This window comes from Microtus pennsylvanicus, chromosome 22, assembly GCF_037038515.1.
Source record: "Microtus pennsylvanicus isolate mMicPen1 chromosome 22, mMicPen1.hap1, whole genome shotgun sequence".
NCBI classification, from domain to species: Eukaryota; Metazoa; Chordata; class Mammalia; order Rodentia; family Cricetidae; genus Microtus; species Microtus pennsylvanicus.
The window spans coordinates 2,232,615-2,304,703 of record NC_134600.1 but is presented as its reverse complement, the minus strand read 5'-3'; the positions used below and the strand labels follow the sequence as shown (position 1 = coordinate 2,304,703).

General features: G+C 44.4%; 2 protein-coding genes across 2 annotated transcripts in view; one reads left to right on the top strand and one right to left on the bottom strand.

Moving 5' to 3' along the window:
- The first annotated feature begins 55,650 nt into the window (after positions 1–55,650).
- C22H2orf69 (chromosome 22 C2orf69 homolog) lies at positions 55,651–64,017 on the top strand. Its single transcript, XM_075956085.1, has 2 exons — positions 55,651–56,004; positions 61,450–64,017. The coding sequence occupies exons 1-2, from the start codon at positions 55,732–55,734 to the stop codon at positions 62,269–62,271; spliced, it is 1,095 nt and encodes a 364-aa protein (XP_075812200.1). The 5' UTR covers positions 55,651–55,731; the 3' UTR covers positions 62,272–64,017.
- A 2,888-nt stretch (positions 64,018–66,905) lies between these two features.
- The window catches only part of Tyw5 (tRNA-yW synthesizing protein 5), a 16,399-nt gene continuing 11,215 nt past the window's right edge, over positions 66,906–72,089 (bottom strand). Inside the window, exons 6-8 of the mRNA XM_075955930.1 lie at positions 69,828–69,915; positions 69,242–69,358; positions 66,906–67,411 (exon numbers count right to left, since the gene is read on the bottom strand). Of these exons, the coding sequence (XP_075812045.1) occupies positions 67,155–67,411; positions 69,242–69,358; positions 69,828–69,915 (462 nt within the window). The 3' untranslated portion in view covers positions 66,906–67,154. The remainder of the gene's footprint in view (positions 67,412–69,241; positions 69,359–69,827; positions 69,916–72,089) is intronic.

The window sequence follows — 72,089 nt, the reverse complement described above, 5'->3', positions numbered from 1 at the left end:
CTGAAGTAGCTCGAATTTTGAAAAAGAATAAGAAAAAAGCCCATGATAAGGTCTTATGAATGTTTGTAGGGATCCTTCATCTTGTTGTTATCCTAACAGGAAAGGACTAGTGCCTTCATGCTTCTGGGTCTGTCTTCTAGCTATCGAATGAAAAGGGTGAACCTATCTCCTGCCTTAATTATAAACAGGAGAAGGGCAGGCCAACAAGTCCCTATTATCAAGACACACCTTCACGGAGATGCAGACATGGGCACTCACCAAAGTGCATGGCACTGCATAATGTTGGGGCACGCTGGATACTACATACAGACATGCACAAATACATTATACACATGCATGTTTACATGCATACTTTACATGCTTTGCTATGTATACTATATATAAAATAAAGTACCTGCTATTCCAAAGAGCTTAGTATTACTTTGTAGGGCACACGATAAAGCATTTAAGCCTTTGTGCAGGCATAATATTGTTCGTCCAAAGAAAGACACTATTCTGAGTGACATATTAACTATGTATAGTGTTAACATGATATAGATAGATAGATAGATAGATAGATAGATAGATAGATAGATAGATAGAAGATAGATAGAAGATAGATAGATAGATAGATAGATAGATAGATAGATAGATAGATAGATAGAAGATAGACAGATAGATAGACAGACAGACAGATAGATCATATTAACACTTTCCTCAATAACTTAGTTTCTCCCGTGGCTCTCTGGTTGTTTTGTGGACACATCTGTGGCTGTTACTACTGATAACTCTAGAACTTACAGCGGGAAGCGGGAACAAAAACAGGCCCCCCAGTAATGATCAGATGGTCACATGACCTATCTGTCCCCACAGCATTTCTCTGAGACAGATACTAAACACCACCTAAGCAAATGAGGAGACATGGTCTGCTATAGAATCGGGACGTTCAGAACTCAAAACACTTTAGATCTTCCGCTCAAGAGGTTTGCTGGCAACTTTGATGCATCACACAAAGAAAGATCTGGTGTCTTTGCGGTGGAAAAGGACAGATAGCCTGAGCCCCAACCGTCCAGTGGTCCCTCACAGGACATGGACAATCTACACAAACAATGACAGAAGGCAAAAAGCAGAGGACCAGAGACTACGGTTCTTCCTTCTCAAAACCTCTTTACAAGACGATACTATTCTTCTATCTCATAAAAGAAAAACACCAAATACAAAGGATTTGAACTCTGTGGGAGCCCACATAAGTGGATCCATTCCACCTTGACCAAAGATCAGAGAATGCAAGCCTATTCCTGCTCCTTCGAGGCTATGACAGAAGCTGTGACCAGGCAGTGACCGCCTACAGGACGCTTGGTCTAAGGTGTGGTGGCTACACGTCCTGCCTAAACAACAGAAGGCTTAACTCAGAATATGGTTGCTTGATGTTTCAGAAGCTCTGTATGTTTTTTTGTGCGTCGTGCTAAAGCAGTCTTTTGCCTTCTTCCCCTGTTCTGGATTGGGGTATAGAAGCATATGGAAAACAAACATGGATGAATTCAGTATTCACTGGATCACCCTCCCAATTCTATTCTGCCCCTCTGTTCCTTTTCCTTGTGTATCTCTTTTCCTCCTACCTAATATTCCTAAGCCACACGGCCCTACCCTGGGACGTGTGAACCCCTTTGAGGCTGAGCCCTGACAGAACTCGTGTCTTTAGTCTCTGAATTCCTAGCTTGGCCTCTTCATTATTTGACTTCCTACCGTATTACTCAACACATGACACTATTGGTTCGCTCACGCTTGTCACCAAGTCACATCAGAAGTATGCCTGGCTCTCCTATTGACTTAAATCAAATGTTCCCCTTCTTGACGACCCCAAACGCAGCCATGCCCTTGGCCTTGCTGCTACGGAAACACCAGTTCAGTCAGCAAACTCCAGTCATTGCCCTCTGCATCCCTAACGCCTCCTCTCCTGTCTTGGGCTTCACACTCCTGGAGCTACTTCTGCCTGACTGTTCCAGAACAAGAATGTAATTGTTTGAGTGAGAAACGTTCCCAATACACTTCGCCTCCAACTGGTGGTGTTATTTAGTGACGTTTAGGAAGTGCATGCTTGTTGAAGAAAGTAGGTCATTGGGTCTCTCTCTCTCTCTCTCTCTCTCTCTCTCTCTCTCTCTCTCTCTCTCTCTCTCTCTCCCTTCCCCCCTGCATGCTTCCATTTGAAGATATGAACTCTCAGCTTTCTGTTTTGGCTGCCATGTCTGCAGCGGGCTACCATATCCCCCACCATGATGGATTCCTGTCCATTTGGATTTGGAAACCAAATCAATTCTTCCTTACATTGCTTTTGGTTGTGGCATTGTATGACAGCAACAGAAAAAGAAATATCTCAAGCCATGCAGCAGCAATAGTTAAGAGTCTTCAATATAAGCCCACCCCCAACGCAACAAAGAGCTGCTTACCTCTCAGTCCCATCTGTGTTCCCGAGAGAGACAAACCAATGGCTCCCATGAGCTACTTGTGTGCTCAGCTCCCGGGTGCCTTCTAAGTCATTGGAAGGTTTTCGTTCTTGTTTTTAATTTTTGAAATTCAGCCTTTTGAAATGTGGCCTTACTTCTTTACCACTGCACCCCAACCTTCAGGTCTGAGCAATGCGTTTCTCACAGTCTCTCCCCTCTTCGGGTCACACTGGAGTAGATGGAGCCAGGATCCAATATAGCTTGTGTTCTCATTGAAAAAGAAAAAAAGAGATGTGAGCCTAGACCTCATTCGGGAAGAGTGCTGTGTGAACACGAAGTGGGAGATGTGCGAGCCAGGATAGAAAACACTCTCATCTCCGACTCGCAGCCTTCAGATCTGAGACAGTACATTTCTGCTGCTTAAGTCGCCTGGTCTTGGGACTTTGTTCCCACAGCCATGTTAGCTTAGTGCAGTGGCCTGCCTCCTTCCCCACTGTCATTGCCTGGCACAAACTTTGGAAGGGAAATCGATGACTGTCCAGTCTGCCCATTCTTGCCAAAACACTGTGCAGCAGAAAGCTTGGCTGGGTGTGTGTGTGTGTGTGTGTGTGTGTGTGTGTGTGTGTGTGTCTGGATTGACAAGTCTGTCCAACCTCTGGGTGCGTGCAGCCGTCAGTGTTAGTCTCATCAGTAATAAACGTAATATTTCCACTTCTTTATTGGCATTTCTCTCTAGGGAACGGGTTCAACATTTATTGCTCTCCTTTCAAACCCAGCATTCATTATCTTGTTTTCTTGGGAACAGGAAGGAGAGACTTCTCCTTTCTCTGTTCTTCCTTTAATCCCATTGCTATACACCATGCATCCCGCCTCCCCAAGGCCTCTGCCGTCAGAGATCCAACAGGAGCAGGATCTCCCACTTCCTCACTCCCCTTACGAAAACTTAGAGCCACATTAAATTAGCAGATAACTCAGATGCTTCCACCGTGAGCATGGAGGACAGGCAAGCGCAATTAGCATCTTGATGTTTCTGACGACATCTTCCTGATTAGCTAGGACTGGAGAATACGCTATTCCATAGATATAACTTTAATGATCACGTAATACCAAATGCTAGTTTAATGATGCAATCATTTTCACAATGTACAGTAATATGGCCATGTGTTGTCATAATTGCTACATTCTGAGTCTTCAAGAAGGCACACCTTGTCTCTTCCAATAGAAACCAGAGGGTGGAAAAGGTGTGTACACAAGCAAACAGAAATTGCATTTATGGGCTTAGTATTATCGGTCCACCAGTATGGCTAGTATCCCATCATGCTGGAGGTCCCTACACATCCTAGGGAGGGGGGACAAATGGGAAGGAATTCCGGAAAAGCGTCTACAGCATCAGGGGACTTGTACTTCAAAATTGAGTCACCAGTCACCACTGGAAAATCGCTTATCGAGCCCAAGTTTGCAAAGCACCATGGGTAACTTCAGAAAACACCCATCTCTGAGTGTTACACGTGTCTATGAAAATGGGAATAATAAGGTTGCTAAGGTTTAAGTGCTCCCCTCCCCAGCAGTTCTACTCACTGATAAGGAGGTGCGTAATGTGTGTCACGGTGCTTAATGTGTGTGTCACAAGGACAAATGGCTTAATCCTGAATAGTCCGAGTGATTGCCTGGAAGGTGGAGCCTCCCAAGTCTTAACTGCAAATCTTACATGGTATCTCTAGGGTAGGAAGGGATTACAAGGAAGTAGACAGGAAGGAGGAAAGATGACATTCACTCCACCTGTCCATTGAATTAGCAAGTTCATTTTGGACATTCGTTCTCATCAATATTTTAGTAAAAATCTGTTCGATATATATTGGGAATTAAACAGGGAAGGATGGAAAACTGGCCCAAAGGTGCATTCTCAAGCCAGTCACAGCTGCACAAAACTGGGACTTGCTCCTAATGGACCTTAGAATTTTCCACCTTGGAGACGAACAGGGAGAGCATTTATCGGTCTCCCAGCTCTGGTTCCCCAACTGCCCCAAAGCCGCACAGTGGGGTGAGATTTTGCCGAACCCTTAGTTTGCAGCAGAACCCAAATGAGAGAAGAGAACGCAACTGTTTGGGGTGTAGCAGGTTTTGCCCATAATTGCTGGTCGGAGAAGATTAGGTTTGTTTCTTCCGTGTCTCCCAGTTGGCTTTTGCTTCTTCTCTTGTTACTGTCTCTGTGTTACAGCAGCAGGTATAATCCCCTACGCGCATTAAGTCTATAGTGAGATCCACTTGTGAGTAACCTTATAACTGACCTTAATAGTTAGCCCCATAGTAAGTCACTGGGAATCAGTCTAAAGTATTTTCAGACAATTGAAGTATTTTCACGATGCGCAATCCTTTATTTTCTCCGGAGTTTTCTGGGGTGTCAGTATCCTGTCCTCCTCAAGGTAAATGACATGTTCTAAATATGGTGACCCACATCTATCAAATCAATTATCGTTTTTATGCTGTGGCAGTAGAGGTAGTGCCAAAGATGACAAGAACTCTCTGAGAAACCAGCACCTCAACTGATGAATTTCAACCAAATCCAATGCTTTTTTCCCCCCTGAGACCATCTCCATAGCAACTGGAAAAGTAGAGTCAAAAATTCTCAATGTGCAAAGTTGCTCCTGGTTTGCCAGATCAACCCTTGTTTCGACAGTTTGCATGAGGCAATCTAGGGGTCTCGAGACTCTCCCCACAAGTGTTGATGCCCTGAGAATTTGTCATGGCACATGTCCTCTGAGAAACAAAAACAGATCCCCAGCGTATCGTGAGGCTGATGGTTCCTGCACAATTCATTAATGTCTTGTAGAGTTGAGGAAAACGCACACGCTAGCAAAAGAAGAAAAATGAACTGTGCTTTCTTTATATAACGTTCTTCATGCTATCTTTTCTGTCTCAATAATAACCCGACATGGTGTAAGTATTAGTCCACTGAATCGGTGACGTCAAACAAAGACCAGCGTCCCCAACACTTGGAATTATACATCCTTGTGCCACACCATTCACAGCCGAATTTTTCTGAGCCTGAAGAGGAGGTAAGCCCGTTCTTATTAAGAAATCATTAGGAGACATTTTCTAAGTATCTTCTACCCTTACACTGCGCCTTTTCTATCTCCGTTCGGTATTCCTCATGAAGTTTGCATGTGCCAGCAACAGAAACATCCACTCCTGTGTGTGGAAACTGTGAGCCAGGGAGCTGTGGAAAACATACAGGAAGTGCATGAATGGTCCATATAATCATGTGGAGAAGCTTTAGAAAGATGGCAGAAGTCCAGGGATGCAGGTTAGATACCAACAATATCAGGTGGGAAGCTGGATTATAGAAGAGTATTCTTATAAACTTACCTCTTATTCCGAATTAGATGGATTCACTGAATGATCCAAGATAATGAAGATCACCAAGAACTAGAGGAGATTTAAGGTAAAGACAGAGACGTGGGCTTATGTGTTTACTTTCGCTTCTACCAGAAGCACCAAAGAAAAGGTGCTGAAGAGAATAGGTTTAAGTCACCTCTACTGAGAGATCTGGAAGCGGAGGTAGCACGTGTCCTAATGGCAGAAGCATAAGGAAAATGGGATCTAGTTGATCCCGGGTGGCAAATGAGCAGACGTGAAACAACCAGACTCAGACCACACACGTGAAATGACCAGAAGTAGCAACCTCATTTGGAGAGGAGAAACCAAGGTGAAGCTCAAGTCGGGAAGTCATGTGACCATGAAGCAAGGGGTGAAAAGTTCACGTTCATTTATAGTACATCTTCTGTAGTGAAAAATTAGGAAATGATGTCTAAAACTGAGAAACCAAGAATAACGATATAAGTGTATTCGTACTTTTCTCTCACCGAGATAAAACACAATGAGAAAAAGTTTATTCTGGCCTATGATGGACAAGAGTCCATGATGGAGCAAGGCCCAGCAACACGTGGTAGGCACAGCAGGAGGAACAGGAAGCTAAGAGATCACCTCTTCAATCGTAAACACGAAACAGAGAACAGGAACTACAGGCAAGGCCATGCACACCCAGAGCCCCTCCCGTAACCTGCTTCCTTCAGCAAGGCCGAGCCTGCTAAACCTCCTCCAACAAGGCCTCCAGCTGGACACTAAGTGGGCAAATGCCTGCACCTGCAGGGGGACGCTTCTCAGCGAAACCGCCGCAATCAGCGTGATGTTTACAGAGCTGGAATAAACCCTTAAATAATAAAATTTAAGAGTTGAAAGCTTTGAAGGAAGGAGCCTGAGACATAGGTCTGGTTGAGGCTGTGGGTAAGGGGATACTTAGTGGATTTGGGGATAAACTCTACAGAGCATTTGACTTTTGGCAACACACGTCATTTTGGGACAAAGCTAATACAGAAGAGAAGGAAGGAGAAGGAACAGCAGAAGGAGGCAAGGAGGAGAGTAAAACATTTCAAGATACAATGGAGACTTTAAGAAAAACAAGGCATGGCCCAACAGATTAAAACACTGAAATAAATCCTCAAGTGTTAAATAAACATTAGCTAGGTGCACAGGCCTCTTGAGCTCTAAATTATAAGTTCAAGAGCCCAATGACAGCTCTGTCTATGCTCTGCCATCTCCGATTCTCCTCCACCCTCCAGTCTCTACCATCCCTAGTCTCTATCACCCTGGAGTCCCGTGGCTCCATCTTCTCTACGTCCTCTGTCACCTGCTATTCATGGTCCCTACCATCCCTAGTCTCTATCATCCTGGAGTCCCGTGGCTCCTTCTTCTCTACCATCCTCTGTCACCTGCTATTTCATGGTCCCTACCATCCCTAGTCTCTATCACCCTGGAGTCCCATGGCTCCATCTTCTCTACGTCCTCTGTCACCTGCTATTCATGGTCCCTACCATCCCTAGTCTCTATCACCCTGGAGTCCCATGGCTCCATCTTCTCTACGTCCTCTGTCACCTGCTATTTCATGGTCCCTACCATCCCTAGTCTCTATCACCCTGGAGTCCCGTGGCTCCATCTTCTCTACCATCCTCTGCTCCCCACTATCTCATAGTCTCTACCATCCCTAGTCTCTATCACCCTGGTGTCCTGCCACCCTCTGCTTTCCGACAACCTTTATTCTCTTTGTTTTCTACCGTCCTCCTTCATCTCGATTCTCAATCATGCAGGCACAGAATGCAAAGCCAACCATACCCCTTCCAACAATCTCTCCGACCTTTCCGATCAAATAAAGATTCTGACTACCCCCTCTGATGATGTCTCGAGCTGCATCTCATGAGTTTCCTGGGACTGCTTCTCCTAGTCTAGACCGCCACTAAGTTCTGGTCAACCATACTGAAGTCCTTGGCACAAGCTTGCGTTTGTGTTACCCTCGCGCCCGCCTTGCTTTCCCCTTTATTCTAGAAGTTTTCCAACCAAAGTCATGTGCATGCACAAAAGCACGTGCTCAAAAACCTACAAATAATGTGGGCATCACCTTACAAATACCACGAGCACAGACTATGGACCCACTTTAAGAAGCCCCCCCCTCCTTAAGGTATAAGTAACCTTGGAGTTGTTAGGAATTTTTGCATACAATGGACGCATGGGTTACATGGACCAATCCCAACTATATTTTTATGTTGCCAAAAATCCCACATGGAAAGTTAGTTTTCCTGGAAAAAGGCGACTCTATGAAAAACATCCCTTTACTGTTCTGAAAATACTGGGATCCTAGAGTGTGAATATTTCTGCCTCATAAGGATGCCTGAGCATGCTGTTATTAAAAAAAAAAAAGATTCTTTAAAGATTTTTGGATGATATTAGATGAACAGCTGTGTAGAAAGGGGGGATGTAAAAAATAAAAACTGCATGTTGGAGCATCAAAATAGTAACCATGTACAGTATATGACTGTTTTTAATCAGAGGAAGATTGAAGCTATTACGTTTCAAATCAAATGTTATAAATTAGTTCAAGAATGCAGCTGAGCTCTCCTGGTTTAATTAAAAATGTCCATGTTTAAACCATGAGGCACAGTAGCTGCCAGTGGGGCAAGAGGGCAAAGCATGAAAGGCTGGACCCTCCGGTTCTCGACTCTCTCTGACACCGCGAGAGCATCTGTCGGGGACCAATCTTGACGTCAGGAAGAACTCCACGTACTAGCTAATTCCAGAGTCAACGCAATCCTCCAGAATCGTTTGGAAGACAATTAGCATCATTATTACGGTTTAGACAATGCCGAGCTCCTGGTTTTGTGTGGAAACTCTCAATACCGAAGATAACTCTTTCCTAGATCAAAAGTCAAGCCAACGTGGGGCCCAGATTTCCTTGGGAAATGACCCCTTGGCTGTCAGGTCACATTGAGAATGAATCATAAGCAGTGAGGGATTGAATAGTCTCAGTTTCCGTCCCTGGTGTCCCTAGTTCAGCTGAAATCCGAATCTACACTCCAAATGTTAGAGAATTCACTGTTAAAGAAAAACGAGGCGACTTTGTAGCGTTTCTGAGGTCACATAGGGAAGAATGCAATTACCCTGAGAAGGGCTTTCCCCAAAGGTCCTGGGCTCGGCTCCGTAATTAACCACAAAGCAGCTAGACCGTCCAAGCAAAAGGGCTTTCTTTGCTCCCAATTTGCCTCGTTCAAAAACACCTCAAGTGACGTAGCTCAAATTTTCCAAATTAAACTCTCCCCCGAGGTTGAAGCCATGCGTGTGAGAGATGACCTCCACAGAAAGCCTTAGACTTGTGCGTAAGGAAAAAGAGGAAAAGTCAGAGCAAAGAGGGGCAGGAGCTAACCTCTAGTGGCTTCCGACCTCATTGTTACCGCTACAGTAGAAAATGGAACACAGATGGGCAAGGCAAAGCATCCTTCCTCCTGGAAGAATCCAAGGGCTCACCGAAAGCTGCTGTTGTGCCTTCTCTCACTACTGGACCAATGTTATTAGTGAAAATGTCATGAATACGAATTGGAAAGTTGAGTTCCAAAGACACCTGGGGCCGGTACAAAGGCCACACCCTTTGTTGGTCCCGTGCCTCAAGCATGACTTTGCACTCATGAAGCCAAGCGGTGGTGAATCCAGCAAGGATTGCATGGGGGCTTGGAAGATCCTGCCCCTGCCTAAGGAGCTTTGCATAGATAATGACTTCTTTGAGGGGGTGGAGGTGAGGGGGGGTGGTCGGATTTCCTTTAGGGTGTAGACTCTTGGAGGTTAACCATGCTCCAATGGATGGTCTCAAATCCATGCGTATGCAGGTAGCGTCAAGTGGGATTGGCGGGTGGTGTTAAGTCTGGAGCATAGCCTCCAGCCCCTGGCATCCATCCCAGCATCCCTGACCTGGGAGTTGCATTCGTCTGGACTCCAAATCCCAGCATGCCAGGTCCTGACCCAACGGGGGGGGGGATCAGAACCACTCCCACAGGGTATTTAAGTGAGGAGAAACAAGTGGTTCCGGGTTTGCACGGGCTCCCTGCTGTCCTGTCTACCAGCCACCCAAGAGTGTCTTACTTAATAAAATGATGGGCATTTTGATTTGGTTTGATTTGACCTAATTGGACTTTTTTTGCGTCAGCCCAGCTGCCCTTTTCTTATTTTTTCTTAACAGGTGGACCCAAATTTGGAAGTGGGCAGGCAGAGAATGGATCTGGAAGTTTAAGGGAAGTGAGGAAGCAAATATGATAAAAATCCATTGTATGCATGGATGGAGCACCCCAATAATTAGTGAAAATGAATTTATTTTAAAAAAGAAAATATCGCAAAAATGCACGGATTTTTTTTCCCGTTGTGAAACTCTTATACTTAAATTCTTCTCATATAATTAAATTCAATTTGATAGAAAATCTCTAGGTTGAGAGCTTTGAGAATGACACCAAGCAGGGCATTTGTATTCAGAGATGCCCGCTTTCTACGGCACGCGTGGGTATGGACAGCCGGAAGCTCTGCTCGGTTCTTAGCATCGGATGTCTGTAAGAGACCTTAGGTTCTTGCTACTCAACCCACAAAAGTTCTCTTCGCTTAGCCAAAGTTAAACTTTCTATTCAATGGTCTGGTTGTATCACTTGAAACTGACTGTGATATTGTATGATCAGAATTTGGAAGACTAAGGATGACTTCAAGGCCAATCTGGCCTACAAGGTAAGATCCTGTCTCAAAACAAATAAAAAATTGTGTGACTTTTGCATTTTGTGTCTAAATGATCACATCCCTTTCTTGTCAATATTTCCTTCTCAAAAAAAAAACAGAGATCAACTTCCCTGAGCAAGATCCAGGACTCTTAAAAACCAAAACACAAAACAAAAGACCCCACCGATGTAGGGGACGGCAATTAGCGTCTGCCGGGAGAGGTGTGGGGTGTGCGTACACCTGTCCATCTGAAACCCCTCTGACCACACGCCACGCCAGCTCCTTTGCAGGGCCACCCACAGGAAGCCATAACGACTTCCAGCTTTCGTACCCTACACCCTGGGCAGTGTAACCTGGAGGAGAAAGCTGCTATAGCCTGGTGCGGTCGTCATACACAGAAACCCAAAGTTATTTTTGAAGTTTACAAGCCCGGTCCAGCCTCCCGAAAAGTTCCCCCCCCTTAATCCTACAAAAGCAAATTCAAAGTGAAGGTCTTAAGGCTTTAGGTGGCAATTAGGCCTTTAGTGATGCCATTACGCCTCTGTCCCCTGGCAACTCAACAACAGATCTTTTCAGAAACTGGAGGAAAAAGAAGCTTGAGCCGGTAACTGTAGCTTACAGCAGCCCTCCACTCTTAATATTGCCTGTGTGTGAAGATAAAAATATGGCACTTGCTCACAGTCAAAGGGGCATGCATGGACCCCACGCTGGTGTAGGTCTAAAACTCATAGCGAAGGGTCCTGTATGAAGAGCCAGGAGGTCATTTAACTGTGCCCACTTTTGCCTAATTAGAAAAAAAGATTTACATCACTTTAGCCCCACCCTTAAACATACATTCCCTTAAAGTGTTTGTAAGGCAGACTTACTTTCTTAACCTGTGCAACCGCCCAGGCACCTTTCAAACCACAAAAGATGAGGCCAGAGCAAAAGCATGCAATTTCCTCTTTCATCTGGATTCTCATCACACGCTAGCTCCTGGAAGAAAAGAGATAGGATGACTTTTGGGTTTTTTTGTTTTGTTTTGTTTTTTTGAGGGGGGGGGTTGTTTTTTAGCTTAAATCTTCTGAAAAGCTTTTATTCGTACTTTCTCGTGATTCAACGGGCCCAAAGGCCGAAAGAATGGAACTCGCTCTCCTGCAATTTCTTAAACACACGTGTAGGAAGAGAATGTGCTGGCAGGAGGAGCGACCGGAATGCGTCTCTGAGGAAGAAAATTGTTTGGTGTTTGTAATGGAGTATAATAGCTATAATTCCCTTTGAGCGGCTGCCACTAATATGCTGAGAAAAAAAACTGGGAGCTGAGACCCCGGCACCAGCCCATCCGTGTGTGCCTTCCATACGTGTCTTTGCACACAGTCACAGACGCGGGTGGCCCGCCCCTTTTGATGTCCCTCTTTCTGAGCCTGAGGAGCCCACGGCGGCTCTTCCTACAGAGAACGAGTGAAAGAACCCGTTGCGTAGTGACTCCGAAAGGTGTTTCTTTTCAAAAATCGGGAATCACTGAGAATTTCACAAACATCTCCAAGTTGGAAGGCAGTAGCCTAAACGTGCTTCTGGTTAGAGCTGGGTTGGGGAGGACTCTCCTTTCTCATGGAGGCTGTAAAAACCGACAATCAGAAATTAAAATATACTATTTTGGCGACGTAAGACTGACGCTCTAATGCTCACCTAGTGACACAAAGCTACCGACTTAGTAACAAACACTTCTACGTAAGCGATTTTAAAACCTGCAGATAACCTATGCTTTGTGTGCGTTTGACTAAAACCACATGTCACCACAGGACCCAGCTCGGTCGTGCTGGCTAAGGGAGTGCAATTGTCCAAGAAGGTCCCCGCACAGAGAAAAACGCACGCGAGATAATTGTGCTGTGATGATATCATAAGCTGTACCTGCTGGAGTGCTTTGAAAACTCCTCGGCATTCTGAAAACTTATTTTTTATTGAACTTTCTCAATAAAAAGCAGGATGTATTATGTAGGATGCTTATTGGATCAATGGTCACATAAGGGGCCCATAGAGCCAACAGTGCATTCTGGGGTAAATAGATCCTTCTCGGGGGCCTGACAGGTATCCTGAACAATCTGCATCTCAGAGATCTCAGAGATTTGAACAGCTAAGCGAACGCAGGCATTTGAAGAGACGAAGTGTGCATGCTACGGTGCTGAGTCTGTCTCTATCTTGCTGCCCAGAACTGCTGCAGAAGCTGTGCAGGCTCAAGACCCGGGAGCACCGCAGGAAGAGGCTCCATAGATTCAGTGTAGGGAGCAGCAGCCCCGGCACCCACAGGTTGTTCACACCACTTTCTCCAAGAACCGCTTTGCTGTGCTCTCAACAGCATCCTCTCTTCTGGTTCTCTCTCTCTCTCTCTCTCTCTCTCTCTCTCTCTCTCTCTCTCTCTCTCTCTCAGTTTTTAATTAATTAATTAATTTTTTGAAGCAATCTTTTCTCACTCTACATACCAATCCCAGTTCACACTCCCTCCCCTCCTCCCCCCACCCCCCCCCCCCCCCCCCGCATCCACTTCTCAGAGAAGATAAGGCTTCCCATGGGGAGTCAGCAAAGTCTAGCACATCTCTTAGAGGCAGGAGCAAGCCCCTCCCCGCTATATCTAGGCTGAGCAAGGTATCCATGCAAAGAGAATGGGCTCCAAAAGACCAGTTCAACCACCAGGAATAAATCCTGGTCCCACTGCCAGTGGCCCCACAGGGCTGGAGAGATGGCTCAGCCGAAGAGAGGAGAGTTCTGGTTTCTGACGTGTTTGGTAAGCAGGCCTCAGCATGGAACCCGAGTCTGGTGGCGGAAGTGACCTTTTTTTGGAACAAAAGAAAACTGATTCTTGTCTGCAGTCCCTGTTGCTCAGTGTTAGCTATCTTCACATTCATTAACCAGGAAAATAGTACCTTCCTGAAAAGCAGATGTCATGACCTGAACCCTCTACCGTTGTACCTGGAGAAGATCTACAGGAAAAGTCCTCAGACTGGCCTGGCTGGAACAGTATTCTCTGTCTAAGTGGTCACGTGCGCTGGGCTTCGGAATGTAGCACCAGCCCTGGAAAATATGTGGCCAATTCCTCAGTCTGACCGTTGAAGCGACACTCTCTGGTGGAAGTGTCTTTGAGCACGGCCCTCCTCAGCTTAGCTGGTTCTACTCCCCAGGTCTGTCCTGTTTAACAAGCAGACAGGATCATTTTGTTAACTAAAGTATGCTGAGGGAGGCTACTCAATATATAAATTAAAAAAAAATACTCCCGTGACAAATAAATAAATATCTCTGCAGAGCGTGATCCGGACTATTTGATCAGCTCAATTGTGTCTTGTCCTTTGATTTCCTGTTTCTAAAACAGTTTAAAATAAATCTCTCTCTCTCTCTTTTTTTTTTGAGGCTCTTCCTTGAACTGAGAGACACATATACTCATATATGTTACTCAATAGCCATATAATATGACTATCTTTTTTTGCCATAAAAGCATTAATAACGCACATTTGGGAGGTTCCAGTAATTCTTCTTAGAACACCACATGGCATTTGGCAAACCCTCTTCCAGACCTCAAACATTGTAATCTAAAGGAATCAAAATTTCTCAAAATACGAGAAAATAATTCAAGATCAGGTCATCATAGTGTGTTTAAAAATCACAACTGGCAATGCAGCCCTGGTGAATTCATTCCACAAACATTTAGAGAAGGTCACTGTGCCTGGGAAAGTTATCTGAGTGAAGGACACGGCCATGACTTGGACTTTAAACAAAAGCGTTCACGAAAATGGCTAAGGTCGGAGGCCTTCACTCTGCAGGAGCACACTGGCTGCTACATGGCTTCTTACATGTAGGTTTTCCATTGTCCCATCCCAGGGAATTCAGAAAACTCAGATCCCTGGGTTTTTCTAGACATTAGTCGCGTCACAAGAAAGCAACTCAGACCTTGTTTTCCTGGGTAAACAAAAAAAAAATCGCTTTGCACAAGGGGTGTGGGTGTCTCCTGGTTTTCATTTGTTTGCGGTGTGTTTATGTAGCTTAATTGTCTCATCAGGCACTTTCCCAACGTAATTATGCTTTTTAACAAATGGTGTTTATGGCAACCCCTAACAGTGCAAAAGAAAGGATTCGTTTCTCCCACTCGTCCCACATTCTGACTCCCCATGGACAACCCAAACCGCACAAAGAGGGCGTGAGAGAAATCTACCTTCACTGCTAAAGATGACGCGTGTATACTCTGCCCTGGCCTTTGCTCTTAGAAGGGACCTAAAGCAGTGGCTCCATTCTTCTTGGTTTGGGACAGGAAGATCCATATCACAAACCCATCCAGGATGACTTCAGGTGATAGACAAGGTCTCTGTACTTTCCCTGGAGGAGTTAAGGGGTTAGAGGGCTGAGGAGTGGGGTCCGGGCACAGGCCTCTCAGCGGGACCTCTCAGGAAACAGTCATCCAACTATTGGTGACTACAGCTACCAGGCCCGAAGGGGACTCCACGTGACAATCATCAGGCACTTTAGGGCCACAGAGACAAGCAGGATCTTCCTCCTAATGAAGACGAGCCCCCAGCCCCTCCTAGAGCAGACTCTGCTCTGCCCACCCAGGGACTTAATCTCCAGATGGGGTTTTCACCCTTAGGTGGTATACCAGCAGGGCCATGCCCAGGAGCATGCTCAGTAAGTCTGTTTACCAGGCGTGTGTAGCTTGCTTATGCTTTTCCTCCTCCACCCCCCAGGCCAGTCAACCTTGAGAGCACATTTCCAAAAAGAAAACAAAAAACAACAACAATAACAAAAAAAAATCAGAACCTGTTTTTGGTTGTTGTTGCTGTTTTCTTTCTTTCTTAATATAACAAGGACTTGGTGTCACCATTTTTAGCTAGTTTCACTCCTGCAGTGAAATAACCTCCCAATAACTGCTTTGACGGCACAAATTAATCTCTAAATCTATTTTTTAAAATTTTCTAATTATAATTTTTAAACACGGCTTGGAGGAAATTAACATTTATGTGGACATTTGGTTTCTAGCCTAATGTGGTATAAAAATAAGCAACATAATGAGTGTGAGAAGGAAAAAAAAAGAAGAAACCAGGTTCACGACGCTTCTCACATCATCTTCATTGTGCCTAGATGTCACAACAGCGTTCTGCGTGATTATGTCAGCTCCAGCCTTCCCCGGCTCCGAGTGTTGGCAGGTAGGAGGGCTGTTGGCAAGAGGAAGGGTGTTAACCTCAGGATCCTGGATCCGGTCCAAGGCTGGTAATTACGTTCTGCCAGCCAAAATTCATCCCGTAATTTTAATTGGATGAATCCTTTCTAGCCCTACTGCTAGGCCTGTCAAACTGTTGCCACGTTTCACCCCAGAGGTGTCTGTGTTTTCCTTGCAAGAATCAGGCCCTTTGAGGTTGGGCTTTATCAGTTTAAATCCCCAAAGTAGTGTTCTGGGATCTGATGGAATTAAATATATACTTAGGTGGATATATAGATATAGATATAGATAATATGTGGTATATATATACATGAATCTGCACAGAAATGCATGATAAATAATAAAATAGACACATATCTTTTTTAGCGTTTAACCTCCACCTTCAGCAGGTCATTTTGATTGCTTTTAAGCCAGGCTTTTCTCTCTTGCTTCCCTCCTTTTTCATTGAGAACTTTCGTTACCTGTAGCTTTGGCTTTCGTTTTCCAAGATGTCTTGCAATGCCCAAAGTGTCTTCCACGGTAGAGTAAAGAATTGAGGCCCCTGGAGTCCCCTGGAACGATAATCTGATGACAGTGAAAGTGTGCCAACATCCCTTGCAATCTCTCCCTAAGTCTCCGGAGGACAGCAAGGGACACCTAAGGCTGTCGAGACAATGGGTTTCCCAGGAGATAGCATCCTGCCCCTGCTAGCGCTCCTGGCTCTTGGGGAAGCTCTCCCTTACAGGAAGGGTCATGGGGTGTGAAGTGCAATAACCAGAAGGTAAATCTTTAAATGCCAGTTCCAAATGGCAGTGAAGGGAAAGTGGGCAGTCTGCCCTGCTTGTACCAACCTTCCCCTTGCCACGGAGACAGGTCCTCGAGAGTTGAGCAGCAACTTAACACCCTGGTGTGCTCGCAAGCGTGGAGAGGCGCCATTGATGTTGGTGTGTCTCTCCACGGTGATCCTGCCCATTTTTCTATTGACAGGAGCTCTATGCTCCTCGAGAGGCTCCTTTTATACTTTTGTTTTCTTTGGAAGGATATTCCATACTTGTTGAGTCTTTGTTTCTATTCCTGAGTTCCCCTGCTGGCTGATGGTACTTTGGTATATGACTCGTGTCCAAAAACAAATCGGCCCTGGAGTAGAGGATCACTGAGATGCTCAAGCCCTTCGGTTCCCTGCTCTTTCCTCTCACTGGTTCTGGGTTACACTCCTAGATGGAAGACACTTCATTCTGCTTTCTCACTCTTACAAGTGAGCATAGCTTAGATCCTACAAGAGTCTTTCCTGGTCCGTATGAACTGAAGAGGATAAAGACATCCTCAGATGGGGCTCCATGAATCCACCTGAGCTCAGAGCCAGGACTGAGGTAAAGAGTTCTTTGGTTTTCTTTTATGCTTGGGACTTTTGAAATAGTTTAAAGGACAATTTAACGGATGCTGGGTCTTGGTTTCTCTTCTATTGCTGTGATCAAACCCCCCCCCCCCCCCGGACAAAGGCTACTCAAGGGGGAAGGGGTTTATCTGACTCCTAATCACAGGGAAGTCACAGCTTCAGGGCCTGAGTGAGCTGGTCACAAGGCAACCATTAGGAAGAGAGGGGTGGAGTGAGGCCTGCCTGCCAGTGTGGGCTTTCTGAGCTCTCTTATGGAGTCCAGGTTCCCTGCTCGGGGAGTGCTCCCAACCACGACTAAGATGGGTCTTCTTACATCAACTACTTTAGTCAAGACAATCCCTCCTGGGTGTCAAATTGACAATGGCTATAAGCACCACACACTATACATGTTTCCTCATTTGCTGTCATCTGTCACCCTGGAAGAAAACCACGAGGACAATTTCCCTCTGCAAGACGGAGATCCAATTTCTAACGCGACCTTCATCTTGGGAGCTTTTACCTTCACCTCTACTTCTTGCCTGTGCCAATTCGTATTTCATCCTGACCTTTTGCCTCTTCCTGGAATGGGAGATTTTGCTTCTCTCTCTTAGCCATTGCTCTAGGATATTCAGCGAAGTGTCAGGAGCCAATTTCCTCCTAAAATCATTACAGGAACCATCACCCTGGGGAGTCTGCAGAGAACCCCACACCCTTAATTGTGTTAAGAATAGTTCTATTGACAAAGCCTACCCCACACCCAAATTGGCTGTTAATGAGAGCTATCTGTTAGCGGAACCCACCCCACATTCCAAACTATCTAGGGAGCTAGGTGTGTCAACTTCCAGGCCTACAGTGACCTGACCGAAGATAACCTCCTGCCTACGTGACCAACTCGGACCATGTGACCAATGTGAACCACGCGGCAGGAGCCCAGAACCCTGTGCCCATCCCCCAACTCCTTGCCCTATAAAAGGTTGTATCTCGTCCCTAATAAAAGGAGGCTCTGACAAACTTTGCATGGCCTTCTTCCTGTCTCCTAGCCCATATCTTCCAGGTAGTGCCTCTCCGGGACCCTGGAATAACTGAACTGCCAGGCGGGCTACTAACCCTAGACTAAGTAGCCCGCCAAGGCAATCAACAGCGAAGAAGTGTTTCTAAAGTCAACTTGAAACTATTTTCATTGTCTCATGTTACGGTCTGTGTGTCCTGTTACTCATGAATTCAATTGCAAAAGAATTTTACTTTATTTCTTTAGATGATATATTTTCGTTTTATGTGTGTGAATGTTTGCCTGTACATACACATGCATGCCACTTCCATGTGTGGTGCCAGTGGAGGCCAGGAGAGGGTCTTGTGTTGTCAGGGTTTCTGTCCTGCCTGGTCCCTGCAGTTGTTAAGTCAAAGAAATCACACAGAGGTCTACATTAACTATAAACTGATTGGCCCATTAGCTCAGGCTTCTGGCTTATTGACTCTTACAAATTATATTAGCCCATTATTCTTATCTGTGTTAGCTACATGGCTCAGTATCTTTTTCAGTGAGGTAGTCACATCTTGCTTCTTCTGTGGCTGGGCCAGGACTGTGTCTACTTCCCAGAATTCTCCTGTTCTCCTTGACCCGCCTCTACTTCCTGTCTGATTGTCCCACCTATACTTCCTGCCTGGCTATTGACCAATCAGCCGTTTATTTAAAATATAATTGACAGAATACAGACAACTCTCCCACACCAGTCTTAGGCTGGAGAAATGACGCAGAGGTCAAGAACACTAGCTGCCCTTGAGGAAGACCTGAGTTCAGGTCCCAGCCCCACCCACATCGGGCAGCTCACAACTACCTGTAACTTCAGCTCCATGATGCCCGTTTGTAGACTCCCCAGGCACCCACTCACACACCATAAATATAAAACCTTAAGAAAAGGAACCTTGATGTCTGTAATGATGCTGAACCTTCTAACAGAAGCATGCCCATCACCTACGCGTCAGAGCCTTGAATAATGAAGTGATGTCTAATCTTTCCAGTCTATTAAGACGACTAAAATCTATTCAGCCTATTAAAACACAATGACATGAATGTTCAGAACTAGCTGTTTCTTCCACCTTAATATTCCAAACTGGGATTTGTAGTTGGTTCCTCTCTTCATCTCGAGGACTAGCACGGCAGAATGTCAGTGCTGTCGTTAGCTGAACCTGGGGTCGCTTAGGCATCAGACTTACGAAAAACCGTCCTCACACATGCAAGTAGCTGAGGGCTTCCCCCTCTAGGATCCACCAGTTCCTTAATTCAGCTCTTGCCCTTTGACCCTTTCCGGCGTTTCTTAGGAGGTGGGGTCTTCTGGAAATAAAATAAAAACCATTTTCTGTACCCTCTCTCTGGAGCTGTATTTTCATTGCTATCAGAGTACTGATGAAAACAGATTTTTTTTTTTTTGAGATAATCTAAGTTAAGGAACTAGAGTATTTCAAAGGCCGTTACGGTTCCACAATGTATCATTCTATTCAGAAAACTACCCAAAGTGCGTGGAACACACTGACCCCTACGTAACAGAAACTTCCGTTATTGTGTGCCAGCTTCGACTGGGAACAGCCTGGCAGTAGCCAGCCATCGCTGCGCTGGAAGGCTCTGCTGCATTACTGCTGTCACCTTTATTCAAGGATCATTTAATGTCTCCGGGTGCACGCAAATGAACGTAAGCTCTTCCAGACGCCAAGAAGGTCGAGTCCCGTCTGCACGAGAACCGGGGGACAGAAACAGAAGTGAGGTTCCAGGGCTTTCTGCCTCCGGACCCCAAAGCCTGTCCAGAGGCGGCGTCCGGTGTTTGGAAAGAAATGATTTCTGGAGAGTATCAGCTGAGCCGCTCGTGGGCGGATTTCCAAGCTCGAGCTGCAAGAGCGTAATGGCTTTTCCTGCCGCTTTGTCTTTGGCTGTATAGCTCGGTGGGTGAAGGAATTGAGATGTTTCTAAATGCGCTTTTCCATCCCACGTGAGCTTTTAGGAAGAAGTAGAACAGAGAGAGTTTGGTTGCCGCTGTTAATAACGTTTCCTTCCTCTCTTCTTGTGACTCAGTCACCACACCGCTCTTTGGGCTTGAAAGTCTAAGTCATGAGACTCTTTTGTTTTGAGACTAACTCTCCCTGGGTAGCCCAGGTTGGCCTTGAACTGAAGGAAGGTCCTCTGGTCTCAGCCCCTCCCTCTCCTCAAGGGCAGGGATTACAGGCCTGGGCCAGGAGGACCAGCTTGTGAAAAACAGGGTTGAAAACTCAGCTTTCAGGGCAAAGAGATCTGTTAAGTTCATCTGGCCGTTCCTTCGACGACCTGGAGGGAGCACAGCAGAGGGAAGCAGGGCTTCCGAGGGGACACCACGGAAGGGCCCTTGCAGTTTGCCCAAGGCCCCTCCCTGAGCTCTAAGGCATCCTTTAAACACAGGAATCAACTCAACTGTCTTTCTTAGAAGGCTTGAAAACCCCTTAACAACAGCATTCTTGCTTTCGAAGAGTTTTGAAAACTCTTCTGTGTTTTGAAGCTGGTGCGGAGGGGGCGTGGTGTGATCTCAGAACGCAAGCCCCGTCCGAGGACTAGAACTTCCTAAATTACTGTCAGGATTTTAATCGTTGATACGCAGGAAAGTAAATATAATAAGACATTTAAATCTGGAGCCATCCTTCGGAGATTTTAATTAATACGCAAAGAGAAGTGATTCAGAACCCAGGAGGATGAAAATATGGGGAAGGAGGAAGGAGGAGCCAAAACTGAGCGGACAATTACAGGTCAGACGTCAGGCAAAGAGGGAAGTGGTTCCGTTACCGTGTCATTAAATACTGGGGAAGCCGGGAAGAGCCCTGCCCTACCCTGTCGGTTTTAACACGGCTGTGTTCATTCCTCTATTTTAGGCAAAAGGACCGCAGTGTTCCTTGTGGGGATTTTCTGAGGTTTCTCTATTGATTTTTTTTAGAGACGGCCCATTTTTGTTCTCTGCACCCCGTCCACGTGTCTCTTGTTTTTATCACACACTACACCGTTTAATCTAGGGTCATAGATTCAGAATGTCACAGACTCATCCCCTGCAGTGGTTTTAGCCATTCATACTTTAAAACCTGGCTTAAATTAAAAATATGAATGCTTATGAAACATCTAATGATAATAAATTTTGTAAGTGGGAAACAAATAGATTGAATATTTTTTAATTTTACTAATTTCATTAAAAATTAATAGCTATTCTTCAGGCTTTGGTTATTAGTGGATGATACATCTTGTTTCTGTGAAATAATACCTTTGAAGTAATTATCGAAGTTGTGGAACATATTTTAAATTATTTAACTTAGTTTGCCTAAGGCACTGGTAAATGTATAAGAAGGAAAGAAGGTTGAGTAAAAGATACTTTAAGAATTTATCCAGAGGGCTGGAGAGATGGCTAGGAACACCGGCTGCTCTTCCCGAGGACCCAGGTTCAATTCCCGGCACCCACATGCAGTTCCAGGGATCTGATGTCCTCTTCTGGTCTCTAAGGGCACCGGCATGCACATGCTACTCCAATGTACATGCAGGCAAAACACTCACACACTTTAAACAAATAATAAAACGTTTAGAAATAGAGCCGGGCGGTGGAGGTGCACGCCTTTAATCCCAGCACTCGGGAGGCAGAGGCAGGCGGATCTCTGTGAGTTCGAGGCCAGCCTGGTCTACAAGAGCAAGTTCCAGGACAGGCTCCAAAAGACAGAGAAACCCTGTCTCAAAAAAAAATGTTTAGAGATAGAATTTGTTGAGAGGGGACAACCTCACTTAATTATGTTTTGGAGGACTGCCTCCCACAGAATACTTTATCTTCTCAAGTATGTCCAGGCTGAGAACAAACACCAGATTTGGATAAACAGATGTGGCATTATTTATTTCTGCACAGGATGTATGTACCGTGTGTGCTTGCGTGCATGCTTGCTGACCCACGCGGGGAGGAGCGTACATACATATGTGTTCCTGTGTGTGGAGACGTGAAGCTGATGTCAGAGTCCTCGATTGCTCTCCACCTCACATACTGAGGCAAGGTCTTTCGCTGAACCCTGACCTCCCGTTCTGGTTAGTCTGGCTAGCCAGCTTCCTTCAGGGTTTCCCTGTTTGTGCCTCCACTGCAGGCGTGACAGGCTTGCTACCATGCCCACCTTGCTTTTAAATAGATTCGGAGAGTGTGGACTCCATTTCTCATGATCTTGGGACCAGTGATTTACCTGTGGAACCATCTCCCCAGTCCCTGCTATTATATTTAAAATAAATATCACAACAATGTAATTTTTTCAAATAAAAATCCATTTCTGATGGTTTTGATGGTGGATACATTTAATTCCAGCACCCATGAGGCAGAGGCAGGGTGATGACTACTATTCAAGAGCAATCTGGTCTGAACTTCCCAACTAGGGAGATATAGTGACATCCTACTTAATTAGCAAAAGGTATTTCTTTATAGACATGAGTTTTCTAATAATTGTAATGTGAATCTAATATAGTATGCCTATTTTATAGATTAACTTTGCAATTGCAAAGCAATTTAAAACTAAAAAAAAACACCTGACGTGGATTCCTCAAATGTTTTAAGAGTGTGGAGCCAGAGCTAAAAAAGTAAATTGTCGTGTGCCTCAAGTTACTTTTCTGTTTTAAATTTAAAATGTCTAGAACGTAAGATCCCAGGTCTTTCCCCGAGTAATCCTGTTTTAGTCTCTCAGACTTCCCATGCTGTGAGGAGACACCACGACCAAAGGCGACGTGGGGAGGAAAGGGTTTATTTAGATTATACTTCCCCGTCACAGTTCATCATCGAAGAAAGACGGGCTAGAAGCACAAATAGGGCAGGGACCTGGAGGAGGAATGGATGCAGAGGCCATGGAGGGGTGCTGCTTACTGACTAGCTCCCCCTGGCTTGCTCAGTCTGCTTTCTTTTAGAACCCAGGACCACCAGCCCAAGGGTTGCCCTACCCACAACGGGCTGGGCCGGCCCTCCCTCAGCAATCAGTAAAATGCTCCACAGGTTTCCCTACAGCCTGATCTTTGGAGGTGTTTTCTTATTTGATTGCTGTTCTCTCTTCTCAGATGACTCTAGCTTGTGTCAAGTCGACATAAAACTAGGCAGCACACTGTGTTTGGTGTTTTCCCCAAGATTTCTCATTGATTACATATCTTGTTTTGTTTTGTTTTTTTCAAGACAAGGTTTCTCTGTAGCTTTGGAGCCTGTCCTGGAACTAGCTCTTGTAGACCAGGCTGGCCTCGAACTCACAGAGATCCGCCTGCTTCAGCCTCCTGGTGCTGGGATTAAAGGGGTGTGCGCCACCACCGCCCGGGTCATTTCATATCTTAACAGCACACACTCACCAAATACCTTTGGCTGCTGGGCACCTCTGCTGTTGCTTGCCCAAACTTTCATTCTGTGTCTTCACTCCTGCCTCATAATCCCCAACCAGTAAAGTCTTCCTAAATCCTATGCTTTTCTACATGGTTCCTTATACGGCTGCCCTGTTCCAGAATATCTTTCACTAAGGAATGAGGCACCAATCACACCCTGTTACTGTATCATTTCATAACTACTTCTCCTGTTTGAGTAAAAATGAGATTATCTTTCTTAAAATTAGCACTCCGTCCAGTCTCGAATCACGGTGACACTTTGAAAACGTGTTGCACTTGCAAACAATGAATTAAGAGACTAAAGACAAGATAACAGAGTACTACACAGCGGGAAAAAATAATGACACCTTGGAATTTGCAGGCAAATGAACGGATCTAGAAAACATCGTATTGAGACCCAGAAAGACAAATATCATATGTATTCACTCATAAGTGGCTTTTAGACATAAAGCAAAGAAAAACCAGCCTACAATTCACAATCTCAGAGAACCTTGATGACAATGAGGACCCTAAGAGAGACATACATGGATCTAATCTACATGCAAAGTAGAAAAAGACAAGATCCGCTGAGTAAATTGGAAGCTTGGGGATTATGGGAGAGGGTGAAAGGGGAGGGGGGAAGACAAGAAGGGAAGAAATATATTTCGCTGAAATCAATAAATATATATATATCAATGAAATCAATAAAAAAGAAAACTGCATACATAAACGATTATGTGGATGAATAAATGAACCAGCAACATGGTGAATGAGATCCCTCAGCCTTGCCATTGCTTTTTCTGAGATTTATTTTTTATGTGTATGAGTGTTTTCTTGCATGCATGTCTGTCTAATACATTTATGTTCTGGGTGCCTGAGGTGCTCAGAAGAGGGCGTTGGATCCCTGGCTCTGAAGTTATAGGCAATTGTAAGCCACCAGGTAGATGATGGGAGCTGAGCCTGGGTCCTCTGCAGGGTAACAAGTGCTCTTAATTGTGAGCCGTCTCTCCGGCCCCCAGCCTTGTCGTTATTAGTATTCTGGTGTGAAATACTTATTAACTACAGCAGCGTCTCTCAGTCTACCCATTAAGAAGCAGCTCCCGCCGGGCGGTGGTGGCGCACGCCTTTAATCCCAGCACTTGGGAGGCAGAGGCAGGCGGATCTCTGTGAGTTCGAGACCAGCCTGGTCTACAGAGCTAGTTCCAGGACAGGCTCCAAAGCCACAGAGAAACCCTGTCTCAAAAAACCAAAAAAAAAAAAAAAAAAAAAAAAAAAGAAGCAGCTCCCTCACCCACCCAGCTGACTATAACAATGAAAAATCCCAGGCATCTGTGAAATCTCCGCGGCCACAGAACTCCTAAAGTAGATGGGCTAATGACCCGGTGCAGAGAATCGGGTAGATCGTGTGATTAGAAACGTGTCTGCTTCCGCCTGGTTCCTTTTCTCTTAATATTTGTCCTTCCCAACCTTCAAATTCAACTCTTGGTTTTCTCACAAACAATCTTACAACATGAGGCCCGAAGCAAAATTAATAGAAGTATAATTAATCGGATACTTAAAAGCAGCTTTCGGGCTAAAGATGTGCTCTTCTATAAAGATTCACCTAGTTCACCAACGCCCCTTAAAAACTCGGGAACATCTGTGGGCAGACACGGCCTGATACCATTTGACCTTAACTGGTGCAATCTAGCAGCTTCAGAAAGTCTTTCCTAAATGCCGCTTCCTAGCGCCATCTTGTGGATCTTCTAGGAATTTTCTGATCTCTGATGAAACCCAATTTATTTTTCCAGAAAATGAGTAAAGGCGACTAATGTTCTTGAAATGTCCTTCTAAACTCCGAATTAGGGATGCGGTGAAATTTGACCTCAGGTTTGGTATTCAGCCAAAATTCAGTACGGCTTTCCCTCGGCCCTTGGAAAGTCAAGTGACCACACAGGTCCATCATCGTCATGGCCGCGCGTTGTGTGAATTGCCGTTCTGTACAGTCAGTGAAGTGAGGGTCACCCTGATGTACTTCTTGATGCTGGAACAGTTGTGAGCACACAGGTACAACAGAACTAAAATGTCCTCGCGTGCTGGAAATCCTGGAAGAGCCGGGTGTTTGGGGGAAGACTGAAATCTCATTCATATCGTGAAGAAAACACCCAAACCTTTGAACTGCTAAATTCACGTCGGGGTATAGATTTACAACAGTGCTTTTCATACTGCGTGATGTTAAACTTTGCTTAGCGATATCATTATAAAACGCAATAGTGGGGCTGGAGGGATTGCCCAGGGGTGAAGTTGCAGGAGACCCAGGTTCAATTCTCAGTACCCACGGCAAGCATCTCACAGCTCACTGCCCGTAACTCCAGATCCAAGTGATCCCACACCAGGCCTCTGTGGGTACCAGACCTGCTGTCTCACACAGACATCCATTCAGGTGCTCGCAACACACACATAAAATAAAAATTTAAAAACTCCCTTTTAAAAGTGTATTGTCCCTCATTTCACAGTTTTTTCTTCCAGGAAGTTCATCCTATGGCAGTGTCTGCATTAGACTCAAAAAAACGCTGATCAAATCCTTCACCGTGTGACATCTGGCCCTACCCCGTCTTTGATACAACTCTACTCTAGGAGAAAAATCAAATGTAAGGGAGATGGTGTCAAACATAATAGCCTGGGTGGATCTTCTTTTTTAAATGTGAATTTTACCTTTCTGACCAAAAGGAAAACATAATTTAAACAACTCAGGAACATGAAATGCCAAGGACAACATGGGAAGCTTATATGGGATTTCTGATACGGGAAAAGCGTTTCTACTAACAAGTGTAATCTAAGTCTAATGGCAGGGCTCGGTGACTAAGATACCTACATTTCCAGGGGACCTGGGTTCAATTCCCAGCCCTCACAAGGCAGCTCACGACTGTCTGTAATTCCAAGTCCAAGGGGTCTGATGCCCTTTCTGACCCCTGTACACAGGTGGTGCAGACAAAACACCCACCCGTGCAAAATGATTGAGAAGTCTCTAGGCAAAAATGTTTGATTAAAATTCTACTTTATTTTCTCAGTCGAGTAGACAATCTCCTCATTTTCTCTGTGAGATAAACCAAATACAATACAAGGAGAGCAAATACAATTTTACAATTTTTTCCTTGTTCACCTCTTTTATTCTTATTAGTAGAATTACTAAGAACTGTTAAATAAGCCAGACATGGTAGTAAACACCTTTCACACCACCAACTGAAAGCAGAGGCAGGCAGATCTCTGTGAGTTCAAGGCCACCCGGCTCTATGGAGTGAGCTCCAGAACAGTCAGGGATGTTACAGGCAGAAACCTGTCTCAAATGAGAAAAGAAAAGAAAGAAAGAAAAAAGAAAGGAAGGGAGGAAGAAAGAAAGAAAGAAAGAAAGAAAGAAAGAAAGAAAGAAAGAAAGAAAAAGATTCATTAAACAGGTTCAAGCCTGAGACATTTGTAAATCTAGGCTCCTTTACTGTAGGAACTTGGAGGTGGGAATAAAGTGTTAAAAAAAGAGAGCTTGTCCCACAGGGTTAGCACCCCATTGTTCTGACTGCACAGTGAACTATTTCTTGTTACAAAGCATTTGACTGTCTTTTCCGTCTGTGGTTGGAGGCAGCTCCAGAAAGCAGATCTCATCACTGGCAATGGTTACGGTATTTTCTGATTCTGCTCAAGTCTTTCTGCCTCCGTTAGAAGACTGTTACAGCTGTGGACAGCTCGCTCCAGCTCTTGGAGTTCGCAGAGATGCCCCTGATAGCTCTAGCGGAAGAAACTTCAGACCTGACATCATGGAGCGATGTTTCTCTCCCAGGCTTTCCCTAAGCATGGTCATGGAACAAACAACTCCACTTTTCCTCAGCTCAGCTTCCTGGCCTTTAACAATATGGGGCACAGGGTGGACGAGACTTTAGGCTCTTTAATACTTTTGGCTTAATAGATTAAGACTCTGAACTACTACTGGGGTAGGAGCATAGCATCTCTTGGGTGTTTGACAATTTGAGAGGTATGTCTTGCATAACTTAGGGATCTAAGAAGACAGCCCTGCCCCTCCCATCCCACATATCAGGAAGTGTTTGACTCACTTGATAATACTTTCTTGGAGCATAAAACAGTGTCTTCTAGTCCTGCTCTTTCCAAATCAAGGCTGTACTTCTCTGGAGCTTTTGTAAAGATTTGTACGTTTTGTAAAATGTAAACATTCAGCCTTATTTAACAGCCTCTTCCTGAAATGGGCCCATAGAGAATTTATTCCTTCCCATGCCCCAAAATCCAAACAGCAATGTTGTATTTTTCTATACGATGCACTGCCTTCTTCCATATACACAGTGGCTATATCACTTTGATGATTCTGGGGGTCGTATTTGTTTCTGTTTTGTGATGGTTGTGATTTAGGTAGCAGTTTCTTCTTCTTTTTCTTCTTCTTCTTCTTCTTTCTTCCTCCTCCTCCTCCTCTTCTTCCTCTTCCTCCTCCTCCTCCTTCTTTTAGCAGGATTGGTTTTTGGCTACTGCAGCTTCAGGAATGACGTTATCTGTGCTTTAGCCTGTCCCCTGTCCTGACATAAAAGCCATCCTTGGGAAGGAAGGCTCCATGCTTTCCCTGGATTTCTTTTCAAGCTCTCTCTCTTTTCTTTTTCATTGTATTTGATCATACAATAACATACTAAGGGCCTCTGCACTTTCTTTTATACAGCAAAATGGCCTCTCACCCACAAACGAGCCACCATAGCCCAGTAACTGAGTCCTTCAAAGAACCCAGGCACCTCTTGTTCTTAGGACTATAGCTGCCCTTTCCGAGGTTGCCATGCTGAGCCAAGGGAAGGGGGGAACATCTCAGAACTAAATGCCAGTGGGTTTCCCCCGCGACTGTGTTCCAACATGTGTTTCCCGTGAGAGCACACTCAATGGCCAGTGGAACTGAAAGCTGGTGAGTGGGAGAATTGTTCAGAAAGGGGGCAGAGCATGGAAGTTAGCTTTGAAGAAGCAATGAGAAGATGCGTGCCCAGAGTGGAGCCCGCTGCACCGAGACAGACAGTGAGGACAGACACTTCCACCTGCTGCTGGGCTTGCCCTTCACCCCAACCTCCCGCCCCTAAAACACGACAGGAACTTTAAACCTGCCAGTCCTGTGTCCAGAGCTGAATGCCAGCCAGTACTGGGGCAAAGGTGAACAGTCGGTTCAAAATCTAAGTTTGCCAAGGTGTTAAGCCTAACCTCTGGACATACTATACTGGGTATACTATACACTGGAAATGTTGGTGATGACATACTTTATTACACTTAAACATGAAGTTATATTATCAGATATTTTGATGAAAATATCCAAAAGACTTCTGGAAATTTGATTTTATACCATTAGGATAGCTTCATTAATTTTATTGGCGGTATAAATTTTAGTTTATGTCATTGATTGTTGACAAATTTGTTTCTATTTAACATTTCATGGAAAGATTTTTATGTCATTGGTATTTTTCCCTTAATCTTATTTAAAATTAACCCTAACTAAATTACTAATCTACTTTTAAAGTTTATTCAAGAAGTACTTTTAAAAAGCATTATCTGTGCAAAATATTAAAAAGATATCATGCCTTGTAAAATCCCCACCATCTCCTTCCCCTTTAGCCCAGGCTTCCTTTTGAAGACACCTTGGCCAATGTTTCTGCAAACTATTTTTGTTTGAAAATTTCAGGGTGGAATCGTTGTTTTAGATGAGGGACACTGTATTTGCAATTACAGCTTATACAGCAAAGAAAACCAAAAATTCGCTTTGGCATAAGTTTGACTCGAGGTCAAAATTAGATTTCCTCTTCCTACAGCGTTTGAATCAGAAGCCCTCTTTCTGTAAGCAGACAGATTTCGGGTTGGTGATGTCAGACGCAAACTGCAAAACACGCCGCCTGGGTTCTAGGGTAAGAGTATAATTTTAAGTAAGAAGCTAACTTAATTTTGACCTTATCTTTAAAGTTGTTTTTCATCTTGGTACTTATGACGTTTTTTAGACTTTAATTCAATAAAAACAGTGGTTTTCGAAAATTTCAGACTAACGCGATTAGAAGCCGAAATCCTTAATTTTTCACTTCAGCGGAGGGAGCGGTGGTGGCCATGATGTCATTAACTGCAAAGTAAGGTATTGGGGTCTATTCTGCTGCACAGCCCATTGTGTGGAAATATATCTGAAGAGAGATAATTCCTGCCATTTTCCCTGCATGTAAAATTGTCTTCTATAAGGAGGCTTTCACGGGAAGTATCCATAACTGATTCTTAAGTTGCCCTCTTCGTGAAAGGGTGTGGGTTGGGTAGGAAAATCACTCCTTACTCCGGTCCACTCACATCTGAATGCATCCCGCCACTTACCGTGGCATCTCGCGAGCAACCGAAAATTCCACATTAGTTCCTTAGCGTGTTGGGCTAATGTTTATGTATGAAGTCACAGATCACTGAGCCGAAAAGGATCTGAAAAAAAAAAAGCCCTCTGAAGAGCGAAAGAAGTGCTGGGCCCACAGGAAAGAAGTAGGCGTCATGAGAAATAAAGAACCTTGAAAGACGGGTCCAGCTAGAATCTAAGATTAACCTGCCTTGTGATCAATTGGCGAGAGTCACGTGACATCATTGGCTGCTAATTGCCCTCGCGGATGGTAATTTTAGCAGGTGGACTAGTGAGGTGTACTTTAGTATCTGGTCAGTTTTCCTATTCCTTTTTTTTTTTTTTTTTTTTTTTTTTTGGCTTCCTTGGTCCTTGTCTGAGGAAGAGATGCTGAGGCTTTGTGTTAAGAGAGTATCCACAGCTCCCTAGCTTTTCCCTAAGATCACCAGCAAACCTGGTACCAGGGATACTGTGTCGAGTTCCACTATAATTCATTGAAAAGCATTAAAAGTAACATTTTTTTTACTAAAAAAAGAAAAATGCATATGCCAGTTACAAGAAGGGCTTCCTACCGGGACTACATACATTAGGCAGCACACATGTTTAATGTACTGAGTTCTTACCTGGAACAGTACTTGTTGACTTTCTCTGATGGAAAATCTCAAGTGCAAAATCAGAAACAGATATGCTATAGACCCCGGGTGCTTATCTTCACAAATGGCTGCGTGTGTGGCCATTTTATTTCGTCTGGACATGTCTACGTGTTGGCTTCCCATCCACTCTGCCCTTCCAAGTGTGTCTGCCAAGGGAAGCTCACCAGTTGCATCCCACCCATGAATTCTAGAAGGTTCTGAAATAAACACCTCTGCTCTTTGCATGACATGTGCCTGTTCTGGAAAAGTTTAGGAGACCCACATAGTCAGAGAGCCATTTATCTTGGAGACTCTCTGGTCACAGCTCTGTCTCCATTCTCTCAACAGTCCTGATCTGCTGGTCTACGGTGTTACCGACGGCCTATTCAGGATGATGCTAGCTTGAAGATTCAGTTCACAAAGTGTCCAGGGAACCAATAGCCAGTCGCAGACACTCTTTATTGTTCTAGAAATGAGAATCTAGTGTTGCTATCAGGAGACTCCATTACAGGGAAGAATAACTATTTATTGCCCTCCCCTTTGCATGGAGATTTTGCAAATGACCACAATTTCATCCCTAAGTAATGGGAAACAGAGAGACAACCATCCATATTCCCAGCGTTGAAGATACAGTTTCTAATTTCGATAACACTAAGGACCTAGCATACACACCTCTATATGAAACTACTGAATATATTTAGTAGTCATCATGGGTGATATTTTACATCTTATCTTAAAATAAATGATGGTATGAGGTTAGCCTCCCTATAAATCAGTCTCCGATTGAAAAATCGGATGCTTCGAACTATAAAAAGATCACCGTCGTTTTGGAACACCAAGTACCACCTCAAATTCCTTTGAAAGTCACCTGTAGCAATTGAACTTTTAAATGCTTTGAACTTGGCTCTTCTAGATACTTGATAGTAATAAATTCAACATTTAAGTCGTACACTATATGATGCCATTAATGGAAAAAATGCCAAACAATGTGTTGCTTTTAGGATGTATGATGTTTCTTTTGTACTTTAAAAATTGGCTTTGCTGTTTATTTCCCCAATCAAACACTTAAATTACAATGTCCCATAATATAAAATACTTTCTGTCATTGCTTTGTTGGCAGTTGAGACTATAAATGGCTTCTAATTTTAAAGATTCAAAGATTTTTTAGTAGCTAGATGAATTATGTTTTGAAATTCCCATTAACTTATTTTCAAATGATGAAAACCCACAACTCTGGGAAACTGATTATTATGGGGGAAAAGGCCTTGATTTGTCATTGTACCCAAATATGAAAGCCTGCATTTTGTAAGCATAAAAATTACATTCCCTTGAAAAAAAGATTTGCAAATTCTCATAGGCGCATAGCTTAGAGAATGAGAAGATTGTAATTTGAAAAATTACAGATCTCATTGTTTTTTTGATGTGTGAAACCTATAAACAAATCTCTGGAGATTGTATTGCAAAACTGAAATTCTCTTGTTTAGTTTTGTAAGGGACAGTGCCCTATGTGGCTTACACAACCCCAACTTAAAAGGGAAAAAAAACTGCAGAGCAATGGGAAAGACTCTCTAATCACCGCTCCTAATTACAAAGAAGCAGCCGGCCGAAATTGTCGGGGTCCTGGGGCGGGTGTGCGGTCTAGCGGTCAGAGCACGGGGTTTCAAGCCAGTGGTCTGGATTTCTATTTTAAACACGGCTTTCAGATGTCTCCGCGACTTTTGAGCATGCCATTAACTTTAGTTTTAAATAAGAATCTGAGGGCTGCTCCTGATCATTAGAAGGCGGTCCTAAGGCCTCTACCCTGGGCATCGGCCTACCAACAACAACAATAACAAAAACTAAAGCTAAAAAAAGGAGGGACAGGTGATTTTCTGACTTCTTTTTTAAAAGAAAACATCCTTGGCAACACGAGACAAAAGCCAGCGTGTTTTTCCGAGCCTTCCTGGAAGGTAGGAGCACAGCTACACCCCTGCCCCGCTTCACACCCCTGTGCCCTTGTACAATGCCAGAGCCCTTTGTACAGCGCCTTAACAGGAGGCTTGCAGGGCTGGTGACTGCCGGTAGCTTCCCTGAGAATCCTTCCTTTGTTTTTGAAGAACCGGCACCCTCACCGGAGCCAATGCTGCTCCTTTTATTCTGGCTCTTGCTGCAACTCCGTGGCACGGGTACCCTGCAGCCACAGGCCTGCTTTGTATTTTGCTTATGTGTGGCGTTTTTGGGTTTTTTTTTTAGGGGTCCTTCTGAGTACAATATGACAGATGACCATGTATGTTTTTCTTTCATTTACTGCATTTACAGTTCTAGGGATTTGCGTAGTAGTAAGTGGTTCAGATTCCAACACACGGATATAAATCAACTATCACAGAAATTTTCACTGGGAATAATTAACATTCTGAATTTGGGTAATATGACCCCCAACTTGCCCCCCCCACACACACACTTCTTATTCTTTCCTCTGTCCCTTTTTCCCTTCCTCTCTACCCATTAACTTGCTCACTTCCAAGGTTTAAGTACTCTGGATTTTTAAGTGTGATTTTCGTTTGGTTTTCAGTCCTAGTTCAGCCGGAGTGCGCTCTGCCGTTGGAGTGGAGCACACAGACCAGAAACAAAGAGCAAACGGAGGACTCGCATGGGATATTACTGCGATATGCAACGAGGCTATCCAAATTTGGCCCGCGTTTCACCCCGCCAGGAATCTTCGGAACCTATTCTATTGCACTTTTTTTTTCTCCCTCAGGAAAAAAGGGGCCTTTAAAACCACCAATTAACCAAGATATTGCTCTGTAAGGGGAAACGAGAGCATGGCGGGTAAAGTGAAACAGCTTACAGACAGCTCCTGTTTTACGTTTTTCTGATTGGAAACGCAGCCCAGAATGCCTTGCAGAAGCACCTAGGGCGCGATGAAAAGGTCCGACTCTCCGGTGAGACATCACAGAGTTAAAGGATCAAATCCCAGCAGAGTCGGATTGGTCTCTGGCCTTGTGTAGGCGGAAGCTGAGAATCGGAGCTCTTCCTAAATTGCCCTCTGTGGAGGAGGGCGCTGGAACCTGGCCTGCTGGTTTGCAGAGGCCGAGGCCGATGTCAGCATCTGCGGATCCCCAGAAGGGTTGAACGCGAAAAGCAAGGGAGACTAATGTACTAAAATTTCAAAACTTGAAGATTGGTTCATTTTCTTTAAACACCTGAATGTTAGGGTAAATGCAGGTATTTATTTTAAATGCAGAGACTTAACCAGTTCTAAATTTCCTGCCTGGACCTGTTCATTCGAAAACATCGACAGGAAAGAAAAGGTCCTGGAACCTTGTTTGCCTATAGTTAAGGAAGCACTGAAGCCCCTCTTCCTCACCCCCCCCCCCGAAAATACAATGGAAACAAAAATACTCATAGCAGAAGGGAAAGCAGGAAACCCTTTAAAATGTGGGAAAGGGTAGGTAGGACGGGTCATAGTTTAGAATTGGGGGCAAAGGTGCTCTTCATTCATTTCTTCCACACACCTGCCCCAGTGATAAGCCATGATCTAGGCCTAGTATACTTACTCCAGTGATAAGCCATGATCTAGGCCTAGTATACCTACTCAGTGATAAGCCATGATCCAGGTTTAGTATACCTTCTCCAGTGATAAGCCATGATCCAGATCTAGTCTGCCTACCCCAGTGATAAGCCATGATCCAGGTCTAGTTCGGTTGATACCTGAGAGTTGTATAAGTTCCCACGTCCTGTTGTTACCCCGCGTACAGTCAGCTCCACAGCACAGATTCCAGACCCCAGTCCTAGATCTGCTGAGCTGTATATGGATACAGCGATGTGGCTCAGTGCAATTGCATCCCAAAGATGACTGGAACATGGTCCCTTTGCTTCCTGAATGAATTACTCATCCTCAAAGCGTGCTTTCTGTTTTTGATGTCAAAGCCATTTCCCAAAGGTTACCATGGAGTCAGAAACAATTCTTTTATTAATGGACTTCTGTTTTAGCTTTTTTGTTTGGGGTTTTCTGTTTGTTTGTTGCTTTGTTTTGGTTTGTTTATTTTGGTTTTATGAGACAGGGTTTCTCTGTAGCTTTGGAACCTGTCCTGGAACTCACTCTACAGACCAGGTTGTCCTTGAACTCACAGAGATCCACCTGCCTCTGCCTCCTGAGTGTTTGGATTAAAGGCGTGCGCCACCACACCTGGCTCAGTTATAGTTTTGAACTTTAAATAGTTCTCATGCTACACTGTTAATCACAAAAAAACATTTATTAACCGAGAACCTACAAAAATGGTAATATACCTACTAATTGCCATTAAAATATTTGCTTGTCGACATAAGCTTTAAAATGGCGCCACACAGCCTTATGAACTCTCATAACCCTTAATATTAAATATTAACACCATTTTAGTGAAAATCATTACTGTTTAGGATTCGATATAAAGCCTCGAATTTCAGAGCTTGAATAGGTCAGAGAAGTTATGAAATACAGAGGGCAGCGGCTAGCTGGGGACAATGCCATACCAAGGCCAGCACGGTGGCTGTAAAAGCAGGAGGATGGCAAGTTCAGGGCAGCAGCGGGCTGCATGGCCAGACCCTGTCCCAAAGCCAGTTCAGAAAGTGGTCCGGGACTGGCGGCACCCGTTTAGACGACGGCTTGTTGTATCACACTCGATGTTTTCCTTCCAGCCCCTGAGTTGAGTCATTGCTCCTGATACAACTTTGTATTCATAATCAGGTAAAGGAGGGGCGGGGACGCCTGCGACGGGAATGCGGAACTGCAGTTTTATGACCAGCGCGTGATCGTTGCCTGTTACACAGTTAACGTGTTCACAATCTTTAACTCTTTTGTCGTTGGTTTTGATTTTACGTTTCCTACTGCAGAATTACAAGTTTGGGGAAAGATGAAGTCGGAACTTCCGTGGTGATATAAAAATGAACACCTGTTAAAGAGTTGATTTTCCTGATCGCGGAAAGGACTCCGGCAGATGTTTTTTTTTACCAGTTCAAAGGAGCAGCCAAACAGCTCCTCCTCTGAGCAGAGAGATGCCAAGGCAAATTACAAATAAAACGGAACAGCTTTGTTAGACAGGGCAAGGTGAAACTGACCACGCAGCAGCTCCCAGCACTGACGGGTGAGGTCATTCTGGGGCTGGGAAGAGACCTGGAATCTGAGCTCACAAGCGTGTGCAACACAAGCGCAGTTTCTCGCTGAGCCACATCTTCTCTACGGTCTTCACCTTCTTGGCAAACAGCAGTCTCGAGAAACATCCTTGATCTCAAAACTAGATCGGTCCCATTGTATTCGGTTCAATAATGTCCGTAAGTGTAGGGAAGATTGTTGGGTTTCTATATGTCTTTGTGCACACACTCATGAGTGTGTGTGTGTGTGTGTGTGCGCGCGCGCATGTGTGTGCGTGCCTCACTTTTTTGCAGACACTTTTCAAGACCAAGACTCCTGTAGAAGTTAGCCATTAGATTTCTTTCTTTTTTTAAAAAAGTTTTATTTATTTATTTATTATGTATACAGTATTTTGGATACCAGATCTCATTACAGATGGCTGTGAGCCACCATGTGGGTGCTGGGGATTGAACTCAGCACCTCTGGAAGAGAAAACAGTGCTCTTAACCTCTGAGCCATTAGATTTCCCCATTACTTCTCCAGCCTTAGCCATTAAATTTCTACATTACTCATTTGAGTGAATTCCTCTTCTCTCTCCCTTCCTCTCAAGTGTGTGTGTGTGTGTGTGTGTGTGTATGATGCTTGTATGTAGTGTGAGGATGTGTGTGGATGTGGATACACAAGCTACAGAGTGAGCATGCCGATCAGAGAACAACCCTGGGCATCGGTCCCTTCTTCCTTCTCGTCTGAAACAGTGTCTGCTCGTTGCTTACCTTTGTGTGGCCCGCACCAGCTGCCCGTGAGCTCCCAGGGTTCTCCGGTCCCAGGCTCCAGCCTCACCACAGGGGCTTCAGCACGACAGATCCCCAAAGCCGTTTCTGTGTGGGTTCTGGGGGTTCACAGGCTTATACACTCATGTTCATACATTACTTGCTAAGCCATCTTCCTTGCCCCAATCTCTCTATTCTTATAATTCATAGAGGGCAACAAGCTGCTCCTCTGTCAGTCAAACCTTCTCTCACGCCAGCCACCGCTGTCGAGTCTCAAGTTCCGCCATAATTGTTCCACTTTGCCCCGCTGTCTTTCCCGCCTCTCCATCACACATCCACGTGTCTTAGCAGCCTTGGGAGCTGTGGTGCCACACGGGAGACCATTTTGCTCAAACGGCTTTACTTATGTTCATTTCAATGAGTTGTTGGTCAGGTTCAAGGCTTCTGGTACACACACCATCAATACAGGATGCTCACCTGATATCTCTGCTACCCTGCTGTTGCCCAGCATTGGGGAGACCCTGCGTCTATGGTGTTACAGGACCAGCCTCTTCACGTGCTCCAGAAGCTCATAGATGGGGTAGATGTTGGGGTTGAGCCAACTCAAGGCCCTGGATCCAGGCCTAGATGGTAGCAGCTGACTTGGTCAGTTGACTCCCGCAGAGCAGGCAGGGCCAATAAGCATAAATTCTTACAAAGAAAACTATGACACAAGAATGATTATCCAGCCGGGCGGTGGTGGCGCACGCCTTTAATCCCAGCACTCGGGAGGCAGAGGCAGGCCGATCTCTGTGAGTTCGAGGCCAGCCTGGTCTAGAAAAGCTAGTTCCAGGACAGGAACCAAAAGCTACGGAGAAACCCTGTCTCGAAAATAAAAAAAAAAGAATGATTATCCAATTATATAATATACCATGAATATATCCACATAGGAAGAATATGACCAGGATGTATAAGGATGTAAAGCTGCCTATCTTAAAGATATTAATGAAAGTCTGTGGCTAAGGGATATGAAATTTGGGTGTGCGTGTGTCTGTTTATTTATGAGAGATTTTTAGAAGACTACACTTGTAAAACATTGGCCCAGAAAATGCTTGGTTCAAATTAAAGATGGAATTGAGTTACAAGTTTAAAAATAAGTGAAACTCTAACAGCCTATACTCTGACTGACAGCCTATACTTTGACTGACAGTATATACTCTGACTGACAGTCTATACTCTGAACAGCTGTGCTAGGTAAACCAGGTGGGCTATGTAAGCCAGGAAAAGAGCTAGAAGGGAAAAGTAGCAAAGGTCACACAGAGAACAGACCACAGAATGAGAGAACTGGTTGTCAAAAGCACGAGAAGAAATTAAGAAGGCTTCTGGAATTTGTATATTGCCTAATTATCCCGTTAAAATCCATGTGGGGGGAAAGTCTGCTGATGGACAAGAACAAAGCACAGCTTCTGAGGGGAAGAGCACAGAACCCAGAACCTAACGGCGATTTGTAGTTGGAGATTTCTCTTTTAAGGCAGCAAATACCGACACGAGGATTTTGTTAAAGGAAATTCAATCACAGAGGCACGGGGGATGCTGTTACAGCTTCGCAATCACACAGGCTTAGGATGAAAGAGTGATGTTCAGAAAAACACCAGGTTTAAACTCCACACACATGCGTGAGAGAAGATCTCCTCACTAGTTATGCTAACAAACAGGGTGAGGGGCTTTAAAACACACATATTTATAAAATTAACAGGAAGTACTAGTATTCAAATTGCTGAGTTGAATGGTGTATTAAATTATGATATGAAAACATTTCTGTGATTTTAACGCTTCCTCAGGCAACTTCCTCAGGGCCCCTAGGACTTGGCATAGCCAGACTTTCATCACTGTTAATTCTTCAGTGCTATTCTAGGCTGTCACAGTTCTTCATACGACACTTTGATAAACCCTTCATACGTCACTTTGATTTGTTCTTTGATAAACCTTCAATTAATTTGTAAGTTCAACATATCGAAATACATGAGTTAACCTTTGATTACAAAAAAATCCCAAGGAGTATAAACTATAGTAACAAATTTAATATATATGGATATCTGAACCACTTTTAAAAACTGACGAAGTAGATTCACATCACACTCCAACAAGCAAAGGCTAGGACTCATAGCTGTTCTCAGTCTAATGACAAACTCAGGCATGTTAAATCAAGGTTCTCTTACACATTCAAGCACAATTTAAATACTTAAGCACTTTCCTTATACATTTCACATTTAAATCTTAAATCTATTCTAATGTAAATCACAATCAGAGACATCAGGCCCTCTAACTGTTAAAAAATGATTAAAATAGAAGCAATTACAGTTTTAGCCCCAAACCTAACCTATCCACATTAGGATATAAGCTGGATTTACTCTACTACTTCACTACAGATTGGGAGAGAGAGAGAGAGAGAGAGAGAGAGAGACAGAGACAGAGACAGAGACAGAGACACCAATTTTAGTCAGGCGAAGTCAGATATCCTCAATAGTATTAGATATTATTGGTTGGAGATGAATTGCTACTTCCATGTTCATTCTGCCAAAACTAATCCATAGTGTCCTTGAACTTCTGTATGCACAATTGAGATTTTGCTTTGTTTATGGTTGCTGTTGTTTTGAGACAAGGTTTCTTTGTGTAGCCCTGGCTGTCCTGGAACTCACTCTGTTGTACCAGGCATTTTTTTTGGGGGGGGGCGCACCAACCAGCTTCCAAATCATGACGTAGAGACTTATTAGTTATGATTGGCCTTATCTTAGCTCTTATTTTAGCTCTGTTTCTCTTCATTTATGTTTTGCCTCAGGGCTTTCTGTATGTCCTCTGTGTCTGCTGGCTGGCAGCTGTCTGACTAGGCTCGGGCGGCTCCCTCTCTTCTTCCTTAGTTCTCTCCTCTCTTCTTCCTCTTAGTCTTCTTTCTCCTCCTATGTATTGTCTCTGCCCGCCAGCCTCGCTTATCCCTCCTCTGCCTAGCTATTGGCTATTCAGCTTTTAATTAGATCAATTAGCCAATCAAGTGCCTTAGGCAGGCAAGGTGAAACAGCAATACATCTTTACATAATTCAATAAATGAAGCATAAACAAATGTAACGCATCTATGCACAGTTAAAGTAATACTCCACAGCATAAATAAATATAACACATCTTTACATAGTTAAGAATTCCACAACACTCTGTAGATCACCCTGCCTCAAACTCTAGATTCTCCTGCCTCTATCTACTGGGCACTGGGATTAAAGGCCTGTGCCACCATTGCCTGGCTGCATTGCTTCAATTTAATGCTGAATAACAAGCCTCCCTGAAACCTACTTTCTGAAATAAGTATAATTTGTTTTGTTTTCTTCAAGACAGGGTTTTGCTGTAGCTTTGGAGCCTGTCCTGGAACTAGCTCTTGTAGACCAGGCTGGCCTCAAATTCACAGAGATCCACCTGCCTCTGCCTCCTGAGTGCTGGAATTAAAGGCGTGCGCCACTACCGCATGGCTGAAATAAGTATCATTTGATTGTGAATTATGATTCTCCAAGCCAAGCAGAGACTGACTGACTAGGTGCCTCCTAATCCTAATACTGAGTAGGTAGCTTAAGCTAAGGTGGTGGTGTACTCAGCTGGCATCTGGGCCTGGCCTGGTCTGTGGCAGTGGAACCCTGGTCCCTAGGTCTTCGTGTGCCAGCTCAGAAGACCAGGCTTAGGCAGACCCCTGCTCCTTGTGCTCTGTCCTGCGAGACACTCAAACTCCTTCAGTGACTGTCAGTCAGCATCCCAAAAGAGCGAGTTTAGAAGCTAGACAGAAGACTAGAAATGACTCCAAAATTTCAGAACATTCTCTCCTCTCTCTGCTGCTGGACAAACCAGTTAAGTCCAGTTTAGACTCCAGGACTGAGGATGTGGCCCTCAGCTCTCAAGGAGAGGACCCCAGGAGGTGTGTAGCCGCCTTGTATTCAGCACAGAGGGCTCCTGCTTTGTTGCACGTTCACACTGGCCTGCTATGATCTACTTCCCCCAAAAATCAGACATTGCTAACAGCTTCCAAATTTCACATTTTCCAAGTTTCTGATGTAGATATTTTCAAAACTGAATTGCCTAATTCAAACAAGGAAGCAACGCTCCCATCCACGGTGAAGCTAATGTCTGGCTAATTTTTTGAGCTAATTTGCTTTTGTCCCCTGACACAACTTCCAACTGGCTTCAAACGAGGATTACATTTTGCTTCCTGCTTACCTCTCTAGTCCCAATTTCATATTTACAGCATTGTGATGCTAACCTGGAAATGTCCAGAGGTCATCAGGTCCCAAAATGCCAGCACCGAGATTGAGGTCAGAAATCAAAGTGTATGCAGGACAAAAGAGCTGTCAACTAGCAAAGGGTTCCACGTCCCGAGCAACCAGCCATTGCCTGTAAAGGGTGGGGCAAAGGCCATTTCAGCAGCAGGCACAAGACCTGGTAGCTTAAATGTGGGTGTCTGCAGGGAATGCCCAAAACTGACTTGAGGACATTCGCAGGAGGGAAGGTTTGATGCCCCACCCAGGAGTGAGGGAAAACGCCCTCTTTAAATGGACTTAAAACCCTGGCGACAAAAACCAGTGCGCTATTATTTACAGATGGGAGCTCATTGCATTCAGCTGCAGCCTAAGTGATATTTTGTAACTTTCTTACTAGTCTTTGGCGAAAAGTCTTCCACCCTGCAGACTATCACAAGCGCTACAAACTTCCAAAGTGCTGCTGTTATCAAAGGCCCCCAGTCTTTCTCAGCCGCTGACCCAGCTTCCGTCTGCACAGACACCCTCAATTTCCTGTCCACCTGTTCCCCAAAGCTCCCTGTGCTCGTGTGTGCGCTCCCTCATTAGCACATTGCGGTCTCTTTTTAGCTCTGGATCAATACTTGCGCTCCAGTTAAACTCCAGAAGGAACTAAACTAAGAATAACCGGAGGAAGCCAACCCGACCACAGAGAAGCGCCGCGTTCTGGCCCGTCCTTGGGGTGCGTGAAGCTGCCACCTTTTAGGTAGAAAACTTGAAGGGATACTTCTTGAGAGATGTGCAAATTAGGACCCGAAGAAAGTAAGGGACTAGCCAAAGAGCGAGCAGAAGAAAGAGTGCATTAGGCAGAGAAAGGCAAAAGTCCCTGAAATTGGGATAGATGTGGTGTCTTTTAAATATTTAAGGCACCTATGGGCCGGCGTGGAAACAGGAAGATGATACTGAAATACAAATAAGCCTACGGGTCATATTATTATCCTTTAGGTGAAAAGTATAGGTTTAACTTCAAATTATACATCAGAGTGAGATCTATAGGTAGAAAGAAATTGGGGAAAAGGGAGAGTAGCTGAGGAAAATTGGGGGAAGCAGGACCAAGACTAAGGAAAAAGACGTTCATTTCTGACGTACTGATTGTGAGACAGAGGCTCCCGGGAGGATCAGGGCTTGGAGTCTAATCAGGGCTGCATGAGACCCTATCTCAACAAAACAAACAAAAGCCCCAGACCCTAATCAAAACAATGTCCTTTAGTCTATGGGGGTGCTTCGGTGGGTATATTAGGTGAAGTTAAACTTATACATTAGGGAAAAGGTTCAAAGTTAGCAATATATTAAGTTCTTCTTATATGATGTAGTCCCTTTAGATAGTGAAATATATTTGGAGAGTCCACACACAGCTCAAAGCACAACCTGAGACTCATTAGTCGTGAACAAGAATCTGGTAATGAGCTAGGAGACTTTGGGAAAATGTCTAAGAGACAGGGAGCCTAGAGGTGAATCATGATCCAGGGTTTAAAGGTGAGGAAAGACAGCAGACCAGCTAAGCTGTTTGCATGGTTAGCTGGGTAACTGAGGAGCCCAGGGAGCACAGTGCTGAGGGAGACACTTGGGGATGGATCAGGGAGGAAAGAGGGTTGACGGTGCTGTTAGCTGGAGAACACCCACCCAGGACACACAAGGCCTTGGGTTCAATCACCAGCATCCTCCCCAAACAACAAATGGGAGTGTGCTTGCCTGCTTCATACAGCGCCAACAGACCGCACTAGAGGAAGGCAGAGGGGTAGCAATGGTGACCCCCACGCACAGTAACCATGGAGAAGTGGGCACCGGAACAAGACCAGACTGAGTCAGTGAATCTGTGAGGATTAAAGAGATTCAAGGAAATGGCGGTGGCTAGAAAAAACATGGTTGGGGATACAGGGGAAATAACAACATAAGACAGAATAGATGGATGATTACTATTAAGATGGAATCTTTATGGGGAACAGAGATAGACAGAACACAAGAGAGGGCGAAGACCATCTCCTCGCTGTCTGGGAAGAGAGAAAACCGGTATAGTACATGTGGTCACGTTTACAAGTGAGTGGTAAGACCAGGGCGTTCCTACCAAAGAACCCAGTTCCCAGGATAAGATAATATTACCAGCTGAGAAGGGGGGAAAAGTTTGATTCAAAGCTGACTTTCAGTGTACAGAGGGAAGGAGGGACATTAAATATCAGTAATGGAAGGAGCATGAGATTTAAAGACCCAGAAGAGAGCAACATGATTTGAAGGCAATCCTTGGCCTGAGAACTCAACTTTTAACCCTGAGGTATTCTGGGTGTGAGAGAGAAAACAGCAAGCGGTGTCCCCAGGGAAGGGTCAGGAAAACACAAGGCTTCCAGAGCTCAGACAAAGTCAAGAAACAGGTTGAGGTCACAGGGCAGTGTGGCGGCAGAGAGCGAGGCACGGGGGACTGGGGCCGCTGATGCAAAGACCAAGAGGCCGGGAGAAGGCGAGCAGAGGGCTTGTCCAGGGTCCTCCACCCGAGGGTCTTCCACGCGAGGGTCCTCCAAGCGAGGTCCCACAGGCCGTCACAAAACAGCCCGAGAATCCGCATTTCTGGAAGCTTGTGTGGGTGAAAAGGCCTGTGAGGCATGGTACTTCTTGTCCCTTAGAGCAAGGTGGCCACGACTTTAAACATAAGCTGTCAGCTCTTTCAAGTGATGTGAGTCTTGGGGCTAATTGTGCTCCTCAGTATTCCTGGCGTGCTCAAAGCGGCATTCAGCCTCCAGCACTGGAAAAGCAAGCATGTTAAATCTTAAGGTTCTCTCTAGTGAGTTGTGCCCCTTCCCACGCCTATTGTTGTAGGCCAGCAGGCCTGGCTCGTCCCCGCGTAAGCAGAAGCCAAGGTCATCATTAGCAGGTCCTCACCTCAGCTCATTCCCCTCAGCGTGGCAGTTCGCCTGGCATTTTCTACCCACGCCCATCTTTCCCAACCCCACCTCGCATGTCCTTGTGGCCTCTCCCTCTTCTGCACCGTCCCTTCTGTCTAGGTTCTCAGAGTAACAACCAACGGTACGCTGTACCGAAGCCCACTTGACCACCGCTTCGGATCGTCTCCCTGCCCACCTCCGCTAGGCTAGTTTGCTCCCACACACGTCCTAGCTCCATTCCTGCAACTGCGCATGCTCGCATGGAAACGCGCTGGATTCTTTGGGTCAAAAGTTAGCTCTTGCGCAGGATGCATCTGCCCACAATGCTTTGTATCAGAAAATTCTGTCTGTTGGATGAATGTGTAGCATCAAACAACGTAAACCTATTTTTCACCATAAAGATGTCTCCTCGTTTTCTTCCTGTCTTGCCGCTTACCTTCTTCCACTCTCTAAGGAAGTGAACCCAGAAATTCCCTCTCCCCTGCATTCTTCCTTCCGGGTCCCTGGCTTCCCTCTTCAGCTCCTCACTGTCTCCTTCTTGTTTGCCCCTTTGCTGCCAAGTGAATCCGGGTTTTAATTTCAGTCCGCACACCTCTGCCCCAATCCTGTGGCTTCTGGCAGATGCTTCATGAGCTGTATTCCATCTCCAGCAACACGAGAGACAAAAGCACCTCCAATCTTCTTGTCCGCCACCTCCGCTCTTCACAGAAACACACAGCACAATCTAAACAGAAAGCAAGCAGCAAGCGCTTGAGGGAAAAGAAAAGAACTTCCTAACAGTCTCTAATTTTGCAAGGGTGTACAAACGCCAGCACAAATTCTGGAATTACTACTTGTTCGGACCCACTTATCACATCAGGCAAAGGCTCCCTTCTCAGGTTGTGACCTGTAGGCAGTAATAAATGTTAATCTTCCAGTCACGAATGTGGAATCTAAACAACTTACATGTTTAATGGTAGACCCGTGAGAATATGCCAACCTGTAAATGGACTCTCGCACTAAAAATGCAGCCATTTTTAGCTCAGCTTCTGAGGCTCACAGACACTATGAAGCCCAACAATGGGCCCAATGGGAAAAAAAAAATCAGGATTTGGTAGTATAAAGTTTCCCCTATTTATATTTCTAATTTCCTTAATGAAAATAGACAATGTTAAAATGTATAATTGTTCAAAAACCAATCCTATTCTGCATACAGCTTAAAGGATATTGTAAAATAGATTCATTGTACAGTAGACTTGTCAAAAACCGACACCACTGGGTTAGAAATTATGACGACACAGGGCACTCGCTTTTCCCATCTGCAAAATGGAGTAATTAATATTAACCACGCACTCTGCAGCTGGGAACAGCATTTGCAACATTCTAGTAGTTGCGAACTTCCAGGCCCTGTGGGGTAGTCTCTCATTCAGGTTATTGTTTCCTTGCTTAGAGGCAAAGTAGATACAATGGCTCGGCTGTTTCTTCAGCTCTTCTGTTTTCTGGGAAGGAACACCTGCCTGGAACGCACCTAAGGAGCGATTCCTTTGTTTTCTGATAATTAAAGTACGGTGGTGTTGATGGCCGACATCTGGATCCACTTTTAGCGCGCTCGCTGTGTTTTTCTGGCTCCTCCGAGACTCGGGAGGTATAAAGCAGTAGATGGGAATGCGTGATGCGCTTCATTTCGCAGCAGCAATTTACTCCTGGTTTGTTGTCTCCCCGCCACGGTGAGTGGGGGGCCCGCCGTTGCCCTGAGCGCTTAAGGGAGCCGAGCTGAGCTCCGGAAATTTAATACGCTATATAATGCCTGATTTATTTTTATTCTGGCTTTGACTCGACTTGATAAACTCGCCTGGGACCTTTGTGCAGAATCAATACCCAGGGATTAATTTTTTTTTTTTTTTAGTTTTAGACAGTTTTTAAAAAGTTTATTATTGACATTTTTAGATTCATAGAAAACATTAAAGTTCACGTCTCCTGCGTCTAATACCACTAGAGAAAAAAAAAAAGAAACTTGGGAAACCATTTTAATATTACATATCATTTCCACCAGAGTTTGTTTTCTTTCACTATACACCTTGGTTTCAAATTCTAATTTCTTAGCCTGTTACACACAATGGAACCTATTCTGACTACGTGTACAGAAAAGAGGGGTATTAAAAAGTACCAGGAAACGCAGAGAGTCCCTGGGACGCCAGAGAAGAGTGATCTGATAAGCGTGGTGACAGTCAACACGAACCAGGGTCAGCAGTAGAGGGTCCTTCTTCTCCGTGATGGTGACCTGCAGCATTGGTTGGTGCCTTGGGTCATGTAAGATGTCCTCAATTCAATCCTCAAAAAAAGGTGGGAAGTTTATAGGCTGTGGATGTATGTAACTCACTGGTGACGTGCCTAAAAACACAAAGCCTCGCTTCTAATTCCAGTGCATGAAGGATAGAAGGTGTGAGAATACCATGACAGATTCCAGATGAGTCGGTTAAGAATTGGCCGGGCGATGGTGGCGCACGCCTTTAATCCCAGCACTCAGGAGGCAGAGGTAGGCGGATCTCTGTGAGTTCGAGACCAGCCTGGTCTACAGAGCTAGTTTCAGGACAGGCTCCAAAGCCACAGAGAAACCCTATCTCGAAAAACCAAAAAAAAAAAAAAAAAAAAAAAAAAAAAAAAAAGAAAAGAAAAGAAAAGAAAAAGAATTAGGCCTCAGCAGGCGGATCTCTGTGAGTTCGAAGCCAGCCTGGTCTACAAGAGCTAGTTCCAGGACAGCTAGGGTTATTACACAGAGAAGCCCTGTCTCAAAAAACCAAAAAAAGAAAAAAAAATAGGCCATGCCCAATCTGCTTTCTTTCCTCTCTGCTCTGCCCTCTTCCAGGTGCCTCTGGAGCTTCTCCCTCACACACACCACAAACCCTCCCCCAACAATGTAGCACTGACAACAGCCGATTCCTCACTGTACCCCCACAAACAGCACTCCTCTACCTTCGTGTTCAACCATTTTATTTGAAATTCCCCAAAAGAAATAACGGACTTGTGATCTCTCTGCCTCTCCTGGTTTCTTTCTAGAAGCCCTGACTTTGGCAATCCCACAGCTCTGTGCCCCCCTCAGGGGTCATCTTCTTCATAACGAAGAAAACACCGTGTCATAGACATTTTAGCTCCTGAACGTCTTTCAAGAATGTTGTTTTTCCTTTACGGCCTATTCCGACCCGAAACCACTCACCTAAACCACCTTGACCTGTGGCTGGCTGGTCTCCCTTTCAGCCGGCAACCTCGGTTCATGCGGATTCATTGTCCTTGAGCTGTTGGGGTAGTTTAAGAAGGACGTTATGAAATTTACTTGCTTCAGATGTACAATGCAAACTCTTCTGACTGGGTGTACGGAAAAGAAGTTAACTGAAAGAAGGTAGGAAACCCAGAGAGTCACTAGGAAGCCAGAAAGCAGTGATGTGATAAGTTAATCATTTTCATGCTCGGAAGCCTCCCTCGACCTGGCCGAGTCAGAGTGGCTGTCACCAACACCGAGTCTGCTCGAGGCTATTCCCATGGCTCAGCAAGGCCACTGCTGCATCTGCAGTTCAGCCCTATCAGAATTTCTAGCAATTATGAGATTATTATGGACATTGTGAAATTTACTTGAGATCTGCAAACGCCTCTGCTAGCAAAACGTCCCCAAAGATGCGGCTACATCTTAGTTCTTTAGTTGCATCCCTAGAAATCTTCTCAGATCCCAACACAAGTACTGAAAACTTTGGAAGTCTCGCCTGTAGAGTTCTCTTAGCCCTTTCTGCGAGTGCACAGGCTGCTAACTGAGCTGGGTAGCATGCACTGGTTCCCTTTCCAACATCCAAACAATGTTAAGTATGCTGGGCTCTCTGTTCTGTCCCACAGCAAGAGAGAAACTATGGGAAAACGCTCGTTCTCTTGTCTGGCTCGCTGGCTCATAAGCTACTATTAAGGCAGCGGCTTTGTCTTTTACCTTTGGAACTGCAACACTGAGCAATATGTTGGGTGTGATTATTAGGTGATTAAAAGCCAGGTCCCATGTGCTGTATCAATTGAGGAGAAGACAGTCTAGATAAACCAAATACATATAAACCAAAACAGAAGGCATAGCATAGGATACAACCCCAGAGAACTCCAGGGCTCCTTCTTTTGTTCCTACTTTAAGGAAAGAATGTTTAATTCCAGTTTTAGGATATAATGGGGGCACACAATTGTGAAAAGTTAAAGAAAAAAAAACATGGCAATTGAGAAGATTAACAAGAGGAATTTCAATACTTCGAGATTCCCCCAAGTTGGAGGAACGGTTTGGGCTCCAACCCCGATCGCATAAAATGGAGTGTAATATAAGCCTAGCAAGTGGTCCCACTGAGCATGTAATAAAGCCCTGGAAAAAGCTGACGATGCAAGCTAGGTATTAAATGCTGGCTAAGGAGACATCATTGCATTTCGTCGGAACTGCAGGAGGTGACAGGCCATGATTAGCAGAAGAGTATTTCAACAACAGCGCTGGTCCAGGTGAGAAGACCAAGGCCATTCGCCATCGTTCACCTTCAGTCACATGCAGTAAGCAGATGGCGGTTCAAATGCTGGCTCCGTTAGTTATTACTGAGATGACCTTGAACGTGTTATGTAACCTGGCTAAGTCTACAGTTCCTTGCTTATTAAATGTATATAATGAAATGTTCGGTGTTCAGATAAATGACTGGTTTATTTCAGCTGCAAAAAGTAAACATCCAGCCCAAATTAGCATAAATACATAAACTGTTACAAGACCACTGACTAGGTCAATGGAACAAAACAGAGATGTAGGCTCGTACCAATGTAGTGATTGATCTCTGGTAAAGGAGCAGGACAATGCAAGGGAACAAAATCCATTTTTTTTTCCAAAGATGGTTGAGCTAGCTGTGTATTCACTTGAGTGAATGTCAACATGGGACATGCAAACTTCAGAAATGGTAACTCAGAATTTATCGGAAGCTTACATCTAAAATGCAAAATTATAAAATTCTTGGAAGATTATGCGGGGGTGGGGAGCGGGAACCCTACAAAACCTTTGGTTTGGCGATACCCTTTTGGTATCGAGATGATGTGTAGAAGAAAGAAGAGACCCCTGGTAGTCTAGTTTGCAGGGAGCCGGACAGAATTGCCATTACAAGATGGCGCTGACATCCTGTTCCATTGGGAGCTGCGTGTCCCCTGCTTCCCGCATGCCGTGGTGGATAAGGGCCCTTGGACCTATCCCGATGCAGTCTGGTGACAGCTGATTGTGGCAACCAATCACAGGGCGACCCGTGTGCCTACTCCCTATATAAGCAGCTGCTTTAGCGCTCTCGGCCCCCCTCGCTTCCTGCTCTCCCTCAACCAAGAGGCACTCCAATAAAGCGTGATCTAAGAAGAATCCTCGTGTGGTGGTCGTTCTTCCTCGCTGGTCGAGAAGTTCGCAGCACTAGTTAAAGTCTTCCACCTGGTGAAAGACGTTAATGTAGCTGCAACATTTTTTTTTTTGAGACAGTTTCTGCAGGATACTTCTTCAATGAAGGACTGGTATCGAAAAGAATGAAGAACTCTTACACTGAAACAAGATATCAGATAAGTCAATTAAAAACGGGCAAAATGTACTCAAAAACTGTACTAGGAAGTGGGCCACAAGCTATTTGTGTCACATTTTGGCCACAGAGAGTTACCTTGCACCTGTGTCCCTAGAACTTGAGTGACGCTCACTTAACTCAAAAGCGATGGATGAGGGATACAAATGGCTCAGTGAGTAAAAGTCACAATACCAGGGCAATCCCTGCAATGTATGGAGGAAGAGGAAAGCGACTCCTAGAAGCTGTGGCGTATCACCATGGCACATGCGCACCTGTGCCTATATACATAAATCATATGCATGCATGTGTGTGCTCACACAATTTTTTCTTTGTGTGTTTGTTTTTAGTTTTTCAAGACAGAGTTTCTCTGTAGCTTTGGAGCCTGTCCCGGAACTAGCTCTTGTAGACCAGACTGGCCCCAAACTCACAGAGATCCACCTGTCCCTGTTTCCCAAGTGCTGGGATTAAAGGCATGCACCACCACTGCCTGGTCTGCACACCCAGTTTGTAAAGTAACAAGCAAATGTTTTAGTAGAGAAAGTTTTGGGACAGGACAGCATTCAGGTGGTGGCGTGGTTACCAATCACAGCTCTTACTCGGGTTTGCAATGAGAACAGACATAAAACTACAGTTTGGTAAATAAAGGAGCATGGCAAGTTTTATGATCACAGACTCCATGGGATCAAACTATATCCATATATATATATATATATATATATATATATATATATATATATAGAGAGAGAGAGAGAGAGAGAGAGAGAGAGAGAGAGAGTAGGTGGAGTCAGAGAGAAGCATGTAACTGTCAAAGGAGGCAGATGCCATGGAGCTGTCCAAGAAGCAAGAGGTAACAAACCATGAGCCTCGGGGCAATACATAAAATAGCAGAAATGGGTTAGTTTAAGATGTAAGAATTAGTTAATAAGAAGCCTGAGCTAATAGGCCAAACAATGTTGTAATTAATACAGTTTCTGTGTGATAATTCAGATCTGGAAGGCTGGAAACTAAAGATCAGTCTTTATTTACAGCCAGGAGCGTAAATGTCTCTTGAGGAAAGCTGCACACATGGTACAGAGCTAGGCTAAGAGAGATTTCTTAACCTGAGTGTGGCAGAGCTGGAGGCGGGGACTTTGCAAGGCTGCTGGGGCCCAGATGATTCCGTTACAAGCCCCAGACATTAGAAATGGAACTGAAGAGGGTGGTACTTGCCCTGTTAGATATCGGTCTTACTTTGACCTGGTATTACTTTGCTATTCCTCTATGGCTCCCTCTTGGAATAGGAATGTTTATATTGTGCCAATGTACATTGGGGTATGTCATCTTTAAAACAAGAAGCACTGAGATTGCCGTGAGTCTCAAAGGAGATGGTTTTTAAACAGAGCTAAGCTTGTTAGACCATGCAGACTTTTGAAGTTGTAATGGATGCGTTTTATATTATCAGATAGTTGTACACTACTTGGGACCAGGGCTACCATGTTGCCGTTTGAATGTGAAACATTTGCATTCGCTCCATTGTTAGAACACTGGGTTTCCAACATGTGATGCTGTTTTGAAAGGTGTGGAAGCTTTAGGGGTAGAGCCTTGGCGGAAGAAGTGGGCCATTCCAGGAGGGCCCTGGGATTTTACATCCTGGTCCCTCCTCCTGTGCATTTCTTCTTGATTGCGGACACAGTGTAACTGGCTGGGTTGTAACAATGTAACCGGCTAGATTGTAACAATGTAACCGGATGGACCGTAACAATGTAGCCGGCTGCATTGTAACATGTAACCGGATGGACTGTAACAATGTAGCCGGCTGGGTTGTAACAATGTAACCAGCTGGAATGTAACAATGTAACTGGCTGGATAGTCACAATATAGCGGGCTGGACTGTCACAATATAACCACCTGAATTGTCACAATGTAATTAGCTGGATCCTCCTCTTCCTCTCTGCCTTTAGGAGCTATATCTCCTAAAATGGTGAGCCACAATAAGCCTTTCTGTCCTTAAGTGCTTTTATCATGTCCTGCCATTACTACATATGGAAAATCTGCTCAGTGTTTTTTAAAACTATCAAATGTTCATCAAAAGCAGTTCCATCATTTTTAGTAGCAACGCATGGGCCTCCTACCTTTTCCACACCATTGTCAACACTGATTAGTAGATGTTGTAGCCCTACTAGTAAACATGAAGCAAAACTAGTAATGGTTTGGATTTGCATTTCCCTAGTGACTAACGTTGAGTGCCTGCTAACAGGCTTATTATCCATTTGTATGTCTTTTGTTAAATGTCTATGTAGAACTTTTGTTTATTTTTAAACCTGCCCTATCTTCATTACTGAGTACCAGAAATGTCCATGTTTTGGGATCGTCTTTTTCACATGTGACTAATATCATTTGAAATAACAAGTTGTTTTATATAGCTAAAATTCAACTTGTCTATTTTCCCTTTTGACTCTTTTTATTTCGTATTATTTACAAAGCATTGGCTGGCTGAGCCCAGTAACTTTCACTTTCCTATGGTGAGCATTAGGCCAGAAAGTCTGGTAGCTTCTAGAAACTTCAGGCACCAATGCCATGGCTTGTCCTCTCAGTCAAGGACACTGGTATTAGAAAACAGAAAACCAAAGCCACTTCTCCAGAAACCTATCTGCCACTCTCTTTTGCTGAATTTTCTTGAGCTGGGAATCCTGAGAGGGTGGGCTGGCCTCTAACTCTTCCATCTTTTGGCAGTCTCTGCAGGACTGGGACTCTCCAGGCTGGAATGGCATCCTGCCATCCTGGATCTTCACAGCCGCCATCTCCTCCTCGTGGTAACTTGGGCTATGCAGAGTCACCAGGCTCTGAGAAGACCTGCTATCCTAACCCTCTCCATTATGACTGTAGACACTACTTTAATCAACACAGCATTGCTGTTTTGAAATGGAAAATTGTGAGTCTTCCAACTTTTTTCATCTTTCCCAAGAAGGATGTAGATTGTATTTTGAATCCCTGGCTCTGTGCATCCCAGAACCAGCAGAATAAGATGGGATTTTTAATGTGGGTGGCACTGAATGAACAGATTGATTTTGAAAGAAGCAGCAGCTTTAGCACTCCAACATCTTCTGACCCATGGACATTAGCTTTGTTTCTACCTATTTACGTTTTCTTTAATCTTTAAACAGCTCTGTGGCTTTTAGCACGCACATTCTACATTTCTTTCATTAAATGTACTCATCAGTATATTTTTACTAGAGTAAATGAAATTTTTATTACTTTATTTTTAGATTTTCCATTACCAACAGCTGAAAAACACTTGATTGTTACATATTGATTTTGTAACACAGCTCAACTCATTTATTACTTTCAGTAGGTTCCTTAAGATTTTTCTATAGACAGTATCAAGGCATCGGCACAGATTTATGTCTTCATAAATCCATTTATGTCTGGATTCTTTTTTCCTTGCCTAATTCCTCTGCTTAAACTTATAGCATGATACTGATTAGAGGCTGCAAGAATAAGCATTCTATCTTGTTCTATTTTTAGAGTGAAAATATTCTATCTTTTAGCCATTAAGTGTTACATTATTGTAGGTTTTCATAATGGCTTTTATTAGGTCGAGAAAATTCTCTTTTATTCCTGGTTCACCAAATGGTTTACATCATGAGAGTATGCTATGTTTTGCCAATATTATTTGTGTATGTCTATTAAGATGTCTATGGTATTTTTAGTTTTATGATATTCATATGGCATATAATATTGATTTTCCGATGTAAAAACCGATCTTTGATTCCTAGAATAAATCTCAAGATTTATTCAAGGGAACAATCTCTTTGTTGTGTCCTTTTGAGACAAGGTCTTACTGTGTAGCCAGACTCGAATCCGTAATCCTCCTTCCTCAGTCTCGTGGGCACTGGGGTTATAGGTGCACACTGCCATGCCAACTACACACCCCACTCAGTTATGATGCATAATTCTCATTACACATTGTTGGATTTCACCTGATAATATTTTGTTGACAATTAACTTGTTTCTAATTGATTATATTTTCTTGACAGTGAGTCATGGATAATGTATTTAAATACTGTTAGTTAACCATTATATGCGGGGCTGTGGACGTGTGACCGTGCAGGGTTGTGCACATGTGACCGTGCAGGGTTGTGGACGTGTGACCGAGCAGGGCTGTGGACGTGTGACCGAGCAGGGCTGTGCGCGTGTGACCGAGCAGGGCTGTGCGCGTGTGACCGAGCAGGGCTGTGCACGTGTGACCGTGCAGGGCTGTGCGCGTGTGACCGAGAAGGGCTGCGCACGTGTGACCGAGCAGGGCTGTGCACGTGTGACCGAGCAGGGCTGTGCGCGTGTGACTGTGCCACAGGGAGTTTGGCTCACTTCGATTTGCTTCTTTGTTCTTCAGCTCTTCTTCTGTGTTTCTCAAAGGCCTCAATTATCTCAGAGATACTGAGACTACTTTAAGATATTTAGTATTTGTTACAATTAATTTTCTTTCTAAACACAAGTATGTCCTGTTCCCTTCAACGTAGGACTGTTTCTGTAATCAGTTAACCTGGAGAACCAAACCATAGGACTCAAAAGCTACATTAGCAATACAAGTCCTACTTGAGCCTGGAGCCTGGAGCATAACAGTCCTCTGCCTAGTGAAAGGGACATGTGACTTGCAGAACTGAAGTCCAGACTGGCTTCCTTGGTGGGATTACAATAATCATTGTACAATTAACCTCCATTTCTTCTTAACTAGCTATTTTATAAAGCAATGCTTTGTAATAGGAATTGAATTTTTTTTGGCTTCTGTCTTACTTTTCTATTGCTGTGATTAAACAAACAAACAAACAAAAACATGACCAAGGCAACTTATAAAAGAAAGCATTTAATTTGGAGCTTACGGTTCCAGAGGGTGAGAGTCCATGGCCATCGTGGCAGGGAGATGGCAGCAGGCAGGCATGGGGCTAGGGCTAGTGTAGTCGGTGAGAACTTATGTCTTGATCCAGAAGCACAGAGCTGAGAGCAAACTGAAAACAGCGTGGGCTTTTGAAACCTCAAAACCACCCCCGCTGATGCGCCACCTCCATGAGCACACATCGTAATCCTTTTCCAACGGTTCCACCAGATAGAGACTAAGTGGTCAAATATGAGTCTATGGGGCGCTGCAGGGGGGGTCATTCTCATTCTAAACACCTGTTATATTTATTATGTCAGATGAAAGCCAATAGTTTATATCCAAGTTGATTGACAAATTACACTTCTCTGACGCCACTAAGAAAATGGTGGTTAGCGAAATTCACTACAGGAATTTTATTTTATTATTTGCTAAGTTGTTTCTGCTATAAATACAAGAACTTTTAAAAAGCAGAATATGGCTGGGAGGTGACTTAGTTGGTACAGTACCCTGTTTCTTTCTCCAAAGTGTGTGAGGACCTGAATTGGATCCTCCATCATCCACAAAATACAGAGAGCCCAGCGACCCACATACATAATCTTAGAGCTGGGAAGGCGGAAACAGGTAAACCACTGGGCTCCTTGGCTAGCCCAGTGTAGTCCACTCCATGAGTTGAAGCTCAGGGAGCTGCTGTCAAACAAAAAGTCAATAAATAAAAAAGTTAAAAAGATGGAGACGGAGGATACAAGACACTGCTCTCACCTCAAAGGAGAACTGAGTTAGTGAGCTGAAGTTTTACAGTATCAACATAGAACATCTTGCATAAATCAAGTCTTTCCAATACATCGGTGGAAATGTCAGGTGGAAAAATCTCTTTTCTGGCCCCTATGTAATCTGTGAACTTTCTTAGCTTCTGGGCGGGTTGAAGCTGATGCCCTGCTAAGAAGCTAACACATTCCAAAGGTCTCACCTGATATTTACCCAGGAAGCTGGCCATTCAGGGACACTGGGGGGCTAGAAAAGGCTAAACGCAGCTCAAGATAGATTATAACGAGGCTCCAGACTTGCGACAGTATAACTTGTCCCCAGTCGCTCAAGTTCTAAGCAGTTTTTCACTCTTGCAGAAACTTCAATTTAAGTTTCGACTCCTTTCCAGAAATCTCACTCCTCACACCCAAAGTCCACCTCAGGCCTACACCGGTAAACAAACCCACGTTCACGTCCGCAGTATGTGCGCACACACAGCGTTAAAATAACACTTCTTAATTTAAAAAGAAAAATGCATAAACTGGCCCAGTTCTATTCCGACACAATTAGACATCAGAAGCTGCTGTTCTCATAGCATTCCTATCGTTTTCAAACTGGTTACAAAACCCTACATGGAAAGTCCTACAGGCTGTACACATCCGCTACATTAAATGTGCCAGCAAGCAGGGCAATCCTCAGTCTCCCCGGTGCCCTGCTCCCTCTACCAACGGGAAATGCACACACTCTTTTTGCAGGATAAAGGAGATTGCTTCCGCTAGGGGGCACGTGAAAGACTTCCAGAATTACCCTGCTCTGTCCCTGACCACATAAACCTCACCGTGAACTCCTACACCCTACTCGATCGCGCAGAGACCCCGAACAGCCGCTACCGCGCAGAAGACTCCGAACCGCAGCAGACTCCAGGCTCCGGGCTCCGCGACTTCACTCCGAACTTCCCGGCGGGAGCCTCGTCCACCAATCACAAGCGTCCTTCCGCGGGCCCTGCCCTCTCCCGCCCCGCCCCCCGACGCACGCAGCGCGCTGACGCCAGCGGCGAGCCGGGGCCGTTGGGCAGCGGAGGCCCCGCCCTGGCCGCCCGGTGCGCGGCCCCGGCGGCTCGACCTCCCTCCCCCTCCGCCCCCGATGAGGTTGTTCAGGCAGCGGCCGCGGTCCCCGGCGCTGGTGCTGCTGCTCCTGCGGCCGCTGCTCGCTTCCTCCGGAGCCTCGGTGCCCGGCTCGCAGCCCCAAGCCATGAACGCTGGCGGCGGCGCGCGGGGCTGCTGCCCCCGCTTGCAGCGCTCCACCGTGCCGGGCTCCGACCCGCAGCGCTGCAACGAGCTGCTGCTGCTGGCGGCCGGGGACGAGGCGGCCCTGGAGCCGCGGCACCACGTCCTCTACTTCCCGGGGGATGTGCAGGTAACGCGGGCCCGGCCTCCCCGACACGCCCACGCTGGTTGTCACACGGGAGGCGGGCGGGCGGGGTGGGGGTGGGGAAGGGACCGTGGAGGCCGCGGTCTGTCTGTCGGTCCCGGGGCCGCTGGGGTGGGGGGAAGGAGAGGCGTTGCAGGGAGTGGGACACGCTCGCTCAGCTCCAGCCTTGTCTGGGACAACGGTGTGCGTGCTGGGCACGGGGCAGTTTGGAAAACGCCGTCTCACTGAAATACAGCCGTTGATCCGTTACTGAAGTGTGACCTCTTCCATAACCCTCAAACACGGGGTGGAAGAAATGGAATGGCCAACCGTGCTAGGGATGCTGAGGCCCATTTGAATGCAGCGCGGTGCGGTGTGCGTACTTGGTGTTGCTGGGTTCACAGCTGCAGAGCAACGTCCACGCTGGAGCTGTCCTGGAAGCCGGGTTTTCGTCTAAAACTGCGTTGTGTGAGGAATACATTAACCAACCACGTGAGAGTATCTGAATTGGTTAACAGGAAGAGGCAGGGCTCTCTGTCTCTTTAGTTGTGTGCCAAGTGTCAGTCACCCCAGGTGACTTGTGTGTCCTATGTTGGACAGCGCAGATCGCAGATCCAGAGAGCCTTTCCTTCGAGCATCAGCCAGCCCAGAAAGTTCTGTTAGCGCTAGCGTAGACATGCAAGTTAGAATAGAACAACCGGATGCTTTCCCCGTACAAGGATTTGTTCAAAACTATCACTGTTTTAAACTTGGTACTTGAGGATGATAAACCTAACGATCATAGTGGTACTTAGTATCTTCTCTTGCTCTCAAACTAATCCATTGACTTGACTGGTTGACTGCTATAATGGGACCTGGAAAAAGAACAAAACAAAACTCGGATTTAGATGTAAGGAAATCTACTCAGTTGGTGCCTTTGTACTCTGAATGCAACAGATATGTTGCCTCTGACATTAACTTGCAGAGATTTGCGACCAGCTACTAAATGCATCCCAGAGGTGGTGGTGGTCATGGCGGCTGTGCACTTTCTGGCTTGAGTGTCTTTGAATGGGGCCCAAAGTGCTGCAGATACGGTCGGAGTGGCGGCTTCTGGTGTGCCGTCATCTGTCCTGTTAGCTGCCTGGACAACGACAGAGTGGTCATTGTGTGAAGTGTGGCATTTTATACAGGGAAAGAAGTGGAGGGAAAGGGGGTTCCAAGGCCAAACTGCCTAGACGTAACACTCCCTTCCCTGCGCTTTAGCCTAAAGCCTGTACAGAAGTCAAACCTCCCCTCTGTGGGCGTCAGTCAAGGTTAAATACTGGAAGAGCCCAGCGAGTGCCATCCGTCCTCCCCTTAAGGCACTGGAGTGCTCCCAGTGTGGACTTCTCTACGCCTTCACTCTTGTGGCTCTGCCTATTTTTCCCTGACAATATTTATTTAGTCTAGACATAAGCTGGATGTTTATGGATTCACCAATTGCATGCCAGTTGCTTCCTTTGGATATTTAGTAGCCGTCTAGAACTGAAAATCTATTCACTCCTCAGCAGTCTTCCTCGTCCAAGTTAATGAAAATTCCGACTTAAGTCGCTCAGCTCAGAAATTTGAAGTCCTCCTAGGTGGATTTCCTACCTTATCTCTAACCCAGCGCTAACTGCAGCGCCTCCACCGTGCCTCTTAGTGCATCTAAAACAGTGGAGGTCTCCTTATACCGCCCCTTTCGAAACCCTCCATATGTATCTTCCTCCGTAGAAAGAGCCAGCGTCCCCGAGTACCAGGATCGCCAGTGTCATCAGATCTGGCTTTCCCGAAGAGTAAATGACCATGAGAGTATGTCTTGACCTTATTCTCTGGGGTCATCCAGCCCTTTCTTAAGCCGTTCCCTTCAGCTGGGTCCTAGTCCCTGCTTAGTTGGGCTGTGTACTTTATTCCGCTGGTGCATCTTTAGCGATGTGCAGCTTCTCCTGGTGTAGCTCTCCTGTGCAGCTTCTCCTGGTGCAGCTCTCCTGTGCAGCTTCTCCTGTGCAGCTTCTCCTGGTGTAGCTCTCCTGTGCAGCTTCTCCTGGTGTAGCTCTCCTGTGCAGCTTCTCCTGTGCAGCTCTCCTGTGCAGCTTCTCCTGGTGCAGTTCTCCTGTGCAGCTTCTCCTGGTGTAGCTCTCCTCTTCCTTCTCAGGTGGTTCAGAGGGTAGCTCATCAACTCTAAATGGCTGTTTCTAAACTCTGGGAACCATGAGGTTTTCCGAAAAGATTCTTTGGCCCACTTCAGTGTAATCTGGGCTGGACCTCTGCAGTACCTGCAGGTCAGCAAGCGTCTAACTGGGCTGAGCCCTCCCTAGGTCCACCTCACTGAGCATGAGCAGAGACGTAGCCTTTACCTACTTCTTGCAAGCATAGTGAATGCAGTTTATCCCGGTAAGACAAAGATTCGAAAGAAACCCCTTTTAGTCAGTTAATTGTAGTTAACAGCCTGGGTGCATAGAGAGTTTGACTATGTGGTGTCTGGGCCGCATCTCAGGGTGGGGAAGCACCTGCCCATGGTTCTTGGGTCTGGATTTGATGTAACAGTAAGGATCCCAGTGTTCATTTTGCTGCTCAGGTCGTCAGTATTAACACTTTCTCCCATTTTGATCATGTAACTGGAGCTGGTGGGGGCTGATGTTTAGATTTACAGCACCTGCTATGAGGCACAGCCTGAACTGAGTCAGCAAATCTGTTTCACTTGGCTCATTAAATAGTAATGCAAGCAATTGTATAGGTGTGGGACTTTGGAGTTCTCAGTTATAATAAGCTTGCTTATTTATTTATTTATTATTTCTCGATGGCTTCACTGTGTGTAGCCCAGGCTGCTCTTGAATTCTGGATCCTCTCGGGCTCAGCCTCCTGAGTGCTGAGATTACAGGCATATGCTACCACACCAAGCTTATGAAGTGAACTAAGCAGGAGGCAGGAAAAACAGCTCAGTGTCTTTCTCAGCTACGTAAGGAGTTCAAGGCCAGCGTAGACTACCTGACACCTTGTCTCAAAGACAAGATGGCTTTGTGGGTAAAGGTGCTTGTTGTCACGCTGGACATCTGAGTTCAGTTCCCAAGACTCACAGGGTGCAAGGAGAGAAGCTTTCCTGCAGACGTCCTGTGGCCTCCACACACACCGGTACACACAAAAATAATGTTTAAATTCAGTAACAGAAAGTAACAGATAAGCCCTTCCAGATCTAAGCTGCTTATTTTATGACGGTTTTTGTATAATAAACCTGGATGTGAAGAAGGTAATGGCAAAATCCATAAAAAGTCAACTTAAGAGCCGCTTGGAATATATTTCAAACATACATAGCTACTAATAGACATGTGACAAATGATTAATGAAGTAAATTATTAGGAATTGAACATTACAGTGAGGAAGTTATCAAAGGGCATAAACATAGTTAACAAAATTAAAAAATAAAATAGCCAGCAAACAGAAAAACGTTTAACCTAACTTGAAATCCAATATGAAAATTAAATCTAGAACACTGCATAATCTTATTCTACCAGGATTTTAAAAATGAACCATTAGCATTGAAGCGAAGTAAGAGTGTGGAAACCAGTGTGTTCTGTGCATTGCCAGAGAGTGTGGAAACCAGTGTGTGCTTGTGCATTGCCAGAGAGTGTGGAAACCAGTGTGTCCTTGTGCCAGAGAGTGTGGAAATCAGTGTGTTCTTATGCATTGCCAGAGAGTGTGGAAACCAGTGTGTTCTGTGCATTGCCTGAGAGTGTGGAAATCAGTGTGTCCTTGTGCCAGAGAGTGTGGAAATCAGTGTGTTCTTGTGCATTGCCAGAGAGTGTGGAAACCAGTGTGTCCTTGTGCATTGCCAGAGAGTGTGGAAACCAGTGTGTTCTGTGCATTGCAGAGTGTGGAAACCAGTGTGTTCTGTGCATTGCCAGAGAGTGTGGAAACCAGTGTGTGCTTGTGCATTGCCAGAGAGTGTGGAAACCAGTGTGTCCTTGTGCATTGCCAGAGAGTGTGGAAACCAGTGTGTTCTTGTGCATTGCCAGAGAGTGTGGAAATCAGTGTGTTCTTATGCATTGCCAGAGAGTGTGGAAACCAGTGTGTTCTTGTGCATTGCCAGAGAGTGTGGAAATCAGTGTGTTCTTATGCATTGCCAGAGAGTGTGGAAACCAGTGTGTTCTTGTGCCAGAGAGTGTGGAAACCAGTGTGTTGTTGTGCATTGCCAGAGAGTGTGGAAACCAGTGTGTCCTTGTGCATTGTCAGAGAGTGTGGAAACCAGTGTGTTGTTGTGCATTGCCAGTGCAGACTTCACTGTTAGTTCCAGTGGTATTTTACTGACATTCAAATACTGTGATGCAAGTCTGTATTGCTATAGAGTCATGCCTTTTAGAATATTTTAAGAGAAAATTATATCTATGCTTATGGTTGCTTAGTAGAGACCATGAGGTAAGGCTTTCTCACTTTAAAGCCTTTCACGGTTTGAATATTAAGTGTTCTGTACATTTTTCCTGTTAAAAATAGACTACTACCAAAATTAACTCTACCTACAAATATATAAAGAAAAAATTGTAAGTTGAGCAGTGTTAGAAATGATTAAAATGTACACGGCTAGCAGGTCCGTGCTCTCTAGTACATGTGTACATGCGCTATGTCTATGAGGAAATACTGTATGGTCAGAACAAAAACATAGCATTACTTTATACAGACTGCATCTAAACAATGATGCACAGACAAGAGCAAAGATCTAGATAGTAATAATTTTTAATACATCTAAATTTGAGCTGTCCCATGCCTGTGAAACTGAACAAATTCAAAAGAAAACCACGGAAGGCAATTTTGTAGTCTCGATCACCAACTTTAACTTGTGATTATTTAAAACCTGGTGTCCCCTCACGGGAATTTTAGATGTAGTTACGGATTCGCGTTAAGATTTTCTGTGCCATCCTGCAACTTTGCAAGGGATTTCTGGTGTCTGGCATAGCAGTCAGGACACTGGGAGAGTTTCCATGCCTGAAACAGGCTTCATCCCAGATAGCAGAACCGCAGCTCATAGCAGTCAGGACGCTGAGAGTCTCCATGCTTGTGACAGACTCATCCCAGAGAGCAGGACCACAGCTCACTGGGAAGAAAATATTCCTAAATTATGTCTTGATCTGTAATCAAATTTATATTTTCAATTGAATTAGGGAACTTCATTACATATGCACTAAATGAAAGTTATAAATGATTTGTAAAGCTAAAATTTATCTTTCTAGATTGTTTTATTCAGAAATTCTTAATACTTAGTGCAAGTATATTTTATTACCCTGTCTCTTAATGAAATTAAGGCCAAGTGAAGTGTTTCATTAAAAATCTTAGAGCCAGAAAGCACTAAAAGGTTTTAGGTTTTATTTTGAGTACATTAACCATAGGTCAACAAACCTTGGAAAATATTGCAAAGCTTTATAGGTAAATACACTTTTAATGTGTGTTCATCTTTCTTTTCAGAATTACCATGAGGTCATGACTCGTCATCCTGAGAATTATCAGTGGGAAAACTGGAGTCTAGAAAATACCGCCGCCATCCTAGCCCGCCGTTTCCCCGACAGCTTTATCTGGGTGGTCAAGTGCTCGCGGATGCACCTGCACAAATTCAGTTGCTATGACAACTTCGTGAAAAGCAACATGTTTGGCGCACCTGAGCACGACCCGGACTTTGGAGCCTTTAAGCACCTGTACATGTTATTAGTTAACGCTTTCAGCTTAACTCAGAACGGCTCGCTGTCCAAGACGAGGAGTGTTTGGAATAAGGACTGTAAAGCAGCTAACTGTGAGTCTAATCCTTCTACTTCTCGTAATGGTGGCCAGGAGAACGAGAGGACCTGTGGAAACGCTGATGAGGCCGCTGTGAGTTTTGCTCCACTGTCACTGAATGGCGCCTCGTTCACTTTGGTTGGATTCAGTAAAGGCTGCGTAGTTTTGAATCAGTTGCTGTTTGAGTTGAAGGAAGCCAAGAAAGACAAGAACATAGACACTTTCATCAGAAGTATAAGAACAATGTATTGGCTGGATGGTGGTCATTCTGGGGGAAGCGACACTTGGGTCACATATCCCGAAGTCTTGAAGGAATTTGCTCAAACCGGGATTACTGTCCATACCCATGTGACACCGTATCAGGTACAAGATCCAATGAGGTCCTGGATTGGCAAGGAGCACAGGAAATTTGTTCAGATCCTTGGGGATCTGGGCGTGCAGGTGACTAGCCAAATTCATTTCGCAAAGGAAACTCCTTCCATAGAGAATCACTTCAGGGTTCATGAAGTGTTCTGAGACCTAGTGTGCTTCCTCAGCGGGAAAACTGCATCCTTTGTCATGATTACAGGTGACGCAATGTCAGGGTAGTTAGATGCATTGTCAGCGTGTGGGCTAAGAAGATGAACATTCCAGAACTCTTGAGTGTCTTACACAGTAGGACTCCTTGCTTGTACATGTGGGCAGCTTTAACTTTGGATTGGATGAGAATTAATTTGAAATCCAGAAGGGTCGTGTGTGATAATTCTATGTCCTTTGAAAACGGAAGAAACTTGGTGTTAGTCTTAGTGTTTGCATTGAGAACAGCCGATCTTTTGAGACCTCTTCTCCACTAACATTGGTAATAACAGCAGTTCAGCCGTTGACCAGACATTTCATTCTTTCTCTGTCCAAGGGTCCTGGGGAAGACTTGCACCCTACATCCTCCCTCCCGGGAAAGTTTTGTGAGCCCCTGAACACATTCTCGCTTCTCCCAAGTGTTCGGGTTTTTTTGGTTTTGTTTTTTGAAGTTAAAATATATTTATTCCCGCATATCCAAGATCCTAGAGTTGTACAGTTGGCTTTTAAAACATAGTAGACTAAGCACTGTAACTTAATTCTTAATTGACAGTTTTTAATTATGTTAGTTTGCTGTCACAAGGAGACAGATTCCACAGACCTAAATCAGTGTTTCTTCAGAAGCATGGTTTTGTCTGCCAAGAGAAAATAGCTTTCTTTGGCCAAATGTAAAATTACATTGAGATAAGAAAGGTTACAAAGGAAAGTTTGAAGACACAAATAATTTAAATTTTGGCCCAGAAACTGAATTTGCTTAACACTGCTACATAATTTGGGTGAAGTTTCCTTCTGCCCATTTTTCTTTACTAGATAAATGCATTTTGAAAAAAACCAAAATCTAACGAATTTCAAGCAGTACTGGAACAAAGCTGTGTGGCTATTGAAAGTGGCACTTTTTATTTATGAATAAATTTGGTTATTCCATGACCTCTAAAGTTTTAACCAAATAGGGAAATAACATGCTGCTTTGGGATCGAAAAGAAAATGTATCCTAAAGCGTAGTGTTAGTATGCAACATGTTAATTTCTCGATCTCTTCCAGAATTACGTTTAAATCACTCTCTATTCCCAGTATTCACTCATGCCAGATGTTCGGAATGAATGTAGTTCTGTCGACTACAGATGAGTGTCTACATTTTCTCAGTAGTGAAACAACAGACAGTTGTTTCACTTTGAATGTCTTTTGAGACTAGCACTTCCCACAGTAGACCAAGTCACCTGGTTCTACCTTATCGCGCATTTCCTTAACTTAGAGCCCTATGATTGGGTGACTACATTCAACTTGTTTAACCATCAAAGGTACCACTCAATGTAGAACAGCTGAATTCGAATGGTCATATGAAGGGAAGGCTTGTCTCGGTCCTTCAGTCTCCACTCATGGGAGTGTTCCGTTGTTGCGGTGAAGTGGACATTGATCCGAGGGACACCTAAAACTGCCATGGCCTCTGGAGACAGTGTTGAGTAGTATGAGTGCCTTGGAGTGGAAATGGTTGTTTGTCCCCACACGGGCATTTCTGTGTAAAACTACAGATTTGTCCTCTTCCACATCGGTTTTAAAACTGTATGCGTTAAATCTGTTACTGTAAATGTGGGTCTTACTTGACTGTGCCTTTGTAAAGTCACCAAAAGAAGCTGTCCTAGAAATGTGAACTTTGTTCTCACCACAGCATGGATGTAAACCTGTATTAAAAATAGTAACCCACAGAAAGGTCGTTTCGATGTGTTTGTCCACCTTGCTACTGTGTCTGCTTCAACTTTCCTGTCTTTTCCAGGCAAACAGCTGTCCTTCCACTGAGTACACTGGTCAGCTGCTCCATAACTTTCCATAGGACACTAGAGGAACTCCTAAAACCTCTCCCTTTTCTTTGCTGCTCATCTTAGCTATCTATACTCCTTTATCCCCATAAACGACTGTTAGAGTATAGTGTGGTTCATTTCATTTCTGCAGTGTCCAAGCACCCGCCTAGTCTAAGGAGAATCTAAGCCACAAGGATCTAACAAGTCCCAGCAACAACATGTTAGCGGTGAGACAACACAACAGACCAGAATTTAGGAAGGAACATCTTGTACAAAGTATCCCATTCGAAGTCCTCTTAGAGGAAGGTGAATTAACAAACAAGGGGTAATGATCTCATGTGTGACTCACACTGCTGTAACTGAAGTGGACTTTGCAGTTCTCAGTGATGGAGACAGCGTCTCCTGGCATGTTTAAGAAACCCAGTGATGATTTCCGCGTTTGAAGCAAGGTTAACACCAGAGTGCCAGCCTGTAATTCCTCTTGACCCACCTGCCAACCAGCACTGGAGGAAGGAGTCACCACAGCCCGCCTTTCACCTCCCCCAACGACCTACCGTACTCCACACCTCCTAAGAGTTAACGTCAGCTTTTTGTAGGTAAGTAGATGTGCCTTGTAGATGCTCACAGAACCGCTACAAAAGGATAAAAGAAACCTAGCCTTGTTGACTGTCTCTTGGTATTTCGTATACTTTGAAATGATGGGATACCTGCTCTTCATGACCTGGGCCAAGACAAATACTGAGTCATGCAAAGCTAGCAGTGTTGAAATGTTTTGAACACGATGTACAGTCACAGGTGTGTCTCCCACGGCCACTCGGCCTCATCTCAGCAACTGCTGGCACCAGGTTGGCTGTGTACCCAGCAGAGCTAATCCTGTCTATGTAAGCATTTACAGAGCATCCACGGTACAAACGGCAGAGGTGATTAAACTGGACGGATTCGATGCCAACTCGTATCCGGACTCCGTGGTTGCGTATTTTGTATATATTCTGCCATCCTCCCATTGACTGTTGGTTTCATTTATGTTCATGTCTGCATCTAATAAGCTGTATATTTGCTTTGTTGGTCAGCCCTGGACCAGCTGGAAGGATGGGGGGTGTGACTCATGGCCACCACCACTGTAATGTTTCTGTAGCCGCTCAGTTAACCAGAATCGTCTCTGCACTCCAGAGTGATTATGTGATTTCTAACACACATCCACTCAACAATTAAATATTTTGAATCCAATGAATTAGTTAACGTTTACGTTATTCACTTGGCCTTAAACCAAAAGACAAAAGCATCTTTATTTAAAAATATGAGCAGGAGCCGGGCGGTGGTGGCACACGCCTTTAATCCCAGCACTCGGGAGGCAGAGGCAGGCGGATCTCTGTGAGTTCGAGACCAGCCTGGTCTACAGAGCTAGTTTCAGGACAGGCTCCAAAGCCACAGAGAAACCCTATCTCGAAAAACCACACACACAAAAAAAAAATATGAGCAGGAGAATTGTCTGAAAACTTCTCACAGGATTCATTGCAGTGCTGTAGACTTCAGGAGCTAGCAAGTCTCAGAGGAAGACGGATGACTAGCCTCAGTCAGGTGCTGGTCCCTACCTGACTCTGTAGACTGTGTTATAATCGCTTCACTTTCAAGGTGAAGATGAACAGATCCTCCGGTTCCCTCGGCTACCCAACAAGGTTCTGTGTAGGTCAGTTTGGTTCTGGTGACACCTTTTGTAGGTGCTGGGTCTGAACACAGGTACCTGTGCTGTGGGAGTGCTCTACCACCGCGTGTTCCCAACCCTCTATGACTGGTTAGTTAACTCAAAGCTAACTAAATACTGTGTGAAGTCAGGGTTCACATCTTTCCCTTTCTGAGAAAGTCAGTGCTTTGCTCAGGCCAAGAAGATGAAAAAAGAATCTGATAATTAGACGTGGCTAGTGTACAGCGTACTAAAACATTTTTCCCAGTACACATTTTACCTTTGCTCATCTCAGTAATTTCAGTTTTACTTCCAAAGATGACTAGGAAAAGTCATGATTCTTATATACTTTTCCTTTCTTTGTTCAATGCCTGAAGTTACTCCAGCTCTAAACAGGGCACTGGTGGATGAGCTTTAACAGTAATGGTTTCCTCTGTAATTAAAATGTGTTTAATTGATGGGCTCAGATTACTTTAGATGGACACGTGTACATTAAAGACCATTGTTCTTCAATGGCACTGAGTAATAGTCATAAAGAATAGCACACACACAAATGGGTCATTATCTCCAGAGATTACATCCATGGCATCCTCACCTGTCCAGCTATTGAAGTTTAGATGTAAGTACTAACTAAAAAGAGAGAGACAACATCAACGTGACAGGAGAGGCCAGGGGAGACGAGATACACCATCAAATGTGTTCACTGTTAGCATCCTGTAAGCTTTACTAAGTATCTAACCCGTTCTGTTCTCTCATACACTTCGTGCCTCACGGAAGAACATCCCCCTGTTTAATCTTACAGCGTGTGATGACGGCTCACTGACGGACAGGCTAAGTCACTCAGAGCATTAAGGCCACGGGCTTGGTAGGAAATGCTGGAAAGCGGCTGCGTGGAAGAAGCCTGTGGATTCCAGCCAGGCGACCCCACTGCATACAAATGAAGACACACAAGGCCCCAGCTGCTACTGGCAACCATCCAGGACCACGAGGGCAGCTAGACCTAGGATGATGCCAATCCTGCGGCTGAAAGAGTGGGGTGGGGGTGGGGCGAACAAAGGTTTCTGGTGGACTAATAAATCACTGCGAAACCAGGGGTCATTCCACCAGCAGACTTCATGTAGTGATTCAATACATTTTTTATTAAGTAGGAATTTACTGCTTTACGTCTAAGAACTACAGAATGGTTCCACTAAGCACTCTCAGCCTGTACCAAGTAGAAATCAGATATGCATCTCCTTTTATACCACAGATCTGAGACTGATTTATCCAGTTTTAAAAAAAAGCATCTTTAAATGTTTATATATTATAGTTCTTGAGCTGATTTTTATTTATTTTTAAATTTTTACTACAATTAGTTCATTTTTCTTTTACTCCAAGTTCTTGCTGTAGGCTTTGTCTTGAATACGTAGGACCATTTGGCGTGCATAGAAGTCCCTGTACTCCTCTGGTAGTTCAGCCAGAGTTTTCAAAGCTCTGTCCAAGATTTGCACAGCTCTGGACGCGGCCACAGGGTCTTTGTTGCCATAGGTGTCTGTTCTGTCGTAGCATTCCGATGGAAGGTGCTTCCAAAAGACATTCACTCCGACTCCAAACGCCTCAGAAGTCACATTATGGAACCATAAAGCTGTACAATGTTTTTTGTTTTTTAGAAAAAAAAAAGTTAAAAATAAAACTTACAGTTAAAAAAAAAAAACAACAAATGTCAGTGGAAATATCATGACTGCACAGAGCAGGCTCCTGGGGCTGCAGACCCTGCTTTCAGTCAGAGTCACGAGCACAGCCCTGTTCTAAACCCCTTAGGGATTTTCATTTTCCCCACCTAGAATGAAAGACATAATAAAGTGTATTTGCTTTGCACTCTCTGATTGGGGCAGGCTTCTGTGTTACATGTTTACACTTCCTGATGCACACAATCACATCAGAACATGGAGTGTTCTGTACACAGAGCATTTTAGTTATTGGGGCAGGCTTCTGTGTTACATGTTTACACTTCCTGATGCACACAATCACATCAGAACATGGAGTGTTTTGTACACAGAGCATTTTAGTTATTTGAAGACCATGCCTGGTCCTTGGTGATTCAATTCCGTACTTGTTCTCAAAATCCTCCTGTTCAAAGGCAGTCTGGTCCCCTGACTTAAGGTAGCACACACTGTAGCTTCAGGTTTTAGATTCTAAAACCAGACATAGACCAGTCCTTTACCATAAAACTATGAAAACCACAGTCGGCCCTTTGGTGGTGAAGAAGAAACCTGACCACACTAGTTAGCTATTTTTCATTTTCACTAGCAAGTTTACTGTTTTCCACTAACATCTTCACAATGTACACGCTATAAGAGTATTAAAGAACACCTCCGTGTAGCAGATGGGGCGCTAACCATGCCAAAGTGTTCAGTCTTATGAAGGAGGGTTTAAATCTTAGAAACACTGGTTCTAGGAGTGTTCATGGAAAAACAGTAATTTATAAAAGTCGTCTTCAACATTTTGGTTTTAATTATAAGGTCTTTCAGAATCTTTATTCACTTGTTAATATACCAGAAAAATCTAACCATTCTGATAGGTAAAGATGGAAATCTTGTTTTACATTAAAATATATGCAAATACTTAATTTCCAGATAAAATGAATATAGAGTAATAGAAAACTACATAGCTCTAATCATGTTCTAAAGACACAAAAAACAAATTTAATTTATTAAATGGCAATAGACTAGATAAAGGAGTAGCTGCTGAAAAAAGTACGGTACTAAGTCAGTGCATCACGGCCCCGACCAGACGGTGAAGGGTGCTGCCTTGGAGGGGTACAAAGACTAGCAAGGCCGTGGTTCCTGATGCTCACGGGACCTACAATCTACCCTCAAGTATGTCACCTGACTTTCACTGGTTATAGATGTTTCAAAAGTTAATCCTATCACTGAATAAACATATAGTTTATGAACTACAAACTTATGAATTACAGCAAATAGAATTCCACAAGGAACCTTGGTCAGTAAACCCCATTACTTAGGGTCTTTATAATTTTAAGGTATGCACGTAAATGTTAATTACAGATAGTAACTATCACCATAGTTACTAACATGGAAATTTTATGAGCATCCAAATTAATGTTTATTTCTTGAAACTGTATACAGAAGTTTTCAGATGTTGATATTATAACATTTTGATATTTAATAAAAATTTATAATCTTCTTAGAAAATATTTACCATTTCTAAAATGCCTATATATTTCAGAAATAAAATGATTTTTAAAAAACAACCAAGTACAACCTTTTCCCAGATATAAGGTATATTAACACACATGGGGCAGCCTACTACATCCCTAGACATGATGGTACAGCCTTGTGCAGCAGCAGTTCACTGTCCTGAAGACGGGAGGCAGCTGTGATCCAATGATAAGCACCTGTATGTCTAGATAAATAAACACAGCAAACACGCTGGTGTGATCTAGAGGCCTTACCAGGAATGAAGAGAACATCGCCGGCTTCCAGGGAGCACTCGTACCTCCGCGCCTTCGGGAAGAGTGGGTATTTATCTAGGTCTGGGCTGTCAATATTCAGCACTTCTGACTTAGAACCTAGTTCCCAAGAGAGATCACACAGATTGAACCAAGTCCGCACTGTTTAAAAAGTAATCACAAATATAAACTTGAAACTCAACTCTTTAACTCTTGTGTTTACACTGTGAGAACTATTCTTCTGAAGCCTAAGATAATTTTCAGTGACCATTCTTTATACAAGACAACCAACATCCATCATCCATGCAATCCAGTGAAATCATCTGAAACCTTTCTGTGGTTTTCAGAGACAGGGTTTCTTAGCCCTGGCTGTCCTGGAGCTCACTCTGTAGACTAGGCTGGGCTAGAACTCCCAGAGATCCGCCTGCCTCTGCGCTCGAGTGCTGGGATTAAAGGTGTGTACCGCCATGCCTTGTCTGGAGACTCATTCTTTATACTGCCTGTCGCCACTCACACACCCTGAAGTGTGGTCTTCCTACATTATTAAAAACAAGAGAATAAACTGTAGAAACATAAACTCAAGCCATACCTGATAAATATAAGTAGTGTGCATCTCGAGGACTGAACAGTGTGACTCGCTTCTTCCCTGTCACTTGTATTAAAAAGTTATCCATTACCTAAAGATCAATGAGATTTACATGTGAGCAGTATCTACAATTAGTCAACGGAGACAACGGCCCTCTAAAGAGTTAACTTTGGTGTCTACAATTCAAGTCAATGGAACCAACAGCATTCTAAAGAGTTAACTTCAGTATCTACAATTCAAGTCAATGGAACCAACAGCATTCTAAAGAGTTAACTTCAGTATCTACAATTCAAGTCAATGGAACCAACAGCATTCTAAAGAGTTAACTTCGGTATCTACAATTCAAGTCAATGGAACCAACAGCATTCTAAAGAGTTAACTTTGGTGTCTACAATTCAAGTCAATGGAACCAACAGCATTCTAAAGAGTTAACTTCAGTACAATTCAAGTCAATGGAACCAACAGCATTCTAAAGAGTTAACTTCGGTATCTACAATTCAAGTCAATGGAACCAACAGCATTCTAAAGAGTTAACTTTGGTGTCTACAATTCAAGTCAATGGAACCAACAGCATTCTAAAGAGTTAACTTCAAACCTCATTCTTTCCTTTTCTCTTTTTTATTGGGAGGGGGTCCACAGGGTCTCACTATGTTGCTCAAACTGGACTTCTGATGCTCCTGCCTCAGCTTCTGAGTAGCTGGGATCACAGGCATGTGTCACTGCATGTTAAACCCTATCCCTTCTGTGAAATTCAGCCCACATAAAACCCTTACAGTCATAACTGAATCCTAGTAATGAAAAGCTTGTGTTCCATGCACAACTATGTCTTTATCGAGGACATTTCCCATGTTTCTGACATGGGAAAGACGAGCATTAAGAAAACAGGAAATGGAATAACAGCGTCCATGTACCTGCGCTGCCCTGGGTTAAGGTTTGTCTTCTAGGTTATCGAGCTGTGCCCTGGGCCAAGCAGAAATCACCCCTGCAGCTGCTGCTGACCTCTGCAGATGTGTCCACCCACAGTGTGGTCATCAACACCGCGATTGTGAGACTATTGTACAGGCCTCCCATGAGGCAAATTCCCACAGTGTAATTTCCAATGAACCGATGCTGACTTTCCCTGAGCATACAGACGGTGCCCTCTCTGCACTGAGCAAGATGTGTGCCTAGTCATCATATATTAATTATCAACTGAACATTTCTTCTTTCAGCACGAAACCTTTACTTAGAAAACTAATTCTGTAGTTATAATTACTATTCCTCTGACTTTTTTCTTTTTTTTTTAAGTTTTTCAAGACAGGGTTTCCCTGTGTAACAGTCCTGGCTGTCGAGGAACTTGCTTCTGCCTGCCTCTGCCTCTCAAGTGCTGGGATTAAAGGCGTGTGCCAAGACTGCGTGGCTCCTCTGATTTATTTTTAAGACAAGCATTATGTAGTCTATTGTAACTCAAGGTCAAAGGAAACTACTTAAAATTTAAAGCATGATCAATAATGTTAAAAATACATGAAACACATTATCTTCTCACCAATCATTCAAGCAGAACTTTTAAAATATGCTGAGATTCCATGTTTGTCTCATCTAATTATAGAGTTACTATCCTGAAATCCCCTGTAAGTTCTAAATGTCCTAGACGAAGTATGCACATGCCCCAACAGTCTGGCATGCTGCCACATGCTGGAATTCCTGCCAGCTGGGAGGCAGAGAAAGAAAGCTCTGAGGTCATTCCAGTCAGTGCTTCAAAATGTAGCTCCCGTTTCAACACAGCAAAAGTCTACGGAAACGCAACAGGTGTTACAGTTTCCTGTTTCTCCAGCCGCCAACACCGATCGACACACAACAGCATGTAAAATGTGCTTACTGTACTTACAAATACAGTCAGCAGATAGCCAACGAGAAGACAAGCAAGATCAAAGTCTGTACACCCTGCTCCTGTACGGACCAGCAAACAGTTCGTGTTCTCTAGGGGTACAGATCCTAAGGCCTTGAGGGACCCCAAATTCTTACTCTTGCAAACCATTCCCCACAGTTTCTTCCGTTGACCTAAGTAAGGACTTGGATGGCAGTCAGGTGTTTCACTGAAACGCCGTGTTCCCACATCTTCCCCCGCTAAACCACGACCCATCTCATAGCTATAGTAAGAACCTGACCACAGAGGAAGATGTAGGACTAGGCTTTGCTCCAGCCGACACCACGGCACTACTGTCCCGCAGACGGCTGATGCTCTCAGCTCCATGTTCTGCCGGCGGCAATGCTCAGGTCTCTAAC

Excerpts from the sequence above, each read along its gene's own strand:
- C22H2orf69 (XM_075956085.1), top strand. The coding sequence starts at position 55,732 with ATGAGGTTGTTCAGGCAGCGGCCGCGGTCCCCGGCGCTGGTGCTGCTG. Across the intron at positions 56,005-61,449 it reads ACTTCCCGGGGGATGTGCAG|AATTACCATGAGGTCATGAC; the intron begins GTAACGCGGGCC and ends CTTTCTTTTCAG.